General features: G+C 48.1%; 1 protein-coding gene across 1 annotated transcript; it reads right to left on the reverse strand.

Annotated features, from left to right (window-relative positions):
* Positions 1 to 12,893: 12,893 nt before the first annotated feature.
* On the reverse strand, positions 12,894 to 57,208 carry NOTCH1 (notch receptor 1). The gene is made up of 34 exons (XM_063935890.1): positions 56,421 to 57,208; positions 51,998 to 52,064; positions 37,280 to 37,545; positions 36,488 to 36,820; positions 31,480 to 31,602; positions 31,062 to 31,295; positions 30,475 to 30,630; positions 30,123 to 30,308; positions 29,881 to 29,994; positions 28,963 to 29,076; positions 27,322 to 27,555; positions 27,042 to 27,152; positions 26,262 to 26,454; positions 26,002 to 26,147; positions 25,783 to 25,896; positions 24,044 to 24,163; positions 23,616 to 23,768; positions 23,217 to 23,445; positions 22,872 to 23,073; positions 22,619 to 22,772; positions 22,324 to 22,508; positions 22,104 to 22,236; positions 21,534 to 21,791; positions 21,338 to 21,450; positions 20,590 to 21,158; positions 19,946 to 20,365; positions 19,517 to 19,665; positions 18,136 to 18,352; positions 17,784 to 17,874; positions 17,457 to 17,622; positions 16,901 to 17,199; positions 16,172 to 16,319; positions 15,990 to 16,087; positions 12,894 to 15,836 (listed from the first exon to the last, which is right to left on the reverse strand). Exons 1-34 carry the CDS (start codon positions 56,473 to 56,475, stop codon positions 14,418 to 14,420), a joined length of 7,569 nt encoding a protein of 2,522 aa, XP_063791960.1. The 5' UTR covers positions 56,476 to 57,208; the 3' UTR covers positions 12,894 to 14,417.
* Positions 57,209 to 72,089: the final 14,881 nt, after the last annotated feature.

The raw sequence follows: 72,089 nt of genomic DNA on the forward strand, positions 1-72,089 counted from the left end.
ACACACATACTGATGTTATACTGCGACCAGCAATCGCCCCAGCATGGATGTGCAGTGCTGGGGGGGTTTGGTCGGAATCTCTGACTGGAAATATTGATACCCTGAATAGCGACAATATTTTATTGACTATAGAGCATTTAAAGGATGCATTTTCTTTATATGCGAGATGCACAGAGGGATATTTGCACTCTGGCATCAAGGGTAAGTGCGCTGTCCATTTCTGCCAGAAGAAGTTTATGGACGCGACAGTGGTCAGGTGATGCGGATTCCAAGCGGCATATGGAAGTTTGCCGTATAAAGGGGAGGAATTATTTGGGGTCGGTCTATCGGACTTGGTGGCCACGGCAACAGCCGGAAAATCCACCTTTTTTACCTCAGGTCACCTCCCAACAGAAAAAGACACCGTCTTTTCAGCCTCAGTCCTTTCGTTCTCATAAGAACAAGCGGGCAAAAGGCCATTCATATCTGCCTGAGGCAAAGGAAAGGGTAAGAGACTGCAGCAAGCAGCTCTTTCCCAGGAGCAGAAGCACTCCCCCGCTTCTGAAAAGTCTTCAGCATGTCGCTGGGGCCTTACAAGCGGACTCAGGTCCGGTGGGGGGGGTCGTCTCAAGAATTTCAGCGCGCAGTGGGCTCACTCGCAAGTCGACCCCTGGATCCTGCAGGTAGTATCACAGGGGTACAGATTGGAATTCGAGACGTCTCTTCCTCGCAGATTCCTGAAGTCTGCTTTACCAACATCTCCCTCCGACAGGGAGACGGTGTTGGAAGCTATTCACAAGCTGTATTCCCAGCAAGTAATAGTCAAGGTACCCCTACTACAACAAGGAAAGGGGTATTATTCCACGCTGTTTGTGGTACCGAAGCCGGACGGCTCGGTGAGACCTATTCTAAGTCTGAAATCTTTTGAACACTTACATACAAAGGTTCAAGTTCAAGATGAAATCACTCAGAGCAGTGATAGCGAATCTGGAAGAAGGGGACCTTATGGTGTCCTTGGACATCAAGGATGCTTACCTCCATGTCCCAATTTGCCCTTCAAACCAAGGGTACCTCAGGTTCGTGGTACAAAACTGTCACTATCAGTTTCAGACGTTGCCGTTTGGATTGTCCACGGCACCCCGGGTCTTTACCAAGGTAATGGCCGAAATGATGATTCTTCTTCGAAGAAAAGGCGTATTAATTATCCCTTACTTGGACGATCTCCTGATAAGGGCAAGATCCAGAGAACAGTTAGAGGCCGATGTAGCACTAACCCAAGTAGTGCTGCAACAGCACGGGTGGATTCTAAATTTTCCAAAATCCCAGCTGAGCCCGACGACACGTCTGCTGTTCCTAGGGATGATTCTGGACACAGTTCAGAAAAAGGTTTTTCTCCCGGAGGAGAAAGCCAGGGAGTTATCCGAGCTAGTCAGGAACCTCCTAAAACCAGGAAAAGTGTCAGTGCATCAATGCACAAGAGTCCTGGGTAAATGGTGGCTTCTTACGAAGCGATTCCATTCGGCAGATTCCACGCAAGAACCTTTCAGTGGGATCTGCTGGACAAATGGTCCGGATCGCATCTTCAGATGCATCAGCGGATAGCCCCGTCTCCAAGGACAAGGGGGTCTCTTCTGTGGTGGTTGCAGAGTGCTCACCTTTTTGGAGGGCCGCAGATTCGGCATTCAGGACTGGGTCCTGGTGACCACGAATGCCAGCCTGAGAGGCTGGGGAGCAGTCACACAAGGAAAAAATTTCCAGGGAGTGTGATCAAGTCTGGAGACTTCTCTCCACATAAATATACTGGAGCTAAGAGCAATTTACAATGCTCTAAGCCTGGAAAGACCTCTGCTTCAGGGTCAGCCGGTGTTGAACCAGTAGGGCAACACCACGGCAGTCGCCCACGTAAACAGACAGGGCGACACAAGAAGCAGGAGGGCAATGGCAGAAGCTGCAAGGATTTTTCACTGGGCAGAAAATCATGTGATAGCACTGTCAGCAGTGTTCATTCCGGGAGTGGACAACTGGGAAGCAGACTTCCTCAGCAGACACGATCACCACCCGGGAGAGTGGGGACTTCATCCAGAAGTCTTCCACATGATTGTGAACCGTTGGGAAAAACCAAAGGTGGACATGATGGCGTCCCGCCTCAACAAAAAACTGGACAGGTATTGCGCCAGGTCAAGAGACCCTCAGGCAATAGCTGTGGACGCGTTGGTAACACCATGGGTGTACCAGTCAATGTATGTGTTCCCCCCTCTGCCTCTCATACCCAAGGTACTGAGAATTATAAGGCGAAGGGGAGTAAGAACGATACTCGTGGCTCTGGATTTGCCAAGAAAGACTTGGTACCCGGAACTTCAAGAGATGCGCACGGAGGATCCGTGCACTCTACCTCTAGACTTACCGCGGCTGCGTTTGACGGCATGGCGGTTGAACGCCGGATCCTGAAGGAGAGGGCTCCGACGGAGGAATTTCAACTGGGTCGATTCCTACATTTCCTGCAAACAGGATTGTCTATGGGCCTCAAATTGGGGTCCATTAAGGTTCAAATTTCGGCCCTGTCGATTTTCTTCCAGAAAGAATTGGCTTCAGTTCCTGAAGTCCAAGCTTTTGTCAAAGGAGTACTACATATACAGCCCCGGTTGTGCCTCCAGTGGCACTGTGGGATCTCAATGTAGTTTTGGGATTCCTCAAATCCCATTGGTTTGAGCCACTCAAATCGGTGGATTTGAAATATCTTACATGGAAAGTGACCATGCTACTGGCCCTGGCTTCGGCCAGGAGAGTGTCAGAATTGGCGGCTTTTTCGTACAAAAGCCATATCTGATTTTCCATTGGGACAGGGCAGAACTGCGGACGCGTCCTCAATTTCTCCCTAAGGTGGTATCAGCGTTTCACCTGAACCAACCTATTGTGGTGCCTGCGGCTTCTAGCGACTTGGAGGACTCCAAGTTGATCGACGTTGTCAGAGCCTTAAAAATATATATATATATATTTCAAGGACGGCTGGAGTCAGAAAGTCTGACTCGCTGTTTATACTGTATGCACCCAACAAGCTGGGTGTTCCTGCGTCTAAGCAGACGATTGCTCGTTGGATTTGTAGCACAATTCAACTTGCGCATTCTGTGGCAGGCCTGCCACAGCCAAAATCTGTAAATGCCCACTCCACAAGGAAGGTGGGCTCACCTTGGGCGGCTGCCCGAGGGGTCTCGGCATTACAACGCTGCCGAGCAGCTACGTGGTCAGGGGAGAACACGTTTGTAAAATTCTACAAATTTGATACCCTGGCTAAGGAGGACCTGGAGTTCTCTCATTCGGTGCTGCAGAGTCATCCGCACTCTCCCGCCCGTTTGGGAGCTTTGGTATAATCCCCATGGTCCTGACGGAGTCCCCAGCATCCACTTAGGACGTCAGAGAAAATAAGAATTTACTTACCGATAATTCTATTTCTCGTAGTCCGTAGTGGATGCTGGGCGCCCATCCCAAGTGCGGATTGTCTGCAATACTTGTACATAGTTATTGTTACAAAAATCGGGTTATTATTGTTGGAAGCCATCTTTTCAGAGGCTCCTCTGTTATCATGCTGTTAACTGGGTTCAGATCTCAAGTTGTACAGTGTGATTGGTGTGGCTGGTATGAGTCTTACCCGGGATTCAAAATCCTTCCTTATTGTGTACGCTCGTCCGGGCACAGTATCCTAACTGAGGCTTGGAGGAGGGTCATAGGGGGAGGAGCCAGTGCACACCACCTAGTGGTCAAACTTTTAATTTTGTGCCCTGTCTCCTGCGGAGCCGCTATTCCCCATGGTCCTGACGGAGTCCCCAGCATCCACTACGGACTACGAGAAATAGAATTATCGGTAAGTAAATTCTTATTATACGATCCGATCGGAGTTATCTGTTAGAAATATAAAAAAAGAATGTAGGTACTTACCCATAGGGCAGACCGGGGCTGTTAGAAAAATAATAATAATATAAAAAAGTTGAAACTCCTAGGGGGTCATTCAGATCTGATCACTGTGCAGCGTTATTTGCGGTCCTGCGATCGGATAGTCGCCGCCTACAGGGGGAGTGTATTTTAGCTATGCAGGTGTCCGATCGCATGTGTAGCCGAGCTGTACAAACAGATCTTGTGCAGTCTCTGCGCAGCCCAGGACTTACTCAGCCGCTGCGATCACTTCAGCCTGTCCAGGACTGGAGTTGACGTCAGACACCCGCCCTGCAAACGCTTGGACACGCCTGCGTTTTCCCGGACATTCCCTGAAAACGGTCAGTAACCACCCACAAACGCCCTCTTCCTGTCACTCTCCTTGCGAACGCCCGTGCGAATGGATCCTTCGCACAGTCCCGCCGCTGACCAGCGATCCCCATTGCAGCCGTGCGACGCACAGGCGCAGTGCGGTGCATACGCATGTGCAGTTCGGATCTGACACCCGCTGTGCGAAAACGGATGCACAAAATCGGATGCACAAAGCACAGCAGAGCAGTATTGTAATCTAAAGCAGCAGAGTGACACAACACTACCTGTCTATACAGAATAAACACATGCGGGAGTTTGGAAACCGCTTATTCTCAACAGGTTTGATCCTGTAATTCAATACGGCAATCAATATTAAATTAAAAATAAGAATTTACTTACCGATAATTCTATTTCTCGTAGTCCGTGGTGGATGCTGGGACTTCCGTAAGGACCATGGGGAATAGCGGCTCCGCAGGGGACTGGGCACAAAGTAAAAGCTTTAGGACTAGCTGGTGTGCACTGGCTCCTCCCCCTATGACCCTCCTCCAAGCCTCAGTTAGGATACTGTGCCCGGACGAGCGTACACAATAAGGAAGGATTTTGAATCCCGGGTAAGACTCATACCAGCCACACCAATCACACCGTACAACCTGTGATCTGAACCCAGTTAACAGTATGATAAAACTTAGGAGCCTCTAAAAAGATGGCTCACAACAATAAACAACCCGATTTTTTGTAACAATAACTATATACAAGTATTGCAGACAATCCGCACTTGGGATGGGCGCCCAGCATCCACTACGGACTACGAGAAATAGAATTATCGGTAAGTAAATTCTTATTTTCTCTGACGTCCTAGTGGATGCTGGGACTTCCGTAAGGACCATGGGGATTATACCAAAGCTCCCAAACGGGCGGGAGAGTGCGGATGACTCTGCAGCACCGAATGAGAGAACTCCAGGTCCTCCTCAGCCAGGGTATCGAATTTGTAAAATTTTGCAAACGTGTTTGCCCCTGACCAAGTAGCTGCTCGGCAAAGTTGTAAAGCCGAGACCCCTCGGGCAGCCGCCCAAGATGAGCCCACTTTCCTTGTGGAATGGGCTTTAACAGATTTTGGCTGTGGCAGTCCTGCCACAGAATGTGCAAGCTGAATTGTACTACAAATCCAACGAGCAATCGTCTGCTTAGAAGCAGGAGCACCCAGCTTGTTGGGTGCATACAGGATAAACAGCGAGTCAGATTTTCTGACTCCAGCCGTCCTGGAAACATATATTTTCAGGGCCCTGACTACGTCCAGTAACTTGGAGTCCTCCAAGTCCCTAGTAGCCGCAGGTACCACAATAGGTTGGTTCATGTGAAACGCTGAAACCACCTTAGGGAGAAATTGAGGACGAGTCCTCAATTCTGCCCTGTCTGAATGAAAAATTAGGTAAGGGCTTTTATATGATAAAGCCGCCAATTCTGAGACACGCCTGGCTGAAGCCATGGCCAACAGCATTACCACTTTCCATGTGAGATATTTCAAGTCCACAGTGGTGAGTGGTTCAAACCAATGTGATTTTAGAAACCCTAAAACTACATTGAGATCCCAAGGTGCCACTGGTGGCACAAAAGGAGGCTGTATATGCAGTACCCCCTTGACAAACGTCTGAACTTCAGGCACTGTTGCCAGTTCTTTCTGGAAGAAGATCGACAGGGCCGAAATTTGAACCTTAATGGATCCTAATTTTAGGCCCATAGACAGTCCTGCTTGCAGGAAATGTAAGAAACGACCCAGTTGAAATTCCTCTGTGGGGGCCTTCTTGGCCTCACACCACGCAACATATTTTTGCCAAATGCGGTGATAATGTTTCGCGGTTACATCCTTCCTGGCTTTGATCAGGGTAGGGATGACTTCATCTGGAATGCCTTTTTCCATCAGGATCCGGCGTTCAACCGCCATGCCGTCAAACGCAGCCGCGGTAAGTCTTGGAACAGACAAGGTCCCTGCTGGAGCAGGTCCTTTCTTAGAGGTAGAGGCCACGGATCCTCCGTGAGCATCTCTTGCAGTTCCGGGTACCAAGTTCTTCTTGGCCAATCCGGAGCCACGAGTATAGTTCTTACTCCTCTCTTTCTTATGATTCTCAGTACTTTTGGTATGAGAGGCAGAGGAGGGAACACATACACCGACTGGTACACCCACGGTGTTACCAGAGCATCCACCGCTATTGCCTGAGGGTCCCTTGACCTTGCGCAATATCTGTCCAGTTTTTTGTTGAGACGGGACGCCATCATGTCCACCTTTGGTTTTTCCCAACGGTTTACAATCAGTTGGAAGACTTCTGGGTGAAGTCCCCACTCCCCCGGGTGGAGGTCGTGTCTGCTGAGGAAGTCTACTTCCCAGTTGTCCACTCCCGGAATGAACACTGCTGACAGTGCTACCACATGATTTTCCGCCCAGCGGAGAATCCTTGCAGCTTCTGCCATTGCCCTCCTGCTTCTTGTGCCGCCCTGTCTGTTGACGTGGGCGACTGCCGTGATGTTGTCCGATTGGATCAATACCGACTGACCCTGAAGCAGAGGCCTTGCTTGACTTAGGGCATTGTAAATGGCCCTTAGTTCCAGGATATTTATGTGAAGAGACGTTTCCATGCTTGACCACAAGCCCTGGAAATTTCTTCCCTGTGTGACTGCTCCCCAGCCTCTCAGGCTGGCATCCGTGGTCACCAGCATCCAATCCTGAATGCCGAATCTGCGGCCCTCTAGAAGATGAGCCCTCTGTAACCACCACAGGAGAGACACCCTTGTCCTTGGAGATAGGGTAATCCGCTGATGCATCTGAAGATGCGATCCGGACCATTTGTCCAGCAGATCCCACTGAAACGTTCTTGCATGGAATCTTCCGAATGGAATCGCTTCGTAAGAAGCCACCATTTTTCCCAGGACTCTCGTGCATTGATGCACTGACACCTGGCCTGGTTTTAGGAGGTTCCTGACTAGCTCGGATAACTCCCTGGCCTTCTCCTCCGGGAGAAACACCTTTTTCTGGACTGTGTCCAGAATCATCCCCAGGAACAGTAGACGTGTTTTTGGAATCAGCTGTGATTTTGGGATATTTAGAATCCACCCGTGCTGACGTAACACTACCTGAGACAGTGCTACTCCGAACTCTAACTGTTCCCTGGACCTTGCCCTTATCAGGAGATCGTCCAAGTAAGGGATAATTAAGACGCCTTTTCTTCGAAGAAGAATCATCATTTCGGCCATTACCTTGGTAAAGACCCGGGGTGCCGTGGACAATCCAAACGGCAGCGTCTGAAACTGATAATGACAGTCTTGTACCACAAACCTGAGGTACCCTTGGTGAGAAGGGAAGATTGGGACATGGAGATAAGCATCTTTGATGTCCAGAGATACCATATAGTCCCCTTCTTCCAGATTCGCTATCACTGCTCTGAGTGATTCCATCTTGAACTTGAACCTTTTTATGTAAGTGTTCAAGGATTTTAGATTTAAAATTGGTCTCACCGAGCCGTCCGGCTTCGGTACCACAAACAGCGTGGAATAATACCCCTTTCCCTGTTGTAGGAGGGGTACCTTGATTATCACCTGCTGGGAATACAGCTTGCGAATAGCTTCCAATACTGCCTCCCTGTCGGAGGGAGACGTTGGTAGAGCAGACTTCAGGAATCTTCGAGGGGGAGACGTCTCGAATTCCAATTTGTACCCCTGTGATACTACCTGCAGGATCCAGGGGTCCACTTGCGAGTGAGCCCACTACGCGTTGAAATTTTTGAGACGGGCCCCCACCTTGCCTGAGTCCGCTTGTAAAGCCCCAGCGTCATGCTGAAGACTTGGCAGAAGCGGGGGAGGTGTTCTTATGGGAACGAAAGGACTGAGTTTGAAAAGACGGTGTCTTTTTCTGCTGAGAGGTGACCTGGGGTACAAAGGTGGACTTTCCAGCCGTTGCCATGGCCACCAGGTCTGATAGACCGACCCCAAATAACTCCTCCCCTTTATACGGCAATACTTCCATATGTCGTTTGGAATCTGCATCACCTGACCACTGTCGCGTCCATAACGCCCTTCTGGCAGAAATGGACATCGCACTCACTCTTGATGCCAGGGTGCAAATATCCCTCTGTGCATCACGCATATATAGTAATGCATCCTTTAAATGCTCTATAGTTAATAATATACTGTCCCTATCCAGGGTATCAATATTTTCAGTCAGGGAATCCGACCAAGCCACTCCAGCGCTGCACATCCAGGCTGAGGCGATTGCTGGTCGCAGTATAACACCAGTATGTGTGTATATACCTTTTAGGATATTTTCCAGCCTTCTATCAGCTGGTTCCTTGAGGGCGTATCACACACCTCATTTAATTCATCTCATTCAGGAAAAACTACTGGTAGTTTTTTCACAGCCCACATAATACCCTTTTTTGTGGTACTTGTAGTGTCAGAAATATTCAATGCCTCCTTCATCGCCGTGATTATGTAACGTGTGGCCCTACTGGACATTACTTCGTCTCCTCACCGTCGACACTGGATTCAGTATCCGTGTCTGGGTCTGTGTCGACCATCTGAGGTAACGGGCGTTTTAGCGCCCCTGACGGTGTCTGAGACGCCTGAATAGGCACTAACTGATTTGCCGGCTGTCTCATGTCGTCAACAGTTTTTTGCAAAGTGCTGACATTGTCACGTAATTCTTTAAATACAACCATCCAGTCAGGTGTCGACTCCCTAGGGGGTGACATCACTAACACAGGCAATTGCTCTGCTTCCACATAATTTTCCTCCTCATACATGTCGACACAATCGTACCGACACCCAGCACACACACAGGGAATGCTCTGACAGAGGACAGGACCCCACTAGCACCTTTGGGGAGACAGAGGGAGAGTTTGCCAGCACACACCAGAGCGCTATATATATTCAGGGATAACCTTATATAAGTGTTACTCCCTTTATAGCTGCTGTATTATATATTAGCTGCCAATAGTGCCCCCCTCTCTTGTTTTACCCTGTTTCTGTAGTGTAGTCTGCAGGGGAGAGTCAGGGAGCCGTCCTTCCAGCGGAGCTGTGAAATAAAATGGCGCTTGTGTGCTGAGGAGATAGGCTCCGCCCCCTTCACGGCGGCCTTTTCTCCCGCTTTTTTCTGGAAAACTGGCAGGGGTTAAATGCATCCATATAGCCCAGGAGCTATATGTGATGCATTTCTTTAGCCATATAAGGTTTTTATAGTGTTTTATTGCGTCTCAGGGCGCCCCCCCCAGCGCCCTGCACCCTCAGTGACCGGAGTGTGAAGTGTGCTGAGAGCAATGGCGCACAGCTGCAGTGCTGTGCGCTACCTTATCTGAAGACAGGAACGTCTTCTGCCGCCGCTTTCTCCGGACCTCTTCGCTCTTCTGGCTCTGTAAGGGGGCCGGCGGCGCGGCTCCGGGACCCATCCAGGCTGAACCTGTGATCGTCCCTCTGGAGCTAATGTCCAGTAGCCAAGAAGCCCAATCCACTCTGCACGCAGGTGAGTTCGCTTCTTCTCCCCTTAGTCCCTCGATGCAGTGAGCCTGTTGCCAGCAGGACTCACTGAAAATAAAAAACCTAAACTAAACTTTTATTCTAAGCAGCTCAGGAGAGCCACCTAGCTTGCACCCTTCTCGGCCGGGCACAAAATCTTAACTGAGGCTTGGAGGAGGGTCATAGGGGGAGGAGCCAGTGCACACCAGCTAGTCCTAAAGCTTTTACTTTGTGCCCAGTCTCCTGCGGAGCCGCTATTCCCCATGGTCCTTACGGAAGTCCCAGCATCCACTAGGACGTCAGAGAAAATCGATTGTGTTTGCTGTAAATTTCAGGACCAAATCCGCAGAGAATCAGTAGCTGACAAAAGGGCTGAGGCATTAGCTATTACAAGTACAAACTACACACAGTGGAAGAAAGGAAGAACGTCTGCGCAGGGTTGGAGTGATGACGCCGGACAGAGTTATGCCCTTGATGCAGCAGGGTCTCCCCAGTTGCGTCACAGGAAGGTGATTATCACATGGACACATCGGTCTGACTCACTTCCCCCAATAGGATGTCGACATTCCATTGGGAAACGTTTAACGTTTATCGTGGAATGAGCTATCCACCCAGCCTATTTCCAGGTCCTATAACCACCCTGAAGAACCAGCAGGTGCCACATTCTGGAAGCAGAGATGACGGGGAATGCAGAAGAGGACACACTGAAGGATTAGGATTTCCCCAACTCTCCGTCAAAACATCTGTAAATAGAGATCTTGCTACAAAAATAATTCTACTTCTAAAGGGGATGACGCTTATAAAAACAGGAACTCGTAGGTCGCCCGGATGAATATCCAAAGCAGCTTAATAAGAAGCGGACAGGATTCAGCACATGACTTGGCCACTTAATGACAGCGGAATAATACGGTTTCACACTGGACATTCACTAACATTCCATTCAGCTACAAAGTACGTACCAAACAGGATTAACCAACCAGCAATCCCCTTATACATTTAGGCAAGTTAGACAATGAAAGCTAGTTTCGGATTGGTTTGCTGTGGTTTATTGAGATTTCACCCTGATGCCCTGTTAGTAACTAGTCCTTCCGGTAACTTAGCCCAGAGCCTCTGACTTCTCCCTATATGTCACATTTGCATGTCTCAGAGTCCTGGGTTGTTTAAGAACAGATTGGGCGCTACAACTAGGAGAACCTAGGCAGTCAGGTTTAGGGGTGCCTATAATAATGAGTGCATATAAATCATTAAGCATCTATATTCCCTACAGCAGCTCATACTGACATTTGCAGCTAAAACTTAAACAAAATTGCAGCTGCACACCCTAAACACTAAGAACACTGGCAACCAGAACAATTATAATAAACTTTGTCATTTAACATGGGGTAAAATTGAGGTTCTTGGCCCCAAAAAAATGTGCCCATCTACCACGCCCAGGTGACCTCATCAGGTGGGTCCCTAACATTCCAAATATTCAAGTCCAGAGCATTTGATCCCCAAGGCCAGCACAGCCCAACTGCCCCAAGCCATCACGCGAGTGAGAAGTAGCCGTTTTAAGTGTTAAAAGGTGTTACATTAATAAGAAGTAGCAGCTCAGTACTGAAAGTGTTACATAGGTGAGAAGTAGTAATTAGGGTGTTAAAGTGTCATATTAGTGAAAACAAGTTTAGATACTAAAAAGTGTTAGAGTAAAGGGCCCCGTACACTAGGACGAGAATGCCCGATTTCATCCAGTTTCGGGCATTCGGGCCGATAGATCGGATGAAATCGGGATTTTGGAGGTGTTTCCGATCCGATGCGCGTTCCCGTGAGCATCGGAACGGTTCCTCCAGATTGAATATGCTGCACATTCAATCATGTCTGACCCCGCAGTCATGGCTGGGATCGCCCAGGATCGTCCAAGATGCATCGTATGCAAAAAGGACGATCCTACCTCCCGCGAGGCTGCTGGGGTGATCGCCGGCGACATGTCGCGTCGGTGTATGGGGCCCTTAAGTGTAACAATAATGATGCCCCGAAGCAGCCCATCCACACCAACCCAGAGGTCCCAACACCCCCCAAACCCATTCCTAATATTGACATATTATATAAATGTATCCAGGACTTACCATTCATAGTGCCTATTCCAATATGTAGTCTGCAAATGCAAGGACCCTTTACTAATTAAAAACACACAAGGGCAGGTGGGAGGGGTGCTAGTCCAGGCTGAAGGAGTCTCCGCCTTATACTGTACACAATATAGAATATGGGGGTCTTTGTTCCACACAGCATTCGGGGACCTTACTTATTCTCCACCGGAGACCGGCACCTTGCAGATCACCTGTGTACCGGAGCTATACTTGCAGAGAAAACCAGTAGGGGTGGGGCATCACCACAGACGCAGCGATTCCGCTTCCGGTAATAACTGCGCAGTAAATGTACAGGTGCTTAATAGTGTATTATTGTGAGACATTCATTGTGTAAAAGGAATAAATAAAATCAGTGGCTTCTCCGCATTTGTGTCCTCATCAATCCGTCTTATTCAGGGATGATACCATCTGCACTCAGACTGCGGACATCGCGGGTCTGGTATACTAGCTCCACATTTTATCATGTCAATTTTCACAATGTCAGCATGCTTAACATGTTATCATTGACCATGTCCGCACTGCTGAACCGTCAACATCGTATAATGTCGACATAGTCCCTGGTGGTCTGCCGGTGTCTTACCTGGCCCAGATGGCTGCGGCTCCTTCTGGGTTCAAGCGGTCCCTTGAGCATTTCCAACTGAGAGACTTGACAGTCGGCGTTTCGATAAGCATTCTCCCCCCTATCCCCATCCTAACCCGAATATCAGCATCCGGAGAATGTCGGGATTTCACGTTGACATTTCAGATACTGACATTCTCAGGATGTTGCCTGTTGACATTTCAATAACTTTATTTAGGAATAGATACACAGGAGACGTATATTCTAAAAGATAAACCAGAGCTTATTTCACTTTGTTGGCGACTGGTGTAATCCCACGCCAGCTACTAACATTACCCCCCCCCCTTCCTCCCTCTCCCCCTCCAGCCCCCTTAAACCAAAAAGGCGGCACTGGAAAGGAGAATCACGAATTACAGTAACTGGACAACTTCTATTTGAAATTAGCTGTGTTCCATCTCTTGTAACAAAAAGGTTTGGGCTCAAACTCTACATTTGGTTTGCAATTGTTTTATTATAACAAAAGACATCAGTTTACAAAAGCAGTTAAAAAAAACAAACAATGGTTTTGCAATCTACAACTTTGCAGGTAGATACAATATATGTCACTAGACTATGGTCTTTTGGGGTCTTCTATACATCGATATATCATCCTCTTCCTGCTCATCCTTATCAATATAACACATTAGAGGTGGGAAATTAAAGGACTAAAGCGATCAACTCTTTTGCTAAAGTTATAATACAGTTATACATTTTATTCTGAACCAGTCAGCGCAGGGAAGGTCTTTCCCACAATGTAAATCCAACAGAATGTGCGTTGGCGAAAGGTCTTCAGAAAGATGGAGGTTGCGCATCTGTGAACCGCCAGCCCAGAAAAGTATGTAACCCGATACGTGATACAAATCAGGATATTCACGTAGATTTTTTAAACAAAACCTACAATATATATATATATATATATATATGTACAAAGCTTAGAAAACATTATGCCACAGGCTTGTACCAAAAGATCACTTCCTTGTGTGTGGTTGTCTTTCAGAGTCACCAATTCCAACATAAATGGACCCAAGACCCCCAAGGAAAGAGGTCAAAACATTTAAGAGGCCCATTTTATGCAAATAAGAAAAGAAAAAAATATTGAAAAAAAGTTGACGTTGGGCTAAAATCACAGTATATTTCAGTCCTGTCACAAGTTTCTCTTTACAATAAAAAATAAAATAAAAAATAAAAATGAAATGTCTGTGAGCAGCAAACTGAAAATCTGTTCTTGATTCAAAGTTTACTTTCCAATGTGATTTGTATTATATATATTTTTTATTTTTTTTTGTTGGCAGCAAATTTCCAAATCATTATAATCTAGAAAATGGTTTTAGAAGCAATGAGTGTTTTCACGTAGAAAAGAAAAATAAAAAATAAACACATTCTAGCTTAATGTACAACTCCCTATAATACTGGAAAATCTGTCAGAATAAATGGCATGTTAGCCCAGAAAAAAAACATGCTTATAAAATATTTTTTTTTAATGTTTTTACACTTTACAAAACATGTACAATGTTATTGATTTTTATGTATTTTTAATTTGCTGGGAATATTGCATTTGTTTGTTCTTTGCAATAGTTCCGGGTGAAAGGGGAAAAAAAAAAAAATACAGAATAAATACCCATTTTAATTTTAAGAATTTGTTATTACATTTTGCACAATAAACAAAATCTATACGCTTCAATCATTTAAAAAGGCAAGAATATCATAAGCTTCGAATAAAACTTTGTTTAAAAAATAAAGAGCAATGATACTAACAACAACGTATAAATAAAAAAAATAAAAATAAAAAGGGCAGTGTTTCAGGGTTTGGATCATAGGCAAGTAAATAAATATTAAAAATGTCAAATTGTTCAATTCTCTCGCATATAAAATTGTATCAAAATTTTTTAAAATAACAAACATGTCCTTCAGTCCATCCCAGTGTCTAACATTTGCCCCAGCAAATGGCCACCCTTTAGAACGCTAGTTTGTATCATTTATTTGAAAGCTTCAGGAATGTGGTTATGCTGAGACTGTATATTTGTAGGTGGACTGGATATACCTTCTGACCAATCAGATATGTTGGAATGAGGGGAGGAGCTTGACCACTGGTCAGGTGATTCGGGAGATGGCGTTAGGAAAGGATGGTCCGGCACCTGCAACTGGTGGCTGGGAGTATTGTCCATGGGGGAAGAATAACTATGCTGGGATGGCGGTGTTAGGAACTGGGTAGTAGTCATAGACTGGGTGAGAGTGGTTGGCAGAGAACTTGTTAAGATCTGGGTGTCCTGGGGCATAATGGCATGAAGACCATTGCTCGTCATCTGCTGCATGTCTGATTGAGTGAGATCAGCGCCACAGAAGGTAGCACCAATATGGCCGCTGGAAGCAGAGGTGGCATTGTGCTGCTGTTGCTGTTGGATACTTTGTTGCTGCAGCTGGAGGTTTTGTTGCTGCATCTGTTGTATCTGCTGGGCTTGCAGACGGTGGGGTTGGTTGGCCATCCGTGCGTTAGGCATAGCCTGATAGGTCATCATCTGCGACAGAGCAGATGCTGGCAGACCGGTATGCAGCGACGTCATCAGGCCGTGCTGGAGGGCCTGGCTTTGTGGATGCCCGCCTTGCTGGATGTTATTTCTCAAAGGGTTGTACTGGTTAGGGACCATCCTGTTCTGCAGTCTTGTCAACCAGTCACATTGGCCATTCATCGCGGTCGCTCCACCCACGGTGAACTGCATGGAGCTGCCGTTCAGTACAGCACTGGGGCTAGAGACAGAAAGGTGTGCAAGACGGGGCGCCATGGACTCAAAAGCCATTCGGTTAGATCCGCCAACCATTTCCTGCTTAGCCGTCATATTGAGGTGATTCATGCTTATGTGCGCATCCTGCAGGTTGGTGAGGTGGTTGAGCGGCATCGATGGAGACTGCTGAAATGGAGAGGTCATCAAGGGAGGAGATGAAACATCCGACAAGTACCCATGGGGTGACTCCAATGAGTCAACAGGAGATAGCACCCCAGAGCTGTTGGAATCTAGAATTCCATTTTTGCCATCTTGGGACTTTTTCCTCCTGGCTTTAAGGTCCTTTGAATCTTTGCAACCAGGAGCCTTGGCGCTTGGTTTTCGAGCCTTCTTCCCTTGTACTGCTGGCTTCATGCTCCCAATGTATCCATTGGGGGAGCAGATGGGAGGCGATAAGGTTGGACCTCCTAATTGGCCATTGTGCAGCTGTGGACTCCTCACAAGGTTGTAATCATCCAGTAGCCGGACAATATCGTGATGCATGCGTTCTTGGGCGATGTCGCGGGGGAGCCTGTCCATGTGGTCCGTGATGTCCCGGTTGGCGTAGTGATCCAGAAGCACTTTTGCCGTCTCGTAGCTCCCTTCCCTTGCTGCCAGAAACAGCGGTGTCTCTTCCTGCAAACAGGGACAGATCAAACAAGTTAAAAGATGGGATTGTGGAATTCCACATCGTTAAACTGGTCACACAAAGTGATGCACAACGGAGTGAGATTGGGGCTCATTTATCATAGATGGGACAGAGGGACCTTGCATTCTACACGTTCTTACCTTGTTATTTTGCATGTCCTTGTTAGCACCATTTTTCAAGAGGACTGAGGCAGCGTCCACGTTATTTACAGCAGCTGCCCAGTGCAAGGCGGATTTTCCTAAGGCAAAGGAACCATCTTTAGAAGAAGAAGAATGCAGCGGCGCAGCACATGAGGAAAGTACCAACGGCTGTATATAGTTACCTAGTTCATCCACCGCGTTCACGTCGGCGTGGGAGCTGATGAGTTCTTCCACCATGCCCTCTACGGCCAAGCGGGCTGCAAGGATCAGTGGGGTTGTGCCATCGTACATGCGGGCATCCAGGTCTGTCGCTCTGTTCCGGATAAGAATCTGATCCGGGAGACAGGAAAATGTAACAAGAGCCCAATGAAACGTAATAGCATTCCCCGTATGGGAAGGGGGGGGGGGGGGGGGTCTTGAGATTTGGGGATTTATTAATCAGTTGAACGCGTCTAAAGGTGGGTACACACTGATAGATATATCTGCCGATCAACTGATCGGCAGATATATCTATGGACGGATCGGCAGTGTGTTGAGCATACACACTGCCCTATCCGTCGGGGACTGACGTCATGAACTGGGCGCGCCAATATATCGGTTCATATATTGACAGTTGGCTGTGCTGTCGGGCTGATGCGACATGTCTGAACGACGGAGTTCACAGACATATCCCCCGTACACACTGGCCGACGGACACGCGATATATCGGCCGTTCAAGAGAACGACCGATATATCACCCAGCGTGTACCCACCATAAGGATGCAGCCAAGGTAACAATGTATTCCATTTGCATCACAACCTGGAGACTTACATTACAAAGTGGCTGGCAATATATCGCATATATATATGTGAATAATTTGTTTTCAGAAACAGAAAGTGGCGCTTGGTTAGTACGACTGCAGCGAACATACCTGGAAGACACCTTGAGCGTCAGCCGCTACAGCGGCGTGGAGGGGAGTCCGGCCCATGTTATCCTGGACATTGGCATCTGCGCTGGACTCAAGCAGCCGTTTGGCAGCGTCCGCACGAGCGTACCGCGCAGCCAAGTGAAGCGCTGTCTCTCCGGTTCGGTCCGTTTGGTTGTGGAGATTGGCGCCTTGACCGATGAAGTCCGAGATCATGTTGGCAGAGGCATCCTCTTCTTCCTCGCTGTTTCCTGTCTCCAATCCTCCACCGCTACAAGCCGCGATCATAAGTGGGGTGAAGCCGTCTGCAATAAAGACACAGGTGTTGCCTGAAAGTCAGAACTAGTACACAGTACAAACCTCCGGAGATCACTACTTTCAGCAAACGGTTGCAACTAAAAGGATGCTTCAGAAACACAGAAGGTTTAAGTCCTGTCGGCCATAGATTATCCCGGACCAGGCGAATTCTGTAACTATGGACGGGGGGACTAATGCACCCTTAGCTTTTGCAAAAGTTGCATCTAACATACAGGTGTTGAAAATGATAGAAATAAATCCGTACCCGGCCCGCGCACGTTAACGTCCATGCAGTCAGCGTCTATCTCGCCCTGCGGGGGTGTTGGCGCCATAGACGGAGCTCGGAGGTCGGCGGCATCCAGATGTTGTTGGGTCCATTGTCTATGGTCAGTCTGATCTCCAATATCAGGGAGCATCACTTGATCTTCAAACTAGGAGCAAATGAGAATATTCAGCACCAAAGGAAGGGCAGCCTGGGGGCTCAGCTCATGTACCATAGAAGCAAGACTACAATGCTGGACTAGGACAGAACATGTATGGGTGACGGATAAACATTACACCTTAATATCCAGGTCATTACAGAACAACTCACCCTGAATCTCTTGTTGTCCAGAGCTTCCTCATCTCCCCACTCATTCTGATTATCGTCTATCAAAGAACCATCTGCGCCATTTTTCAACGGCCTTTAAAAAAAAAAGTAACAAAAAGATAATGAGCATCCAAAAGGCAAAATATTTTGCCATCACAAACTGTTATTATGGGTTACACACGGGAGGCTGAGCAAAAAAATAAATAAAAAAATTTAAAAAGTTAAATTGCGTGGGTTAACAGGTCAATGATAAAATGTATCCCCTTCCTCAATTTAAAGAAAAACACACACACACACACACACACGCAGATCTTGGGATTCAGCCAATAATGATCCTTTAGATGAGAGTACTTACTTTAAACCCACGGAATCTTCCCCAAGGGGCTCCCGGCGTTTCTTTTTGTTGGACTCTTTGGCGATGTAACCCTCGGGAAACCACAGATGACCGTGCTCCCGGCGCCTCTTCTTATTCACGATCACCCCCACCGCGATGAAGATTACCAGGAGAGCGAACGCCCCCACGCCCAAACCAGGATAGAGCGGAGATTTGGTCGGCGGAGAGACCGTTTCACCTGAGGACAAGCAGGAAAAGCTCAGCAAGACAGACATTAAAGCTGCATTTCGAACCAGCAATACCACGAAAATGATGTGAAATTTGTTAATAAAAAGAGGCGGCTGCGAGTAATCTTTAGGAGAGAGAGGGGGGAAAGACACATTCTAAAAATAAGGTTATTTTCCGTTTCTCATCAGAATTGCAAATTACCCTTAAAATTCTCTCCTGGCCAGAACGGCGGTGTCAGGAGACCGGTTTTGCTTTTCTCCTTTAAGGAAACGGATTAATCAACCTCACATCACTACGCTCTCATTGAGCTGTTAAGACGGTGGATTTACTTGGGATTTTGGAGATACCATTTATGCTATTGATCAGTTTCTCGCTCTCTTTCCCTTCTTAAAGAATTAATGATCACAGTATAAATCCAGTATAAAGGAGGGGAGAAAAAAAAACATTACAAAGACTTCATTCACTGGGTTGGTAAAGCATTTGATATAGGTTTCTTTATAGGTTCTTTAATTTTTTTTCTCTGGTGAGAACAAGGATACGGGCCTGACGGAGGTGCAGGGGGACAGGGAACGGGAAATGTAGACGAGGAAATAACATGGAAGTACTACAGAGAGACTTTGTAATCAAATTATGGGGTCAGCTCGGATTACGTGCAAGGGGTGGATGCAGAGGGAGAACTGCCGCACCGCGTGCAGCGTAACGGCTTTTAAAAGTAGGCGTCTACATACGCATGTTTAAAGTTTTTATTTGCGCCCAATAGCGCATGATACATTTTACCCACAAAACATTCTCCTATTCTCCACTAGATGGCGCCTGACAGAGCAATTCAATTGTATCTCCGTTCAGGCGTACACAGCCGCTGGCACTGACTTTACTGTTATGTTGTTCAGTCATGTTGACAGACTGGTAACTTTCTGGAAGTACGTGTATGTGACGCGGATGCCAGGCCCACGGCTACGGGTGCCACCGATGCAGGCCTGCACATACTTTGCATATAGTTGTAATTGTAAAAAAGTTGTGCCATTGTTTTTGTGTTTTCTAAAGTAAAAGGATTCTTCGCTACTCAGGCCGATATTGGGTAGCAGTGGGATGTTTGCGGTGCTACACGTGCTGCTTAGTGTTACGGCTAACCCATATCCTTTAATCATCTGATAACTGCTAATTCTCCGCTTACTTTTTACAGCTTCAATCTTGTACGGGATGTCCAGAATCCCTTGAGAGGCCAGAGCCCCGAGGAAAGCCGCTACGTCAGTGGCGCTGTTGAAACACTGCGATGAAGCCTGGAAGCACTGACGATTATCTATTTCCAAGTAGACAATGGATCTGTGTGATGCAAATGAAAAAGCTTCATGTACAAGGGAAATTTATGGCAAAGTTGATCATATATAAATGAAAACATTTTTATCATGTATAAAATGATGCAATGGAAACGCTGGATTGGAAAGACCGAGGAAGCTGCAAATAGCTGAGTAATAGCCAACAGTTAGGTCCTTGAGATATGGCTGGAATTGGGGTCATTCGTCCAGCTCCTTGGATATGAACACCACAAAATGACTTGCAGACCGTTCTACGGCAAGATGAGTGAAGGAAACGTTCCACCTACCCTTTAATCTGCAGCTGGTCCAACTCCCTCCGGTACCGTGCAGGGATCAGCGAATCCTTCACTCTGCTGAAGATGGCTCCGGGGGCCTCGGACCACTCCTGCGTTGACCTTTTAATGTGATGTTTCTTCAGCTCCTCCTTGTTGCCGTAGTATGGGAAGATCATGTATTCGCCATTCTCGTTTTTCTTGAACACCACATTGGTATGGAGGATACGGCTCAACTCTCTGAGGAAATTGAAGGAGTTGTTCTTCAGCCTCTCTGGAGGCATCAGGACCACCAACACTAAGGTGCCCTCGGCCAGTTTCTCCGGCATGTTGTTAGCGCAGTCCAGGCCATCCCACTCGCACTCTGCGTTGTTGCAGCCCTGGTCACAGTGGCCGTCCTGGAAGTGGTCCCTGCAGTACTGGTCATAGAGAGGACTAGGGAGAGATGGAGAGAGGGTGGGACAGGTTAGGTAGGTCAATAGCAATAGCAAGACACAACAACTAGTACGAAGCCTAGTCTACCACTTAATTCTTTACAGTTTATACTTTTAGCCCAAATGATACCAGCACAATACAGTGGTCTTATATTATGAAATAGGTTAGTTCTACGGATTCTGATTTTTGGCGCAGTATTCGGTTGTTCTTCTGGTAAAACTTACTTGCATTGAACTTCCCCTTTCTGGCAATCAAAGCCATCATAGAGACATCCCGCGATGTTACACTGGGAGTCACACTTGGTATCGTTAAAGTACTTCCAGCACTGCAGCGCTGGGGGGCAGTTCTTCCAGGGGTCATTGAAGTTGAGCGAGCAGTCCCCTCCGTCCCAGCCGCAGGCGTGACTGTTGCACTTGGCGTTGCAGATCTGGTTCCCAGCCTGTGAAGCGCACAAATCAATCCCGCAGTCCTCCTTGACTGTGGGTGGGTCGATGCTTTGCCCTGGTCCACCTTGAAAACTAAAGTCCAGCATGTGGCAGAAGAGCCCGTTGAAGTTCCGTGGACAGACGCACTGGTAGTAAGGCTCCTCAGGAAGGTACTTGCACGTCCCACCGTTATAACATGGGTTTGAATTGCACGGGCTGCTGGGCGGAAATTGGCAGACAGGACCGGTGTATCCATCCACGCACACGCATTTACTGGTCTTTAGCGAAGGTATACAGGTACCGCCGTTCCGACAGCGAAGGTTTCCGCACGTCCGAGTGTCGTATTCACAAGTGGCACCGTCGAATCCCTGTAACAACGAACAATTTGTAAAATTAGCTGGAACTATGACTCAACGTTAAAACATATCGAATCGCACCAGCCATAGAGATTCTTCCACCAAGGTTACTACAATGTGATCAATATGAAGAAATAAGAGGTTAATTATCAACTAATGAACAGTAATATTTCAGCATCGTTTCCGCTTACCGGGGGACACTTGCAGATGAAGCCGCGCTCCGTGTTGGTGGCAATGGCACAAGATCCGCCATTTCTGCAAGGCATTCCTTTACATCCATCAAGCAGTGCCTCACAGCGCCTCCCTGGGGAGAAGTCAAATGCGGTTAGGTCTCCAGGGGCCCACTTAAAAGCACTAAGAGAACCCAAGCCCAGGATTCGTTCTCACCTGTGAACCCCTGCCGGCATTCGCACCGGTAATCGTTGACCAGCTGGATGCAGTTCTGGGTTCCGCGGGCGTCGCAAGGGTTTGAGAGGCACTCGTTCACATCGCCCTCGCAGCGCTCTCCCACAAAGCCCGGCAAGCAGATGCAGTGGTAGCCTCCCACGCGGTCTACACATTTGCCCCCATTAAAACATTTAGGCTTCTGGTTGGGGCCCTCGTACAGCGGATTGCAGTCATCTATATTAATTTCGCAGTGAACACCTGGGTAGAACACAAAAACATTTTAATCACACCTGAGCAATCAATCACATTTTCAAACCAAAGAAGGCCACAAGCGGAACAATCTTGTTTAGGGTGGTGTCAGACAAGCAGTTTTTCCAATGCAATTTTTCAGCGTGAAAACCGGCTTGTTTAATTTTCATTTTGAAAATGCTATCCTATTAAAGGGATTGGGTCAAGGTGGTATCATACCGGAAGATTTCCGGTGTCGTTAAAAAAAATATATAGTACCAGCAAGAAACAACTGAAGCAAACACGTATTTCACAGAAGTCTTCTACTGTACCAGAACTTACCCTGGGTCCCTCTGGGACAGGAACATTTATAAGTGTTGAGCATGTCGATACAATTTCCTCCATTTTGGCAGGGGTGAGAGTGACACTCGTTAATTTTTTCCGAGCAGTTGACTCCGTGATAGCCGGCAACGCACTGCAGAAGACAGACGTTATCAATTGGTGCTCCTAATTGGTCCCCTTTTACCGTTTACGTTTCAACCAACGCGTTTCACCCCCTTACCTCACAGGAGTAGCCTCCCAGGTAGTCCGTACAGGTGGCCCCGTTCTGGCAAGGATTGGGGGAGCACTCGTCTACTTGTTCTTCGCAGTAGCTGCCGGTGTAACCCGGCTGACAATGGCAGTAGTGCGTGTTCCCGGTGTCCCGGCACGAGCCAGAGTTTCGGCACAGACTGTGCACGTCGACAGCTGGTAACAAACGGTTTGATGGAACAGAGGTTGAGAGTTACGGTACAGCTGGCCGCTTCCTTTGCAGTTTTATAGAAGACGGCGGACTTTCCTGAGTGCACCACACTCACCTTGTTGTATGGCTGCCACCTCGCAGGAAACGTTCGGCACATCGCAGTACAGGCCGGTCCAGCCACTGTTGCACTCACAGCGATACAGGTTGTTCGTCTGCCAGCATTTTCCTCCATTTTTACAGGGAGAGGAGTCGCACCAACGCACCAAGTTCTGTAGAACACAATATCATTAAATACAGTTCCAGAGATTTAAAGCCCAATCAGACCTCCTCTAGCAACGGAGCCATCAGTGCCCTGCGTCCATGCTTACCTGGCAGTTAAGGCCGGTGTAGCCCTGTGGACAGGTGCACTTGTAGGTTCCATAGCTGTCCTGGCACGTCCCACCGTTCAGGCAGGGTTTGGAGTCACACTCATTGATGTCATGTTGGCAGTAGCTGCCAGTGAAGCCCGGCAGGCACAGACAGGTGAACGTGTTGATGCCATCCACGCAGGTGCCGCCATTGAAGCAAGAGCTGGAAAAGGACAAAACAATATTAAAAGTATAATATGCAGGTGTATATAATAAACGACTCTTGCCGCAGCCATCGTTCATCTGGTACACAGAAAACACTGCGCTGGCACACACCAGCGGTCTCTGGGCCCTAGGCGGTCGTACCTTTCTGTGCAGTCGGGAGTATTGATCTCACAGTGAATGCCACTAAATCCGGACGGGCAGGTGCAGGTGTAGCTGTTTACACAATCTGTGCAGTTGGCGTCATTCTTGCACGGATTGCTGGCACACTCGTTAATATCCTCTTCACATTTTGGCCCACGGAAGCCGGGTAAACAGTTGCAGAAGAAAGCGTTAATGCCGTCTGAGCAGGATCCTCCGTTGTGACACGGATCTAGAAGAATACAGTAAGCGCTGAATATACCTCGGTTGCAGCTAACACATCAAAGGCCCAGATAAAGGGGTGACCTCATTCTGTACCCGCTTGTTGGCTAACATAACAGGTCACAAAAGAAGTCATGAAACTGAAAGACGTTGGTCTTAGGACTTGTGTGCGGCACTCACTTGGCTGGCAGTCGTTGATATCCGTCTCGCAGTTCCTGCCGGTGTAACCAGGCTTACAATTGCACCGGTAGCTCCCGTTGAGGTTCTGGCACACCGCACCGTTTCGGCACGGGCTTTTGACGCATTCGTTGATATCGATCTCGCATGTTTGCCCTTGGTGAAAAGAGGAGAACATGAGGTAAGTTTTCGCAGTTAACACCGGACCCTCTTCCGCTTCACCGGTTGAGAAGGGTCTAGAATTCAGCTGGAAGCGCGCAGGTTCGCAACACCATGACAAGGGTATCTATAAGCCTACCGCTGCATAATGATCACATTACACGGAACAGCGTTTTGCAAAGAACAAACCCGGAAGTCGGTCAGTCACTGAGGACCTTGTGCTACATAAATAGAATCCACCTGATATTTCTTCCGTGCGTTTCATGACATACCTTGCCAGCCCACCGGGCACATGCAGGAAAAGCTTTCGTAGTCATCGGACTCTTGGCATCTGCCTCCATTTTTACACGGGCTGTTCCCACAGGGCGCTAGGACATCCTCACAGGTGGCCCCTAAATGCAAAGCAGACCAAAATCTCGCCATTAACACCTCTGTTCCTTGACACAAATGATAAATGTACACAGAGAACTCCACAGGGACTGCGGAGTATCACCCACCAGCCAATGCCATGTACCCTCGGCCATTTTATTTTTAAGATGGATTATGAAGGGGGGGGGGGGGGGGTGTTAAGAGACCACAAATACAAATGCGCTGTTATTTTTTAAAAGCTACTAAAAGTTTTTACCTATATACAGTATAAAAGACATCAGGGTTTTTTCAGGGGTGGGGTTGGAGGATTGCTGTAGCTCTAGCAGCCTTTTCCAAATGCCTCCATTATCCTGACCTGTTGCTACGGGCGAACGGGGCCAGGCAGGAAATTCAGCAGGGCTTCCTGCAATTGTGCACGCTCTGCCATTTTAATGGAAGAGGAAGCAGGAAGCTGGGATTTAGGACTGGACTCGGACAGCGGTTCCCAGCTACTACAAATCTGTCAAAATAAGCATTTATCCGCCCAACAGAGCTGGATCGTGCCGATCGCTGCTGGCCTCTTCAGCTGTCAGAGGTGCAGGATAAAATGTGCGTGCAGAGGTCCCGTCCACCTCCCCCAGCGCTCCTGAAACTATCTAGGAAGTTTCCACTGCGGATCTTAGCTTGTTTTCTTAAAGACCGAATGCGAAATGCGTGGCTGTTATTGTTGGAGAAAACACAACCATAATATTTTCTCCCCTTTATTGCGAGCAGAACAATGGAAGCAGGCGAGAAAATAAGGCTCTATATAGGTAAATGTTTCCACAGTTTGTCAGAACCAAATGAGCTTGTAAAACGGGGGAAGCTTTTCTCTCCATGCAGAACACACTTATTGTCTGTAAGCTCATGTAAGAGGTTTTCCACAATCAACCATTTTATTGGCTTATTTGTGCCCCCTGAAACTATTACCAAGTACACAGGGCTGGTTACAGACATCACATTTACATGCAGTTAAAGCACAAGATCCAACGTTAATAAAATAACGCTCTTGGTTTACCTAGCGTGCAGAATCTCCAGCCGCACTATCATCAGGCAGAGCTGGCATACAGACTGCTCACACTGAATAATGTCTACTCAAAACAGCTTTTTGTCGTGATCCAGACGTAGAAATATAGGTCATTGACTGATGATATAAGTAAATGGCTAAGATGTGAAGAGGGAAACTATAAAGTTGCCAGAGGGTACAGCTAAATGGACTGTCATCTGAAAGTGGGAAAGCCGCCTTGTGTTTTAGATATCGGGGAAATAAACGGAAAGTATAAGCCGCCTTCTGACTGTAGCACCGTACAGCCTTCCTGCGTGAACACAGCGTCCCTATTGGGGATTTTTTATGGGAAATTAATGGTTTGTAGGGTTACATTTTCCCCATTATTCTCAGGGTTCGGACTGCTCATACACGAGACTACTGAGCCCCCAGAAAGCCCGCCACATGCAGCGCCAAAAACTATAGTGCATTGCAGCGTAACTATATTGGGGCCGGTGTGGCCCTCTCTCCCCCAGGCCCGATTATAGATACGCCGCTGTATACAGTACATAAAGCATTGAGTGGAGAACGCTGCCTGTTTTTGTAAAAAGACTAATGCTATTTTCCGGAGGCGCTTACCGGTATAAGGTAGCATGCAATTACACTTGTAACCGGCCACGCCATCAATGCACGTCCCCTGGTTCAGACAAGGGTTGGACGCGCACTCATTGATGTTAGTCTGGCAGTTTAGTCCTGTAAAACACACCACAAAATGCCGTAAGTAAATCCAGCCTCATAAATACAGTAAGTATACTTCTCCTTGGTCTATAAAGCCAGCAGAGCGGGCAGGGGTCTTACCGCTAAAGCCCTCCCTACAGGCGCAGATGTACCCGCTGGTCATGTCCTTACAGGTCCCACCGTTCATGCACGGGTTGGAGTCGCATTCGTTGTTATTGATGTCGCAGTTGGTGCCGCTCCAGCCAGAGTCGCAGTCGCACTTGTACCTGCAAAACGCGCGTGAACAGTAAGGTCACCACTGAGGTCATCTATAAAGTTTAACCCCCCCTCCCACCACCACCTCGCCCTTCTTCCGTGCCATTTATCTTTTGCCTATTTACCCGTTGATGCCATCGCGGCACAACCCGTGGATGCAAGGGTTGCTCCTGCACTCGTCCACTTCGGACAGGCACATTTGCCCTTGATAACCTTCGGGGCACGTGCACTTGAAGCCGTTGACGAGATCTTCGCACGTTCCGCCGTTGCGGCACGGATTGCTGGAACACTCGTCAATGTTGATGCTGCACATCTTTCCTGAAAAACAACACAACCACAAGCGGCGGCCAAACGTCAGATCGCATAAGGTGGCGGGTGCGGCAACGTTTTTCTTTCTTACATTTAAGAGCATAGAGCAGTTAAATCAAACGCAACATTATGTGGCAAAGGATTTGTCTGACTGGTTCCGCGTCTCCAGTTACCGTCTCCCGTTTCTCCTGTAACCGAGGCCTTTAATGGGATATGCACACTAGCTATTTTAAGACATAAAGAGTCTATTGAGCGCAGGACGTGGGGTGGGGGGGCTCCATTAGACTTTTGCACAGGTGAGCGGTAGGCCTTATAGAGGGGCTTTACTCCTAATCAAAGGATTCCATTAACCTCCCCTAATCAAACATACCAGTCAGACAAGCTTAGGAACCCGACCCTGAAAGGAATCCCTAATTACAAACCTCAGCCCGCATGAATAGCAGAGCGGCGCGAAGCCCACTCCCCGCTCCGCAGCCGACAGTGGCCGGCTCAATTATACCCCACCTAGGAAACTGATCTGCGGCTGGGATTTTAAATGAGTTTACTCAAAGAAAAGATCCCTTTCACCAAGCCCTTTGCCCAGTCTGGCTTCTCACCTGTGTAGCCCGGCTCGCAGGTGCACTCGTAGCCGTCAATCTTATCGATACACTTCCCCGAGTCGCACGGGTTACTAGCGCAGTCATCTAAATTGGTCTCGCAATTTATCCCTTATAAAAAAAAAATATATATAAATATTTTTTGGTCAAAGTGAACAGTCATTGAAATTATTAAAAAGGCAAAATAATTAATATTTTTTTTTTATTTAAATACAAGAGACTTTATTCCCCATCACGCCTGTTCCTCCCCCATCGCTGTACCCCAAGATGGCGCCCCTACCTGTCGTCCCTTTCAGACACTGGCACACGTAGCTGTTATCCATGTCCACGCATTTGCCGCTGTTCTGACACGGCGTGCTCTGGCACTCGTTAATGTTGGTGTCGCACCGCCTCCCGGTGTAGCCGGCTCTGCACTCGCAGGTAAACGTGGCGATGCCGTCAACGCAGGTACCATGGTGGCAGGGGTCGGGCTGGCAGTCGTCTATGTCCACCTCACAATGCGGTCCTGTAAAACCTGGAAGATGGAAGACTGGACGTTAAACGGTCGTTAAACCCTTTGATGCAGAGAACGGACTTTCTTATTCCGAAGACCAGAACTTACGAGTTCCAGTTTGTGGTATTAATAGAAGAGGTCTGTGCGCAGCCAGAACACTTAACGCCACGTACCGATCACTTATATCCCATTTACAAGCAGTTTAATATAAGTGTGTTCTATAGTTATACAGATGATAGAACAGCTAAAAATCACATTCTGCAAACCATCAATAATTCACTACTAAACCAAAACGTGGCGTCCACTTATTTACGCAGACACAGAAGTCACGCCGCCGAAACATTTACTTCTCAGCGTAGTGTCTGTGTCTTATTCGGGTCATGTAACAATACAACGCGCAAACTATTTCAGTCCCAAACTATTTTTTAAAAACAATAAATACATTTAAATTGCGTCTGCAGAAACGGAAACATAAAGGAACAGCTACTCCTACCGCAATAATATACGAATGTTTACACCTACCTAGCACCCTGTAAGGGGAATAAAGGGTTAAAGCTTTAGGTGGTTTTCTGCCGGCCTGCTCTCTCCGAGACAGAACTATTCAGAGGACAAAGTAAAACACTGACCGCGCTCGGAGGATATAGCGGCTTTTCATCGCTCGCTGCCTTTCACAGGAGCCCGATTAGAAGTTATTCAGCTGTGAGCTCCCCCTGGCATAACAATAGGGGCATTGTCCCCCCCCTCCCTCTCTCCCCGCCCCCCGCTTGGGGTTCATGTTGTCGCTCCATCAAGGCCGTTCCTCACGGCAGGTTCTATGCAACTCGCAGTCGGCTAAAGCGGCCTCAAACTTTTCTCGTGCCATTTTTTTTGTGTCTGCACGGAAAAAAAAAACAGCAACTTGTGGCTTGGGGAAGGATAAAAAGGGACAAAGGGATAAAATAAATCCACCCGTCTGACAACTTCTGGGCCCCGCGCTTTGCATGTGAAGCCGTCTGCTTTCATTCAGGGATGCCTGGGACAGACATATGGCTTACGCGCAGACTTACAATATATACAAAACCGAACAACGGATAGACAAAGGCAGGCTGGATGGACCTATAGGTGCTCTGCTGCCGTTCTAGGTTTCGTAATAAGAACGCTGCCTCCTCGCACCGTAACGGTGCCGCGCCATCACAGTACATACACCCCTCTACATACATGTCCAACACCCGCCAAAGCTGCATGCAACCCTAGTACCCTGAAAGCGGCACACTGTGGGCACCCTAACTGGCACACACGTACGGGTCTAATTTAGACACCAAAGTGTCAGAAAACAAAATATATAAAGACATTCACTCTGCAAACAAAAAAATACAAAATTCCAGTATCCTACACAGAAGCCGGCCGGAGACTTGGCGCTCAGACGTTCTACATTATACGGCGTCTTACCTTCTGTACACTGGCAAGTGTAGGTGTTTGGCCCGTCCACGCACTTGGCGCCATTCCTGCAGGGCGTACTGGCGCACTCATCGATGTCATATTGGCACAGGTGCCCATTGAAGCCTGCAGAGGAGAAAGATGAAAATTGTTATACGCTATACCCCAGATCACAGACAACCAGTGAAGCCCGGGGGAAGAGAACGATGAGAGACACTGGAAGTTTGGGAACATACCTTTCCTACCTCGCCCTATGTGCCCTTTTAAAGTCAGGACAATGTGTTCTATGGAGGCAGAATATCAGTATAGCAATACCCTCCGCTCTCCATAATTAAGGGACATAACGAGGAACAGTATCTATCACTGGCGTCAGTGCATGTACGCAGGGTAACACAGCGTCGCCCCAGATGTGACTATATATTAGTGCGGGCAGCAAATAGCAGACGTCACATTGCTACAAGCATCCCGTGGTCGTCCCTGGCGCTCTCACTACACGGGTAAGTCAGGGCTCGCCAGGCAGAGGGCTACACGGGTAAGTCAGGACTCGCCAGGCAGAAGGCTACACGGGTAAGTCAGGGCTCGCCAGGCAGAGGGCTACACGGGTAAGTCAGGGCTCGCCAGGCAGAGGGCTACACGGGTAAGTCAGGGCTCGCCAGGCAGAGGGCTACACGGGTAAGTCAGGGCTTGCCAGGCAGAGGGCTACACGGGTTAGTCAGGGCTTGTAAGCCAGAGGGCTACACGGGTAAGTCAGGGCTTACCAGGCAGAGGGCTACACGGGTAAGTCAGGGCTTGCCAGGCAGAGGGCTACAGACGTGCCGCTCTCAGGAGAGAGGAATGTATTTTCCTCTTGCAGTCAGATGAGCGTTGCCTTCAGGAGGAGATTAGCTGTAACCTTGCTCTCGGCACAGTCCTATCGATCGGTTCTCTCACCTGTGGGGCACTCGCAGTGAAACTCGTTGATTTTATCGATGCATTTGCCGTTGTGTAGACAGGGGCTGCTGGCACACTCGTCCGTGTTGATTTCACAGTATTGCCCTTCGTAACCTTAGGAAAAGAAGAGAGAAAAGAAAAAAAAAAAAAAAGATATAAAGGCTGCAGCAAAAATGACGGAGGAGACCTAAATTCCTAACAAATATATTCTCTCGCCGGCGTACGGAAGAATGGCAACTGACCTGGCATGCAAATGCACTGGAATTCGCCAATCTGGTCCAGACAGGTGGCATCGTTCTGGCAAGGGTTGGAGAGACACTCGTTGACGTCAATCTCGCAGCGGGGTCCAGCGTAGCCGGGGAGGCAGTTGCACTGAAAGGACCCCTGGGTGTTGATGCACTTGCCAGCGTGCTCACAGGGGTTGGCACCTGCAGTTGGACATAACAGGTCATTCCTTGAGCACGTGTGAACAATCCTTTGCAGACAGCAGCCCACAGGAGGTTCCCTCACACCCGTCAGCATGGGCGACTTTGTGCTTAGGTCCCCTATGAAGGTATTAACTGCGCATGCAGAGCTCTGCAGGCTGCAACTTACCCAGAGAGCACTCGTCCACGTCGTAGTTGCAGGCCGGTCCGGTGTAGCCGGACGGGCATGTGCAGATGGCCCTGCCATTCACTGGGTTGGTATCGCAGTTGGAGCCTTCGTTGCAGGGGTTGCTGATGCATGCGTCATCCAGGTGGCAGAGCAGACCTGTAACGTAGGATGGAGCAGTGCGCCGTTAGTGTATTGGCTCCGCATTTACTAACCGTATCACCACGAATGGCTTCCACTGCCCTTTCTACTGTATTCCTGCAGACCATACCCAGCCAATGCCCTGGTGAAACACGTTCCCACTCTGCCCCAGCAATTCTGATTGCATTGTGCGTGGTCTATATGGACAGACCACCAGTTACAACCTCCGCCCTCCCCAAGACCACGACAAGGCAATATACATATATGGGGGAGATTTATCAAAGCTTAGGGAAGATAAAGTGAGCCGGCCAATCAGCTCCTACCTGCCATGTTACAGGCTGTTTTTGAAAAAATGACAGGAGCTGATTGGTTGGTACTCTATCTCCAATATTTGATAAATCTCCCCCTGTGTCTTTTAGGCGGTACGGTATCGGAGAGCGTCTCTTCACCTGTGCGGCCGTGCGGACACTCGCAGTAGAAAGATGCCACCCGATCGTGGCAGGTGGCACCGCTGTTGCAGGCCGCGTTGGCACAGTCGTCAATGTTCTCACTGCAGTCCTCTCCCGTCCAGCCGTTCACACAGACGCAGTTGTACCCGCCGTGGGTGTTGTGGCAGGTGCCGCCGTTCTGGCAAGCGTTTGGCATCAGTTGGCACTCATCTACATCTTCCGTGCAATACTGGCCTGCAAAGACAGCGCAAGGGGGAATGAAGACAGACGTTCACAGGTATTGCCCCCCACCCCCACCCCACCAACCCCCGTGGGGCCCAGAATGGGTTTTAGGGAATAAAATGAATTTAAAAGTTCTTCCAAGTTAGTAAAAACTTTTACATGATCTGGTCGGTTACCCCCGGCGACCTGTATTTACCTGTCCAATCTGGGGGGCACTGACAGTTGTAGGTGTTAACCCCGTCCACACAGGTCCCCCCATTCCTGCAGTTGTTTCCTGGACAGTCGTCAATATTTTCCTCGCAGTTCAGACCGGAGAATCCTATTGAAAATATACGTGTAACATAAAAGACAATGCCGTGTTTGAGGAACGGAGGCAGATATACTGTACAGCGAAATAATAACTGAGAGAATCCATTTTTACAGATGTGTCACATGCACCTATCCTCAAAATTGCGCCAGTCGCAAAGTCCGTGACGCGCCAAACGGGGCTGAGCCGCACACTTTCACACAATACGCATGTTAGTCATATCACTTATGCAGCAAAAGTACAGCGCACGAGTATCCTGGAAACGGACGCAGGCGCGGCGCACAGCTGCTGCCTGCGATTCAGGCGCGAATCTCGGTAGCAACATCAGAAAATTGATTTGTGACCTGCGCCAGGCATCGTTCTGCTTAATCCGCGACTTTATACCAATTCCTTTGTGACATATATACTAATCCTAAGTGCCCAGGACACTATGGGGGTCATCAGAGTTGATCGCTAGCTGCTTTCGTTCAAAATAACGGCACTTCTGCGCATGCGTATGCGGCACAATGCGCACGCGCGAAGTAATTTTACAACGAACTATGTAGTTTATCACAAGGTCTAGTGAAGCTTTTCAGTCGCACTGCTGGCCGCAGAGTGATTGACATGAAGTGGGCTGGGCGAACGCAGGGCGTGTTTGTGACGTCAAAACAGGAACTGAACATTCTGAAGTGATCGCAAGCGCTGACTAGGTCTGGAGCTACTCTAAAACTGCACAAAAAAATGTTGCCGCCGCTCTGCGATCCTTTTGTTCGCACTTCTGCTAAGCTAAAATACACTCCCAGTGGGAGGCGGCATAGCGTTTGCATGGCTGCTAAAAACTGCTAGCGAGCGAACAACTCGGAATGACCCCGTATAAGTGACGTGCATGTGGCTACAGTGCAAATAAGACGGTAAATTCAGGGAAAAGTACAGTTACCCGTGGCTGAGAGTCTATACGCTGCGCTAGGTGCCTCGTACCATGTGGCGCAAAAAGGATATAGGTGTATGAGAACCAGTGACATCACTGCGGCATAAGGGGATATATTAATCTGCACGATGATGAATCTTGGCTCAGGACCGCCAGTGACTGGTCACCAATTACCCTACGGCACTGCAATCAATTCATCCACTATATAGCGACTTTTGGCTCCTGTTTGGTTTCTGTAACCGCTAGCATAGAGCGAGACGGAGTATACACAATAAAAGGAGTTTGTTCTTTTGTGTTTACAGCAAACAAACCAGGGCAAACAGTTTGGCCTGGTGTAGTTACATTGCTGCACTGTGCTAACAAACAGTAACCTGAACAGAAGAGAAATCCGTGCCGCCAGGGAACCCTGAGATTACGTTCAGGAGCCATCAATGTGCCAGGGAGGGGCTCGGTAATAATCCGGCACTGAAACTGCTCATAAAACTTAAGATAGCAGTCTTCTGACACTGCCGCCAGCCGGATTACTGCAATCCTGTCCACAAGACCAACATGTGGCAAGTTACTAATTAATCCCCGTCCTACTGACTTCTCCCCCTGCACAACAGCCGCAGTGGGAATAAGCGTGGCCCGCGGGGAATGGCGCTGTGTGATCTCAGAACTCGGGGCCTGCACAAATGCCTGGGATGCACAAGCTTGCAGCCTTCAGCCGAACTAGGAATTTAGGAAAGATCTAGCGTGTGAAAAACACACTTTTCCTCTGTTACATATTGTTGCTGTTGAATTCACGCGTGCGCTACATTGCCATGAACAAAAAAAAAGTAAAAACCGGTATGCGCAGGGGAAAAATAAGTAAGTCTGCGGGTCAACGCAAATAATTATACGCATATAATTATGGCCCTTTTATTAGAATGTTAAACCGCTGAGCGAGTCATCTCGCTGCGACATGGGAGAGGTCACCTGACACTCCGGCAATTGAGTAAATCACTAACATTCTGTGAGTGCATTATTTAAACAGCTTATCTGATAAAAGCTGGATTTACACTGCAAACAACTGGTAACTATTCCACAACCTCTGTGCGCACTTTTATTTTCTATCCATCTTCCCTCCACCTGGCAGGCGGGGATGGGCCCAACAGCAGCCATGAATGCGGACAATGCAGAAAGCCCGTCCTCCGTGTTATGGGTTCGGTTATACTGTGTTTACAGTAAATACAAAGCACAGGAGTGGATCTCTGCCAGGTCATTCGGGGCGTGCAGATTCCCCCGAGCCCTTCTATACTACCCCTGGCAGGTGTAATCTGACCTGTACATGTTTATCCAACAACAAGAAACAAGTTTTTCCAAAGTGTTTCTAAATCTTCTGGCACAAGCTACGGCTTTATAGCCCATACGGAACTGGTTACAGCAAACTCTCAGCATCCAGCCCACGGGCCAGAGGCACAACAGTGTCCAAAAATGTATCAATAGTCAACAAATAACACACACAACCGAATAAAGGCGATTACAGATGTGTCCACATACACTGTTGCTCAAGTCGGGGCAAATAGCTCCTCTTGGGGAGCTAGGACCCGGCGCTGGGGGACTCCCGAGCGCACCTTTCGCTCAAAATGCGCAATAAATAAAACCACTTTTCTAGATTGCACCAATTTGATGTGCGGCATTTGCACATCTGTGTGTGTGACGTCTGGTGTTTGATCTTTCCAGCCTATGTACAATAGGTTGTTTTTATTTTCCGCCTTCTAATTCTATATAAAACTTTCCTGGGTGCTTGCCCTGCATGAGACACCTGCTAGACAGGCCCGTAAAAGAGACGTAAATCAGAGCGCAGGCAGCTATTGTTCTCAGGCTTCAAAGTACCATCAAGGTTAATGTTTGCCCAGATTTCACATGCCTGAGCGCAAGGCTGAGAGGAAGAAAGGAAATCTGATTATTCAAACTTAACCCGTACAGGGGCGAGGACGTCTTGTAACAGCATACGCTGCCTGTGGAGCACACGTGACGGGAGGCCGTCAGACTAGATGAGACGCGAGGTGCCACAGTTATGGGGTGAGGCACCCAGCCACTGAGAAGCTAAAGGAATTCTCTTGTTTAAGAGGGTGGTAAATGCAGAAGATACAACGTAACAAGTTCAGAGACACAGATCATCACAGTCACCATTATCTACTTTAAAAAGTAGATTTGGGGTTTGAACAATGAAGCAATAGTTAGAATTTTGCAACAGACAAAAAATTAAAAATAAAATATCAGGAGACCAGTGACTGAACGACGTATGAACGAATCGCAGCATAAAATGAGAAACTTGTTACGATTGGCTGAGACGCTGGGGTGGAGTCCAAATGTTTGACTTTAGAGCAATTGTCCCCAGCTCAGAAGGATGCTTAACTAGCATGTAACAGGCTATAGTCTGTCCCAAACACAGTGCAGTGTACGTAATACAGGACCGTCAGACATATACAAGCCCAGAGATCCTGCTAAGACCCTTACAGATTCTGTCTCTGGTGCAATGACTGAGCACTCACATCCACAGACACACACACACAGCAGTCTTGGTAGGAAAATCTGCTGCCACTGGTCACGTGCAACAGCTCCATTCCACCCTATATACTATTTCTGGGCAACTGGAACCCCCCCCTGCATTTGCCTATGCACATATATACAGTAGCAGCACGTCGGGACCTCACTTCGCTTCTGCATTCCTGTGTCACCATGCGCTTGTGTACCGTGTTTCCATACAGCTTAGGGATCAATGATCCCTCTTGTTAAAGACATACACTGCCTGTGTGCAGTGTTATATATTTATACCCGGGATTTGCGGAATCATCTACAGATATCAGATGAGTTTGGTTTTCCAAGGACTTTGCTGATGGCTATGAGGATGGCCAACCTACATCCGGTCGCGGTTCTGCGGCGATGCCGTGTACCTAGAGGGGCACAAGTCACATCATTGTCATATAAAGTATTTTAGATTCAACTTGGCTTGCCAAAAGGGGACTTATTCTTTTTATCCTGCTTCACTGCGACTTGGAGGAGGAAGATGAACTTCCGCTTTGTGCGAGGTCACAGCTTCCTGTTCTAGTAGATGTGTGATGTATGTGGCTCTCATCTTCCTCCTCAGAACGAGCCCGGCCGCAGTCGCTATTAGCGGCGATGCCTGCGGACACCCTTTCATTTCTCCAGAACCAAACAACAGTTTATCTGTCATTAACTAGTCAGCAAATCCCACCGAGTCGTTACACAGCAGAGATGCTTAAAATCGGGCTTGTGAGGGCCAAATCAATCATGTAATGGGCTTCCTTACATGATTCCCATAGCATCTGCTCTAGATCAGTTTCTTAACTGGTTCCAGCCCCCCTTCCCCATTGCATAATTAGAACACATTTACCACCTATTATATAAGAATTCAGCGTTAGTCCACGGTCTAGGCTGCAGATTAAAGCCGCAGTACTCCGGGAGAGGTCACATTAACCTCCCCCCGGACCCCATCTTTACAGACGCTTTACAACTGCCCAATTCCTTATTTAAAGGGCAAAAGTTCAAAGCGAATGAGCATATCCTTCTATTGTGGAAAGAGGTAGTAAGCAATTGTCACTTCAGCAAACAAAACGCTTCCTGTTGCCACACAGGAGAGCACAATCCCAACATTTGCACACAGAACACACAGGGAACACTGCAGCTACAAAAGGTGGGATATCTGTCTGTACGTCATGGGCCCCAATTGTACAGAGCTGTTAACAAAACATCCGTCGTCACACAAATCATCTGCGTTTCTGAACCAAAGTCAGCAGATTTCACAGCGGAAACTGTCGCCACAAAAGTGAAAATGTTACAGTGCCAGATTTAGTCTAGCATCAAGTTCCATCAAAAGTGGCCACATTGTCCGTGTTTCACCCCAAACATTTAAGACAAAGACAAAAAGCCTCACGTGGCCCCCCCCAAGCTTCCCTCCCTCCCTCCCCATATACTGCAGTAGAAGATGAATGAGACTAGTACCTGGTAAACAAGTGCAGTCGTAGGACGTGTCGTCGGTCTGCCGGCAGGTCCCGCCATTTTGGCACGGCGACGGGTTACACGGCACGTACAGGTTCTCGCAGTAATTCCCAGTGAACTTGCTTTTGCACTTGCAGTAAAACGTTCCGACTTCGTTGACGCAGGCTCCGCCATTCTTGCAGGGATTCTGCTTGCATTCGTTGACGTCCTGTTTGCAGGTTTCGCCGTGGAATCCTTCCACACATTTACACACATACTGGGAGTCGAACGGGACACACGATCCGCCATTGCCGCAGGGGTTGGAAGCGCACGCGTCCGCCTGCTGACACGTTTCACCTGTAGGTACATTTTGCAGAGACATTAGGGCCACAATCAGTAGTAACAAAGAAGTAAGTAGGTTGCTTTTCTCACTATACAGAATATAATTTACAATTGGCATTTATAGTACCCCATCTGTGTCACCCCGGTCTATCTGCCCCTCCCTTTGAGACTGTAAGCTCTCACGAGCAGGGCCCTCTCCCCTCATGTGCTTCCCTTCCCTTACTTATACTATCATCTGCTATGACCGCTGATCCAGCAATGCGGCGCTATATACAGTATAATAATAATGACAGAAGCTGTGCAATCAGATGCCCCCCCCCCCCTTCCTTACACATTCACAGAGGGTACCAAGGCAGCAACAGCATAAAGCTGCGTTATTACTACGCCACCTATTGGAGTGTTGTGCGGGAAGACTGGCAGGCTGATACAGGGATGAAGATGTATAGGGGACTGTATAGCGGTTCTCCTCCATACCTGTCCATCCAGGGGGACACTTGCACTTGTACTTCGATTCGACTGTGATCAGTTCGCAGGTTCCGCCATTGCGACAGGGGTTGTTGAGACACACGTTGTCCTTTGGGGTGAGACAGCGCGAATCCTGGTACCCCAGCGGGCAGGCGCAGGTGAAGTACACGTTATTCCCTTTGATCTCAGGGTTACATGTTCCTCCATGTAGGCACGGACTACTTGTGCAGGGGTTATTAAACTGGCACCTGTCGCCAACGTGGGAACTGGGGCACCTGTGAACAATAAAAATGGAATCAGCGTTAGCAGAAATTTCCAGGTTTATTTTGGGTGGGAAAAAAAATATTTACCAGAAGAAGAAAAAATTTTTTTTGTCTTATACAGTCTAAAATCCACACTTCTTTAATTAAGTGGTGACCCATTAATTATTATAACATTCTGCTTCTGGGCCCTAAGTTTGGAGTGACCGGGAGGGTCAGTTAGAAGCTGCCATCTCAGTGATTGTGGCTACTTACTGGTACCCACTAGTTCACCCCCACCCCTGCAAGAGGGGCTGCGTTGAGGGGATCGAAGAGAAGGAGCTATGCTTTCACAGTTCCTGGTAGTGCGCTCTCCAGGTATATGCAGAATATAAGTAGACATTTTGGTTTTTTTTCCAAGAATGAGGAGCATGGAGCAGTGTACCACCACGAAGCCATGTACCCCTGGTTCCTCTGAGGTTCCTGGGACCTCCCTTCCCTCAGCAATCAGAGAAGGGAGGTCCCATGTGGAGAAATAAGTGGTACCCTGTAGGGGAATAAGTGGTACCCTGTGGGGCAATAAGTGGTACCCTGTGGGAATCTCACACCTACAGATAATAAGCCTTTAATGTCAGGGTTCCGTGTAAAAAGCATGAAACAGCCGCAGGTCGGCCCAGAATATTTGAGGCTTGGTTAGTGGAGGGAGGAGGCAGATCTTAGCACAACATTAACACCTGTTCCCAGCTCAGCCAGCCTGGGAAAGGTTCCCTCAGAGCAGCCAAATAACCTATGTTTGGGTTCATCGCTTCCAAGTCTTCCCAAAAATCAAAAGTCAACAGAGCAAGAACTAGACAAACACAGAGCCTCAGCCTCCCTCTCAGGCAATTACAGGCCGTGGCCCATTCATTACCTGAAGGGCAACATGAAACTAAAATGGCTGTGTTATGTACCCTCATACCTCAGCTATGGTCCTACTATAAACCCTCAAAGAAAGACAACGCACAAGGACCCTAAAGCTATAAGATGTCAAACTAATATGGAATCTTATTTAAAATTCAGCCTTACCTTTATAATCGAGTGAAATTAATTCAAATAAATTCCTGACACATTAAGCAGTCGCCATGGCAGCCATTGCACGCTAAGGAACATTGCACCTCTGTAGTGTATAAAATGCCCTTGTGACACCCCTCTTACAAGCAGCCCTGTCATATAGAGCAGCATTTTCTATCCCCAGTAACCTAGATACAGCAGTGGCAGCCATCTTTGTGAGCAGAAACAATATTCATGAGAAGATCAATCCACAAGGAAACCAGGCTGAATGTTGGCCCAGCCCACAAAAGTGCTGCCTCCGCTCTGTGACATGTAGTTAGTTCAGTGCGCTATGCCATTTTAGCAACTGCACACTTCCAACATGTTGGGAAACCATATTAGTAAGACCAGACAGCTTGGTTACGGAAGCCGAAGTTCTCATTTGAAACCGTTGTTATGGGGGGGGGGGTTACTAATTTTATTACCCCAACACAAGTGTTCCTGTTTTGTATTCCAAAAGAAACAAATTAAAATGCAAAATCAATTACAAAGCATGTGTAAGATGTCCAGACTATTCCATTTGGCCTCAAGACTCGTCTGTGATGGAACATTTCTGAAGATAATAGTAATAGCAGGTGGGAAAATATGCAGAACGCCTGTAAGACTAGCTGCTACTATAATGAGCAAAGACATGAAGAGAAAAATCTAACCTCACCCAATAACAGGGGTGAGAAGTCATCTGACATTGGATCTGTAGCCACCATCTGCTGGGAGCAGCCAAAAGGCCTAAACCATTTGGCTCTTGGTGACCGGACTGGAGATCAGATAACCTGGGAACGGAGTTCTGTGGCAGCAGTGAGTCCAACGGCCTAGCGGTGGGGGGGTGTTCACAAGAAGAGAGGTGGCAGACATCTGGGGACAAGTCTTTGTCACTAGGCTCTACTTGACAGGCCGACAACTGCTCCATCTGCCGACATGTAGGTACTAATGGCTGGGATGTTAGGTTACTTCATAAGATCATGCCTCATTTGACCTCGCACCTACTTGAGAAGACTCGTTGGAAGAGGCAAGTGGTGGGTCATGGGGAAAAGGTGCCTCTTTGTTCCTGGTAGTCTGGAACGTTCTCTTGAAAGAAAAAGTTAGGAGATGCCATCTGTGAGAGTGGTTGCACGAATATAAACATCTCAGTAACGGCACGATTAACCCCACATGGAGTCACATTTATTTTTAACCAAATTCCAAAATAAATGTGTGGAGAAAAATGTAATAAATGCTGAAAAAAGGAAAATAAAGAAACACTAGTACACAAAACCCTGATCCCTGAATTTAGGTCACTGTGCGACTTTACTGGGAATATAGGTGGTCATTCTGAGTTGATTGCTCGCTAGCTGTATTTAGCAGCCATGTAAACGCTACGCCGCCTCCCTCTGCGAGTGTATTTTAGCTTAGCAGAAGTGCGAACGAAAGGATCGCAGAGCGGCTACAAAGTTCTGTTGTGCGGTTTTAGAGTAGCTTCAGACCTACTCAGCGCTTGCGATGACTTCAGACTATTCAGTTCCTGTTTTGATGTCACATACACGCCCTGCGTTCGCCCAGCCACACCTGCGGATTTTCGAACACTCCCTGAAAACGGTCAGTTGACACCCAGAAACGCCCTCTTCCTGTCAAATCACTCTGCGGTCAGCAGTGCGACTGAAAAGCTTTGCTAGACCCTGTGTGAAACTACATCGGCCGTTGTAAAAGCACTTTGCGCGTGCGAATTGCGCCGCATATGCATGCGCAGAAGTGCCGTTTTTTTGCTTCATCGCTGCACAGCGAACGAATGCAGCTAGCAATCAACTCAGAATGACCCCCATAATCCGCAGAGAGCTGGTGTTTTGGCAGCCATGTTTTGCAAGTCCCCACTCCTCCACCACGCAGTGAAGGCCGCCATTTTGTGCACTGTGCAAACCTTTACATGACTCGCCCAATTAAAACACCGGGAATGGATGACATCACTGATCTATGAGGCAATTCCTAATCGTCTGATGACCGCCAAAAGATTTTACATTTCGAGCTGATCAGAAGCAGACAGAATTCATCCAACCGGCTGGTTGCTCGCTGTGCAGGGCCCGGCCGATTCCATCTACGACAGACATATATCGCACAATAAGTGCAAAAGTGCCAGCCAATCAGCTCCTAATTGTCTTGTTACAGGGTGTGTTTGAAAACGTATTAGTCCGTGCTGGTTGTACTTCGCCGCCGCTCAGCGCAGTGGAGTACGTTACCAGCGCTCTGGACGCACGAACGTACACGTCTGACATACACTGCCTCTGCGCTGAATGTACTGCGCTGACAATGCTGTTTTTGGACGTATGGGGCAGTCGCCCCCCTAACTAATGGCGTTCATCTCTGCAAGATTTCTCATTAAACTTGAACAATAGGGGGGGAAAGTAGCCAAATAAAAGTTAGTGAGAGAAAGTATGGCTGTATTCTAATTTTCTCCTGAATAATAGTAGAAAAATGAAAAATAAAAACCTGTAAATAAATAAAAATCCCTCCTGTTCTCCCGCTCAGATTCTCTTTGTTGGGGGATTGTGAGAGAATTTGTTAGGAATCGGAGACATTTCAAGTTAATGAGAATCCATTATCCGGGCCAAAAGGAGTGTAAAGAATAGGCACAAAATTAATCAGGGCATCTGCCGGCCGCACAAAAGCCGGCAGAGAGCAGGTGTGCATATTAATGAGCGCAGCAGCTGCCTCCTGCCACTGGCGTCCAATCAACTTGAAGAATAAGTTGGGCTGGTTGGGGGGAAACTGGAGGTTAGAATAGGCCTAGGCTTCTGGCTGGCTGATTTCACTGCTCTCAGTCAGAGAAAGCAGCAGGCCGGGTGGCACGGTCCTGCCAGTCTGACGAGAGGGAGCCTTTGTTCCCTCCTCTTCTGGGCACCGAGATGCCAGTCATACCTCGGTCGGCATCTGAAATGCGAATTTACGTGGAAGGTGCGCCACGCACCACGCTCTCTCACAGATGCGTGCAAATAACAAAACGCTGCCAGTCACCTCCTGCCTTTGCCCCGAACTCTTCCAAGGCCGGTTCTGCTAGCTATGTACCTGCTGGCTACGTTCTGTGTCACTTGTGGCCAGACAGTTCTGATTGATCAGGCACAGGGCCTAACAGCTTAAAAGAAAAACGACAAGCGACAACCAAGGATGTTCTAGATTATCCCATTGGCCACACACGCCGTGGAGGCAGACATGTTGCGTTGTATGATCGCCGAGGCCTAAAGGATGCGTACAGACCGCATCCTCACGCACAGGGTGCCAGACCACAAAATGGCTGCTTCTGCTGTGAGGTGGTGGAAAATGCTCAACAGAACAGTAACGTCCGGGGACTTTGAGGACCATTGTTTAAGAGAGAGAGTTTATTTTTCAGTAGGCCCCAGCCGGAGGAACCGGCTTGTGATAAAGGCGGAAGAAGTGTCACGCTATTTTTAGACGTGCAGCCGACCGCACCTCAGGTGCGTATAGAATTTCCAACATATCGAGTACTGGTTCTGCCCTCGCCTCCAAGGAGCGGACTTTAGTGTAACCGGGAGACAAACATCAGCCGCTTTATTTTGCTGTTGCACACAGAGTTCTGCAGACAAACATGAGGAGCCTGGGTGCAGCGGATAATACATTCCCCCCCTCAGGCCATTTATACAGAAGCACATGACAAGTCTCACGCAGGAAAGAGGCCTCGGAACGTAGAAAGCTTTGGAGAACTAGAATTCTCTGAAGGAACAAATAAATCATTTTAATCTTAAATCAAACAAAGAACAAAGTAAGGTTTTGTTGGTGGTTTCAGCTTGTTGTTGTTACAATTGCTTTAGAAATAAGTCGGATATAAGAAATAAACAGGATCCACCTAAATATAGAAGACGCCTCGCCGAAGTCTTAAAGATGGATTTCTGGGCTCTAAAAGCGGTGGTGGGGCCATATGGGTAACGCGTCACACAAGGGGAGAGAAAATGGCCGCTTTGCAACCAGATCAGCTGAAACTATTCTAGTAGCCGACACAATGCATCGGTATTATACGCCACCTGTCCCTGGTAGGTGGTTATGTGATAAGTTATCCGGTTACTACAACAGAGCGTTCTAATAATATAGAATACACCACACTATCTATACATTGGGACCCATATAAAGACAAATTTTGGCCAAAAAAAAAAAACTTGCGCCGGCCATTTCCACGTTGACTCTGTCGACCATATGTGTTCGACCTATTGACGGTCTATCTAATTTGCGTAGATCTATTATAACACACCCCTTTATACAACTGCGTCAAAGTGGTCACCAAAGATTCTCGGTGCAGCGAAGCGGGGCAGGTGCCAGATGGCATCCACTGGTACCGACACCTGCCACCTCTAGCTCTGCACGTCCAAGGACAGCTAGGGGGAGAAGTGAACGTTTTCTTAGCCGCCCCCCATTTAACGGGTCTCTAGGCAGCGTCGATTGCTTTGAAAATAAAACCACTACAGATATGGAGATTATTGGCTGCGCTCCTGCCCAAGACATTGTGCTGTGAAATCTGGAGACGCCTCACCTAATGTGTCATAGATGTGCTAAATACACAGACGGAGGGCTCGCATGTGCCTGTCAGCCCTGCAGAATAACCCATCGCTGACTTTTGGGAAATTCTTTCGCGACTAAGCAGTACCAAGGTTACAGGGAAAGAGACGAATGTCAGCTCTTGGGTTCTACATCTACCTATGTGGGCTGCCACCTTACTGCATGGACATACAGGTCCACAAACCGGTGGATTAAAAAAAAAAAAAAAAAATAATAAAAAAAAAAATAAAAAAATATATATATATATATATATATATATATATATATATATATATATATATATATATATATATATATATATATATATATATATATATATATATATATATATATATAATTTTTTATTTTTATTTATATATATTTTTTATTATTTTTTTTTATATTTTTATTACCTATTTTACTATTTGGATTTTCAAGGGTCCCAAACCATCTGCCACACATTTATAGCACTTGAAGTGCAATTAAAGAAAGAAGCAAACTGTATTTACACTTTCTGAACAGGAGGATAAGCCACTTCAGAAACGTGGCCCGGCCGAGGATCTCAAAATGGCAGATGTTTCCCGGCGACCTCTGAACCCGGCCTCATTTCAGAGCTCATTGCATTCTCGCCATTGTCTGCAGCCATCTGCCGTATTATAGACAGAGGACAATGACACCGGAGTAAACGCAGAGAACTTTAACACATACAAAACCACAAACGCTGTCTGGACCACAATTGTGCAGTTTACCTTTGTACTGCTCGTATAGGTATTGCAACAGAAAGGTCATTGTTGGTGCCATAAATTTATGCAGAAATGAACATTTGCAATATTCATGCAACATTAAAACCTCTCATTTTTGCATTAGCTACACGTTTGCTGGGTGTGCTCCCAAGAATCATGGAAGCGGCCATCTTGGAGGAAGAATCAATACTCAGCCTCTCAATTCACTAGGAGTTTCAGATAATGAGGCATGAGGCACAGGCTTGTGCCTCAGTGATGAGACTACTGCCTCAACAACGTCGTCAGTGACAGCTGGAACGCAAGTGCCCAAATCCTGCATTTTACAATACACAGTCAGACGCGCATAGAACATAACATGGGACGTATTTGTGCGTCCTGACCAATGCCCGTGGCCCACACGGCACATACAGAATACAGGTTATATGTACATGTGTGGAGGCGCTCTGTGCCCCTTATCCTGAAGGTAAAACCTTAATCCTCTCAAACGCCTTCAACCTTCTATTTTACCTTTGCTTTGTTTTTTTCTAGTCACATTACACACAAGATTAACCGTGGGAAAGAAGCATTAAACGTAAAGGGGTCAGCGCTTTAATTAGCTCCCTCCTGCCTCCCAGATAACTCATGGAGTGTTGGAGTACTTGGAACAGCTCTAAGCGTCTCCAGGTGCCAAGTGTCAGACACAAGCCGCAGAACCGGTGCCCGCGCTGACACCCAGGCTAATGAGCCCTCTTTTCCAGATGTCAGGTAAGGATCAAGCGTTTGCTGAAACCAAGTGCAGGACAATGTAACCTGCGAATGACCTGGCTCAGGTCACCTGGCGTTGCGAGTCTGTGGCGCCACAGTCAGCGGTATGTTTTTATAAAAGCGTGTAATGTCTAGTAATGGTGTCCGGGCTGCAAGAGTTTCAAAACAAGAAAGTATTGATGGCTACATTATAGACTATCCCAGAAGCCCTCAGGGCACCCCAGCGGACCAGGGTTTAGGTATATCCATGGCTCAACACAGATGGTTAAATCAGAATTAACTGAAGTGTTAATTCAGTCACCTGTGGCCAAGCATGGATAAACTTAAAACCTGGGTGTCTTGAGGACCGCGTTTGAGAACCTCTGGACTGTCCATACCTCAGTGATGCACAGTGCGGACTCACGGGCTGAGACAACACTGAGAGTGCAACTTATCGGCTCACTACAAACCAGCAGCATCACTGAGGAACGAGGCATTTTGAACGAATGGGTTGAACTCACAAGCAAAGGGAGTTATCACTGGCAACAGGGTTAGAGATGGGAGTGTTGAGGTTTGGGGCCTCTAAAGCCATCGGAGACCCAATCAGATCCGGCCAGCGGCGCATCCCTCAATTTCTCTTCAATTTTTATTTATATTAACTTGTTGAATACCACCCACAATGACACGGTCATAGAAAATTTGGGGCCTGAGCACACACCCCTCTGCCCGACCTTCTGTCGACTACAAGTGGCTGGGGACGCTCTCTGCAGATGTGACTGGGGGCCTCCGAGAACACAACCTGCCTCCAAAAGCCACAAATAATCTGTTTAACCCACAGAACAGTCTGCCGTCCTGCCCCCTGGCTGCGAGGGATGAACAGGAGGCGGCAGATAAGGTTACTCAGAGCAGTCACCTGGATGGGAGTTTAATGTGGTATTTAGCATCTGTTCCAGGAATTTGTAGCCCGTTATTAAATAGTCATCACACAGGAAACCTGGGTAAGACGATCGGGTTAATTAACCCCGAGCAGCAGAAGTGATACAACCCTCTGAGACTGAAGATTACATCTAATAAAACTAATGACTGAGTATTGCGGCAAAAAGGAATTTCCATATAAAGGAGGAGTAAAGTGGGGCATTTTCATCAATGGTTTTAGGTCAGTAGAAGGCGAGGGCATCTCACCAAGCTTGACCCTCATGAGTCCCATTAAGGAATGCAACCAGATGACCTAACAGACCCATTTACACTATACAGCGCACAAGTAGCACAATTGATGCATATAGGGGGTAATTCCAAGTTGATCGCAGCAGGAAATGTTTTAGCAGTTGGGCAAAACCATGTGCACTGCAGGTGGGGCAGATGTAACATGTGCAGAGAGAGTTAGATTTGGGAGGGTTATTTTGTTTCTGTGCAGGGTAAATACTGGTTGCTTTATTTTTACACTGCAATTTAGATTGCAGATTGAACTCACCACACCCAAATCTCTCTCTCTCTGCACATGTTATATCTGCCTCCCCTGCAGTGCACATGGTTTTGCCCAACTGCTAAAAAATTTCCTGCTGCGATCAACTCAGAAATTACCCCCATAGTGCACGACATGAGACAGGGTCATCTGATTCAGCTTAGTGTGCACTCCACTTTAGCCAAACTTGGCTGCAAGGTCAAACTTCCAAACTAAAACTCAACCTTCCAACCAACCCCCTCTACCCAAAGAAGTTAGGGGAATTGTAACATCAGCACCCTCTAATAGATGGATGAACATGAAAGAAAGACCTGGAGCCCACAATCCTGACTCCACTCTCCTCTGTGGAGCATTCCCCATAGTCCATGACCCCAGTGGTTGGGATGAAGCACTAGGCATTCAGAATGTGGGTCCCGGGCCATGTCAACATTAGGAGGCTGAAGTGGCTGGTCACAGACAATAGATGGGAATTTACGCTGGAATTATTAGATCGCATTCCTCGCCAGGATCCTGGGAGACCCAGCGGCCTCTATGGCTGGCTCTGGAGCCTCCGTGTTTAACCCCTTGGTAGGGGAAGTTTGGTTACAGCATGTTCAGGAATCTCTGGTCAAGAAATCAACTTTAGGACCTCCAAGAGGGGTCACCAAAAGCTTATGTCAGTAGCCTGCTCTGAGCCAATCTCAGCTGCCTCCAGCGATCACAGATCCATGCAGACAGCCGCATCGATGCTACCGTGCCGCCACCAGCCCTCCGCACTACAATCTGCACCAGCCACATCCTCGGCGCAGGAGATTTGACTCAATAGCCCGCAACTCCGTCTGCACGCCCATGAGGTACCTCTTCTATGGGCAAACGCCCTTTTGCAACACAGGGACACCCGCTTTGACGTCATTTAAAAAGGACCAAGATGCAGCTGACTTAGAAGGCCCTAAATTGTGTATGTCAGGCTGCGACGCATGAGCGGTTTAATAATAATCACGAGGTCCGTCCGCATTCGGAATTGCGTGCATCTCTGAAATAGGCCCTTATGTTCTGTTTTAGATATAATTAAGATAAAAAGCAGAAGCAGCCGTTGCTCAAATAGCGTCACATCGAGTACAGGCGACGAGCGCAGTCATGCCAAAAGGAAAGCTTATGGTTATCCTAGACAGACCCCCAAGAGCGTTCAAGAAAACAAGGCAAAAGTTTACCCGTGTGCCTCATGCCTCAGTGATGTTATTGCCTCTTAGAGAATTGTTAGACTACACAAATATTATTTAAGCCCAAATATATCTGCCTCCACTCCACCGGGGCCCCTACTACGTACAGAAGCTGGTAGGGGTGTCCACCAAGATGATAGCACTATAAAGCCAAATTAATATTCAAAGTGGAAAAGACCATTAAGGCAGCATGGTTGGTGTAGTGGTTAGCATCACTGCCTCACAGTCCTTATTGGAGTATGTATGGAGTTTGTATGTTCTCCAGTGTTTGTATGTATTTCCTCCCACACTCCAAGAGCATACCGGTGTTGGGCAATAAAATGAACCCTAGTGTGTATGTGGTAGGGAATTTAGAGTGTTAGCTCCTCCGTACAGTGCTGCGATTGTGTGTGAGCTATTTACATGGCTGTAATACAATATATAAAATGAAGACTGACTCTGTCCTACAGTATATACTGTTCTTTTACCAGATTTCCTTTCCTTTCGCTGTGAGATACTGTGGGAAACAGGTTGTAAAAACTCCCCCGACGGTTGGGGTCACCCACTGCTGAGCAGTGAAGGGAGGGCCGTCTCTGCACTCCCCTCTAATAGAGCTGTATCTGGTATGAGGGCCAGTGGTAACCCACCCATATTGGCCCTGGTGACACAATGACGTTGTCATGGAGACGGCATTCTAGGACTACCCAGGTGGTGATGTAAAGTGCGCATTCCACCAAAGCACCGGGGCTGAACCGTGCACTGGATGGGAAAACACTATATTACATATATTTTACCTCAGCAATTGTCCATATGATGACTGCAGTCCCGCACTCCCCCAACATCCGCCATTACCCAGAGTCCCCATCATGTACGCAGTTACCCAGAATCCCCATCATGTACACCATTACCCAGAATCCCCATCACGTACACCATTACCCAGAATCCCCATCACGTACATCATTACCCAGAATCCCCATCACGTAAGCCTTTACCCAGAATCCCCATCACGTACGCCGTTACCCAGAATCCCCATCACGTACGCCGTTACCCAGAATCCCCATCACGTACGCCGTTACCCAGAATCCCCATCACGTACGCCGTTACCCAGAATCCCCATCACGTACGCCGTTACCCAGAATCCCCATCACGTACGCCGTTACCCAGAATCCCCATCACGTACGCCGTTACCCAGAATCCCCATCACGTACGCCGTTACCCAGAATCCCCATCACGTACACCATTACCCAGAATCCCCATCACGTACGCCATTACCCAGAATCCCCATCACGTACACCATTACCCAGAATCCCCATCACGTACGCCATTACCCAGAATCCCCATCACGTACGCCATTACCCAGAATCCCCATCACGTACACCATTACCCAGAATCCCCATCACGTACGCCGTTACCCAGAATCCTCATCACGTACGCCTTTACCCAGAATCCCCATCACGTACGCCGTTACCCAGAATCCCCATCACGTACGCCTTTACCCAGAATCCCCATCACGTACGCCGTTACCCAGAATCCCCATCACCAAGCCCCAAACTCTATCAGCCTACATAATAAAGAACGTAAAGCTGCAGTCAGCGTCCTATTACCAGCAACACGTATAGAATAACCAACTAGTTGTACAATTTGTTGCGCCCCACACTCCAAAGCAAAATGGATGCACTTTTATGTTCACGTCCTTCTTAACACCTGTTGGACACGACCTGTAAATAACGCGCGCCATTAACTTCAGTGCCGCCAGTTTTTAATGCATGAGGCCTTTTAATAACGCGCCGCACACTGAGACGCCAGCGCTTCCGTTACACACTTCAGACAGCCTTGGGGCTTATTTGCATGTTAAAGTGACTGAACACGCCATTAGCCGGCTGCAGGCTGCGAGTGTCTCACCTTTTTATGAGCGTTACCTCAGGAGAAGGGAAATAAGCAGAGTATATGCACAGGGGGGAAGATGGGGGCCCCGGCTATGAAACACACCATTTAACCTGAGGAATGGCAGTCACCAGTACAAGTCAGGCCTTTCAACGCTTCCCTGAGCGCACAGGCTGGAGAGAGTCACTTCCCATCATAGCTGCGGCAATACAGAGATAATTATTTACAGGTACGCAGCAGGGAAATGCAGAGTGTAAAAGGGACACCACCCCACACAAGTGCTCTCCTCTCTCTCTGGCTAGATGCTAGCAGTATACTGCAGGGGAGGCGTGAGGAGAATGCTGCAGGAGGGAAGGGTCAGCAGTCAAGGGCCTGCAGTATGGCGCTGCCGTATGGTGATCTATCAGGGTAGAGTCTCCTAACTGAGGTCATCTCTCCTCTTTCAGGAGGTCCATACCAGGGAGCAGGTACCACCTGGCTCGCCAGCTGCTCTGGAACTACACATCCCAGCAAGTTCTGCCACATTGTAACAGACAGCGCAATTTTCAAAAGCAGTTTAACGCGTTTCTCCTTGTTGATACATAACCGTTTCATCAGATGAAACCGTTCAGTATCTACAACGGAGAAACGCGTTACACTGCATTTGAAAACTGCGCTCTCTGTTACAATGTGTTTTATTTTTTTCAACGACTGTATAGACCTGGAATAGACAATATCTGGCACTCCAGCTGCTGTGGAACCACACGTCCCAGCATGTGAAACCACAGTTTGCGCCAGCCCCAAAACAAAATTGTGGCAGAACATGCTGGGATGTGTAGTTCCACGGCAGCTGGAGTGCCAGATATTGTCTACTCCAGGACTATACAGTCCTTTAAATCAGTATTTACAATGGAGAAACGCGTTAAACTGCATCTTAAAATTGCGCTGTCTATTACAATTTGTTGCATCATTCTCAGCAACCCAGATTATTGCTTGGCAGCTGCATTCAGAGTGAACATAATATAGTATAAAAGATCTTTATGGACTGCGCCCAATTATATCATCTAAATTGTTTACTTCTATAAATTAAATATAAAATTGCAGCCCCGTCATTTAGAGAAAGCGAAATTCTGATATAAAAAGCACCCGGCCTATTTACATAGCGCCAACGTATTCCGTAGCCCTTTAGCTAGGAGTTACAAATCCCTCCCTCCAGAGTAAAGCCGCAGTAGTCGCCGATTTTTGCGGTGGCTCTCCCTCCATTCACAGAAAAGCAGGGATCACCTTTCTCCTGTACCGGCCTGAATACACTTGACTTTCCAACTGGATCTCATTTTCTGGACAACATAAAGGAACCTTTGTAGGCAGGCCGCTAAGTGACGGGTGAAATCGAGATGCGGCTCCTGGCCAGCCTGGCACCTTTTATCCCGACCTGGCTCAGGATGTGCCACGCTATCAATGGTGCCACTTATCTGCAGCTGGCGCTGCGACGACGGAGACGCCAAAAAGTGCGAGTCAGGAGACGGAGGCAGAGAGATCTGCGGCTCCAGATACAGGGAATACTTCCGTCAGAAGGAATCCGCAATGATACACCGGGAACCGGTCCCTTGTTATCCCAATCATAATACCCCCTCCGCCACATCACCAGGCGATAAGCTTATTTAATTGGTGCAATTAATGCCACCAGGTTCTCATTAAGGGACAGCTCACGGGGGAAGAGGAGGAGGACAGCAGAGCAGAGAGTGATCATTTTGGTTCTTTTCCAGATATGCCTTTGGGAAAAACATTTAAGGAGGTTGATTGGGCTTAAAATTACTACTCTGGTTAGCCTGACACAGGAGAGAACACAGGGAGGGTCCAAGGGGAAGCATGAAAGCGCAACAGCAGCGTTCCACAGAAGCCCCCCGGGACAGGGCAGCCACCTGGCCGCAGATTACAGGCCCAGCATTTATTTAGCAGCGCCGGTGTATCACAGCTTGGCGCCCCTGCACGGCTTATCTAGCTGCTAGTGCCAAATTACAGTCCGAGGCACAACAAAGTAATCAGGATGGCGCAGCCCAGACCCTGCTCATTTGGGTACAGCTGCTCGGTCCCCCTCCCCTGCTCCCCACCCCATTTAAAGCTGTCACAGGTTTTGTTCAGACCCACTGAAATGCCAGGCTGCCAACACATTCCGGGTATTCAGAGCTTCACAAAGTCATTTTTACAACCAGTTAGGGCAATTTACAAAAATTCTGAAAAAAGTTTTCAGCCCTGGTCAATAAGCATTCAGCCCAGGTTATACTATTAACCCTTGCAAGACTCTCCATTCGCTAAGTATAAAAGGGGGTGATTGGGGGGGGGGGGGGGGGATAACAAGAAAATAATAATAAACCCCCTCCATGAAAAAAATGGTGCTGCATTCTGGGAAACCCCCATGATCCAGCACACAAGGGTAACCTGCCTCTAGGAACAATGGAGGGCAAATTTCGACTGAACCCCAGCTGTCGTTCTGTCAATGAATGAAAGCAAGATTTACAGCGTCGCCAAGCGTCCATGTGGCTTGAGCATCAGGGAAGGGGGGGGGGGGGGGGGGGTAGCTGTATTCATTAGGGGCTCACAAAGGATTGCAGCCCTTTGTACTGTATGGCTGTCTGTCGATGGGCCCTGAATAACTCCCTATTGTGCAACAGAACGTCATGGAGGCTGCTCTTGGAACCACCAGGGACTTTTAAGAAGCTGACTTTATAAAGCATGGTCAGTGTTCCACAGGTAGGTATCACCCCACCAGAGGTATTTCTCCAGCTTTACTAAGATTGCCGGGGACCCACAATCTGTCTATGAAATGACAGTAAGCTGGTTGGTTGCTACGGGCAACTTCTCCACTTTATCTTTCTGGAAAGTTTGCAGTGACGGGATGTAACTTCACGGCCACTTACCTGCATTCTGTCCCGCTGGTGTCACACTTTCCGTTGTTCAAGCATGTTTGCTGCATACACCGTAAACCTGGAGAGAAAGAGCGAGAACAGTTACAGACTTGTAAAGAGAATATAGGGTTCTATTTACTAAGCCTTGGAGAGAGATAAAGTAGCAGCCAATCAGGGTCTAACTGCCATGTTACAGGCAGTGTTGGAAAGATGACAGGAGCTGGTTGGTTGGTCCTTTATCTCTCTCAGGGGCTTTAGTACATAGCTTACTTGCAGGAACATTACACTGGAATACTGACAGTCTACGCCGCAGAACCTGTCCTGCAGAATAAAACAATACACAAGATGCTTGGCCGAATGATTTCGCGTGGGCAAAGATAGGCCACTCGGAGCCACGTGTGGGGGCGATGCGTCATGGCGTCTCTACTTACTAATCAACATGGCAGCTACCACCGAAGATCATATAATGCAAACAGAAGAATACATTTGTAGGGGCACAAAGTCTATGCAAAGGATCCGCCAGTTGCACGTTTGCAGCTCATCTCAGGAGAACCTGAAGGCCTGCGCTGCTGAGTGGGGGTTTGTATGCAGTTTGTGCAGCACCGGTATGTCGGATCTGCTTATAGACCAGGAAACAAATGACAATTTCCGTGCACTTATTATAATAAGCAGAGCCGGCCTTAACCAATATGATGCCCTAGGCAAGATTTTGGCTGGTGCCCCTTAGCACCGCCGCTAGTTCTTCAGGAGATGCCTGGCATGGCAGCTCTGCTAACGTCGGGCGCCTTTTGTTTATGAAAATGCATCTTCTTTGCATTACTATGTGGCTAGGATGCACAAGCAGCTTCTGCTGATTAAAATGATATGCAGCACGCCTATATTCTGTGTGTGACTGTGGCTGTATCTGCATACGAAATGCTGAATTACAGTGATTTCCAGGAATACACTGCAATATAGCATTTCGTATGCAGATACAGCCAGTCACACACAGAATATAGGCATGCCGCATATCATTTTAATCAGCAAAAGCTGCTGGTGTCCCTAAGCATACCAAATGCCCTAGGCATTTGCCTAGTTTGCCTATGCCTAAGTCTGGCTCTGATAATAAGAGAGAAGGTTCCATGTGAGATTTGTGGCGAGTACTGAACACGAAATCACCGGGGGCCGAATACATGGTGGACTGATGACCGCAGAGCATAAACGGTCTCTTGGGGGTGAAGGCTACAAAACCTGTAACTTTATCTTCCCTCCTGGCACTCACATTGTTACATGTCAGAATATCTGACATTTATGGGCTGATGAGGTAGTACAGGAATGCAAAGATAACATTTAGCTGCAGGCAGAAATACACAGTGTATCCAACACAGTACAGGGCAGGTAAATGGACTGTGTTCCCATTATACCCACCAGGAGCTCTCATCCATTCCACCGACTCAGGACATGCTTAAGGTTATAATTATATGGAAATAAGTAACTGTATATAAGTAAATATATATCCTGGAGTGACACTGCTGCATCTGTAGTTAAGAACAAACATCTTTGTTGGCATGACTCTCAGGCAGTTGCATAGAGTGCCACCAGAAAATAGGGGCTCCATCCTCCCATATGTGTAAGTAAGGATTGTAAATGTAAAGTGGGAGGTAGGAGTGTTTTTTTTTCTAGCATTGATGCATGTAAATAAGATGACCGTACAACACCAACCTCCTCAACCACTTCTCCTGTGTGTGTTACTTCCTGACCAAGGGGGTGATTGTATACAACAGCAGCATCATCAGGGAGCACACTTGGAAACGGCACCTGCAGTTTTTTACTATAACACTGTAAGCTGCACACGTTGGGCAAGACCGTGTGGTCTTACACACAGCTCAGGATAACAAGGCTTAGCCAAGCAGCGCACTACAAGTTCCAGCCTGTCCTGCCAACCGCAACATCCGACAGCCACAGTAGTACAACTGCGTGAACATCAGAGAGAAACAAATCTCTAACAATATTTGAAAAGTTGACACACTTTGGGGCCTAGATTTGAACCCCTTGCGGTGCCAGAGAATGGTCACACCTGGTGACTGTTCCACCGTCTTATCTCTGTCTTCAGCTGATCAGATCACATACAGTATCTCTATAAATAAATGGTTTCCCTCCATCCTCCATGCTCAGAGATAACATCTACACCCTTCCCCAACAGTAACAGGAAACACAAAGTTCAGCAAATAAGTGGTTTTAAAAGAGAGGGGGTCATCTAACTATATTAGTATTCATAGAGTGACACCCCCCCCCCCCTCAAATGTCCTGAGGTACCCGGTGTGTGGCGAGGGGGGGCACCAGTGCACAAACAATCTCCCCCCCCTTTCACGGTTGCCCATGGGAAAACACAACAGCTGCAGAGTAGGGCCTATTATTGATTGGCAACAAAGAGGGAAATCAGAGCTCACCATTGTAAAGCGTTAAACACACCTCTTGGCGTATTGTTCAGCACAGGGCAGGAATCCCTGTCTCCCTCCCTTGTCACTTAATACATGCAGCCTGAAGCTGGGGCTGTAATAACCCCCTGCTATGAGAACACACTGCAGCCTATGTCTGCTGCCTGGGAAGGGGGGCATCAAAGATAAAGCGGCAGTTTAACCCTCTGTAGCCTGTTCACTGTCCAGGTCCCTCCAAAAAACTTTGTGACTTGACGGCTGTTGTGGAACTACAAATCCCAGGCTACTCTGCCAGTATGACAAATGTACAATAAATGGCACTGTCTGTAAGTGTTAGGGTAACTTTCCCATGCTAAGAATATATTCTTGTGTTCAAGAAAAATAAAGAGGGGGGGGGGGGGGGGGATTTCTAGGGAAGTTGCAAAATTATCATTATTACATAAATACAAAGATGTATTGAATCAGCATAAATGTGCAAAACTGACATTTGCTCACTGTATTGGGCTTAACCCTTTACCTCCTGGCCAGCCGGGACTATTTGCTTTGTACTTGATACTTTTTGCAAACAAACAATAAACAAACAAACAGAAAAGGAAATGTGTCACTTCCTTCCAAAGGGCCCAGTGCTGCACTCTAAAGGTCATTATGTAGGGAGCCAGCAGTGGAGACATAGATCCAGCAGAGGTGGGGATTGGGGGCAATGGAAGGAGGACAATCAAATTCTGAAATAATAATAATAAAAAAAGTTACAGTAACTCTGATCAACGTACTATAAGGGAATGAAGCCTCCAACCATACTGAAACCATGAGAACTGTGCAAGGAAGTCACATTAACGTTCTGTTACAAACTTGTTGCCAGATTAAACGGGACACACACTGTGTCCTAGCATACTCCTGATCCGGCCGCTGGGGGCGCTGTTTTATTGCGGTTGATGGGTAATGTGTCCACACGCATTAAATTAGTGTACAGCGATCTTAGCTGAAAGCCTTTTTAAGTGTTTATCACTCCAAATATCTGATTATAATCGTTCGATAATAAACTGCCGATCACATCGGACGATTGTAACACGATTTTTATCGGCCCCGACTTCTTGCAATTACTACGATTTGGTAGAGACTAGCAGAGCGGGATGGATCGGAGTAGACTGCTACAGAGAGAACTCGAGAGACCACATCTCCAAGTGGGACAGAAAGCAGAAGGATGGGAGACAGCACAGGAAACCCCGAGTCGGTGCAGACAGTGAAACCACCGATCTGAGATCACGCTGGGGTGACAGAACATCACCCCGGATTACACCAGAGGTCCCTGCCCCCTCTGCCCAGCTGGTTCCATGCCAGTGCACACTCAGGGGGGGGGGGGGGGGGGGGGGCACAAGGCTACAGAACTATAAACAAGATCAATATTAGAAAGTTTTACATCCAGCAACCAGGGGCTACATGTGTCCTAGGCACCATGATGGGGAACCACAAGTCTAAGCATGCCCAGCCACCCAAGACATCTGCTGGCATTGTACAGCGCTACAGACCACTCGGACTGGAAGCAGCAGATGCCAGGGCTAACCCCACTGATCCCCAGCATAGTGTACCACCCAATGCAGCTCTAACCCTGGCCATTATATCATGCCCTTCATATACCCAGAACTGGAGGTGGCATCTGCCCATCTTACTGCAGATCAGATTGTCTGATACAGGAGTGTAGCAATGACTGTACCAGATCCCCAGACACCAGGAAACATCGTGTCACAGGAGCCACTCTCACTATGACTGCTTTCCTGTCCCACTCCGTAGAGTGCAAGCTCTGTGGGACACAAACTTCTGTTCACACTAACTCTTCCTCACCCCCCTGGAGTTCTCCTTCACCCCAGTGCCTCTGGGCACCCATCAGGTAACACTAGACATGACATTGCACCATCACCTGCCCCAGGTCAGCCACACGTGCCTGGCAGAGACCTCAGAGCATGGAGTGCAAGCTCTCCGGGCAAGTGGCCGTTACATGGGTGGTGGGAGCAGCTTCCTACCTTGTGTCTGGACAGTCAGTGACCAGAGCAGCAGGGAGACTCCTATCCGATACATTCCTCCGGGATATCAGCTGCTCTGTAATCACATATGTCCTGGGGGTGCCCGATCCCAGCAGCGGGCAGGAGGTGCCAAATCCAGGGGTAAATCCGTCCCAAGCCCTGGGAGAAGCAACGAATCAGCCAGAAGGTCTTTGCTACAATGTATCAGCCAGCCAGGGACTCTGCAACAATGTATCAGCCAGCCAGGGGACTCTGCAACAATGTATCAGCCAGCCAAGGGACTCTGCAACAATGTATCAGCCAGCCAGGGGAATATGCAACAATGTTTCAGCCAGGTGGTGGGGAGGGGACTCTGCTACAATGTATCAGCCAGCCAGGGGACTCTGCTATAATTTATCAGCCAGCCAGGGGACTCTGCAACAATGTTTCAGCCAGGTGGTGGGGAGGGGACTCTGCTACAATGTATCAGCCAGCTAGGGGTTCTGCTATAATGTATCAGCCAGTCCAGGGGGGGACCCTGTTATAATGGATCAGCCAGTCCAGGAGACTCTGCAACAATGTATCAGCCAGCCAGGGGACTCTGCTATAATGGACCAGCCAGTAGAACTCTGCTACAAAGTATCAGCCAGCCTGGGAGACTCTGCCACAATGTATCCAGCCAGGGAGATCCCTCCGCCGCAGGTGTCTCTTGCTCTCAGCAGCCCCACGCCACGGTCCCCATCCGCCTCCTCCGTGACACTGCAGACAAATGCTGAGACTGAGAGGCAGCTGGGTGTCTGTGTGCTGCGAACGTCTACTTCCGCCCGCTGGGGGAGGGGACTACTTCTCCTCAAACTTCAAGGCAGTGGTGAAAAGTTTTTTTTTTTTTTTTTGCTGCTGCGGGCGGAGGGATCTGATGCCTCATTAGCATGTGAATGGGAGTGTGGAAGGCAGTGGGGTGGCTGCTGCTGTTCCTTCTGGGCATCTTGGTGGCTTTTGTCTTCTGAGAGAGAGGGAGAGGGGGGAAGGGGCCTGGGAGAAAGACTGCAGGCTCCCCGCAAAGTGTGTGAGAGGAGGGAGGTGGACAGGTGACCTGGTGGCTGCTGAAATATCTGCTTACACACAGGTAGCCCCAGGGTCCAAGATTCTGCAAGCTCTTCAACAACCTGTAGTCCTGCACTCTTGTGGAACTACAAGTCTCAGCATGGTAAACACCTCGATATCTAGTCATGGGCAGAGCCGTAATGAGGGGCGTGCGACCTGGGCCGCCACCCAGGGCGCAAGACTAAGAGGGTGGCGCAGTGGCTACCCCAACGGAACGACACCAGCGTGCTCTGCCTAACAGGGTCCTGTAAAGGGGGATCCGGTCTGTAGGTCGACACTGTCTAGGTCGACCACTATTGGTCGACAGTAAGTAAGCCAACATGGTTTCTAGGTCAACAGGGACTCTAGGTCGACATACTAGATCGACATGACAAAAGGACGACGAGTTTTTCAAATTTTTTATTTTTTAACTGTTTCACTTTACTATTCACGTCGACTACAATTGGGAACGGTAACTTTGCCCGAAGCGTGGGAGGGGACGCGGTGCACTAATTGGGCGACCCGGTCACTTTGCGAAGAACACAACACAAAAAAGTGCAAAAACTCATGTTGACCTTCTGTCATGTCGATCTAGTACGTCGACCTAGACACTGTAGTCCTAAGTGTGGTCGACCTTGCACACCACACCCGCTGTAAAGGGCGGCCGGTGCTAGGAATGTCACAGGACATGCCCAGAAGCCCCCTTCCTTCTCCAGCGCTTGCCGTGTGATGTCATTTGCGCCGGCGGTGCCAGCCAAGGTACCCAGGCCATGCTACGGTGCTGGTCGCAGTCTGCCCATCTCCACTGCAGCATTATAAGCCGTCTTTGTGTAACTTTAAGCCTGAATATGGAACAGTACTGATACCACAACTCTCAGGCAGGGGGTCATTATTTGCTAAAGGGGGTCATTCCGAGTTAATCGCCAGCTGCATTTGTTCGCTGCGCAGCGATGATACAAAATAACGTCACTTCGGCGCAGACGTATGCGGCACAATGCGCACGCACAACATACTTTCACAACGGCCGAAGTAGTTTCACACAAGGTCTAGCGAAGCTTTTCAGTCGCACTGCTGGCCGCAGAGTGATTGACATGAAGTGGGCGTTTCTGGGTGTCAACTGACCGTTTTCAGGGAGTGTTCGTAAAAAACGCAGGCGTGCCAGGAAAAACGCAGGCGCGGCTGGGAGAACGCAGGGCGTGTTTGTGACGTCAAATCCAGAACTGAATAGTCTGAAGTGATCGCAAGCGCTGAGTAGGTCTGGAGCTACTCTGAAACGGCACATTTTTTTTTTGTAGCCGCTCTGCGATCCTTTCGTTCGCACTTCTGCTAAGCTAAAATACACTCCCAGAGGGAGGCGGCATAGTGTTTGCACGGCTGCTAAAAACTGCGAGCGAGCGATCAACTCGGAATGACCCCCCTGGAACAGTACTGATACCACAACTCTCAGGCATGGGGTAATTATTTGCTAAAATCTGTAACTTTCGCTACATCCTGTCTAATCAGATGCGGGGCGGGGGGGGGGGAGGCCTTCTCCACGCGTTCTTACATATCCCTGGCCTCCACGCTTCCCATATCCCTGGCCTCCACGCTTCCCACATATCCCTGGCCTCCACGCTTCCCACATATCCCTGGCCTCCACGCTTCCCACATATCCCTGGAGGTTCCGGTATGAATGGTCGACCATGTTATGGTCGACAGTCATTAGGTCGACCACTATTGGTCGACATTGACATGGTCGACATGGACACATGGTTGACACATGAAAATGGTCCGACACATGAAAGGTCGACATATGAAAAGGTCGACATGAGTTTTTTAACTTTTTTTGGTGTCGTTTTTTGCGTAAAGTGACTGGGAACCCCAATTAGTGCACCGCGTCCCCTCGCATGGCTCGCTTCGCTCGCCATGCTTCGGGCGTGGTGCCTTCGCTCCGCTACCGCTTCGCTCGGCACACTTTACCGTTCCAATCGTAGTCCATGTGGATCGTAAAGTATGGAAAAGTTCCCCAAAAGAAAAAAAAGTTTAAAAACTCATGTCGACCTTTTCATGTGTCGACCTTTCATGTGTCGACCATTTTCATGTGTCGACCATGTGTCCATGTCGACCATGCCAATGTCGACCAATAGTGGTCGACCTAATGACTGTCGACCATAACATGGTCGACCATGTGAACGGATACCATCCCGGGACAGGAGGAAGGAGAACACTGCTAATGTTGCAAAGTTAAAGATTTGAGCAAGAGTTCTTCCAAGTTCTCACAGCCAGCTACGTATCCATTCCTGCTGCCCCCAGTCCACACACGCTGATAGTCACAGGCAGTAGCGCGCAGGAAATAATACGCTATTTACTGACAGTTATTTATATAGCGCCAGCATATTCTGTTGCGCTTTGCAACATTTTTCAAAAATTACAAGTGAGGACAAAGTACACTTTAAAAAAAATTCCATAAATAAATGCAACACCTGATTGCGCAGGGCATCGAATAGCGCAGTGTATTACTAAGAAAACGTATAAAACATCCGGGAACAAACAAAGCTTTGTCTGCAAAAACCGCCACCAACGTATTCTCACGTTTACGCTTTTATCTTTACTTATCTTCTTTTTTGAAAATCTAAGCCGGAATTATGTTCATAATGTTAAGCGCCTTGAGTCTTATTGGCGAATGGCGTTATATAACAAGATTGTAAGCTTGCGAGCAGGGCCCTCCTACCTCTATGTCTGTCTGTTTTTACCTAGTTTTGTTCTATTACTGTTGTTCCAATTGTAAAGCGCAACGGAATATGCTGCACTATATAAGAAACTGCTAATAAATAAAAAGAAAAAAAATATTATTATCAGGGCCGGATCTAGGCCTTGTGGCGACCAGGGCGAAAAAATAGGGGCATGACTTCGGAGAAGGGGCGTGGTCAGTTATGCCCCCTGTAGCTGTGCCCTCAGCAGTTGTGCCCCCAATACTGTGCCCCCAGTAGCGCCGATCACCCCAAAAAAACTCACAATCCCCGCTCCTGCTTCCCGACCTCTGCTGTCCTCCGTCTCCGGCCGCCGGCGCCGCTCCTCGGATCTATGGGAGAGACGTCATGACGTCTCTCCCATAGCACAGCATAGACACTAGAGGTCAGTTATGACCCCTAGCGTCTATGTGCCGGTCCCACAATGCCGTGCGCTGCGCGATGCCGTCTTCGCGCACTGCACAGCACCACCAGTAGCGGATCTTGCCACAGTTGCGGCACCCTCTGGACGGCTGCACCCTCCAGAAGGCGGCGCCCCGGGCAAAAATCCTGCGTGCCCGTAGCAAGATCCGCTACTGATTATTATAGAGGATAGTTCTAGCTATTAAGCTATTATTATGCAATATGGTATAATGACACTATACAGCTACACTGTAACCCTGATTTATAAAGGGGCTTGTATTCAGAGTTGGTTGCATTTATGCGGCTGCGCCGTCTCCAATCTATCCGCGTGATAGCTTTTTTTTTTCACACTAAATTTTTTTTACCGGTTTTCGCACATACGTAGGATCCGCGTAAAGGCTATCCCCTTACATCTGCAAGATGAGTATAGATCCACAGCCATTATTCAGTGAGAAATTATAAGTGACGCCTGTGTCTCTTTACAGCTATACAATGTATCAATCAACTGAAACTTCATGTTATTTTATTTTTTCCATCTTGTCCAATGTATTTTACTGACTCATGGAACGGAGGCTATAAACAGAATGCATCTGGTACTGAAGGGGTTAATCGGACTCTTTGTACCTACAGGTAATGTAATGTATAAGTATATGCTGTGCTTCAGTCCATTACATCTGCATAGGACGCAGTGTGGCTTTCACGCTGCCAGACTGTGAATTAGGGTTTGGGTATGCCATCTGTCAGGCCATATAGTGTACGTCGTCCCCCCCCCCCCACCACCACCACAAAGGACAGCATCAGTGCAGGTCATTTAGGTAAGGAATGAGTGGATATTACAGACCCTCCGGCACTGCTCCATCTTCTATCACTATGAATGGAGACCATGGTGCCCCCAGGTTGGCTCTGCCAGGCTTGGACATTCTAGGACTCTTGAACTGTTGTCAAAATTGCAGGTTTGCAACAAGCAGAGTCACAAGCTGCCGAAACGGTGTCTACGCCACAGATTCTGAAGACAAAGCAGTTACTATGAGTATCAGCGCACATAGGGGGTCATTCCGAGATGATCGTAGCAGCACAGCTACGATCATTCACACTGACATGTGGGGGGACGCCCAGCACAGGGCTATCCCGCCCCGCCTGGCAGTGCCGCCCCACCCCCCCCTCCTCGGAGAAGTGCAAAGGCATCGCACAGCGGCGATGCCTTTGCACTGCAAGAATAGCTCGAGACCAGCGCAGATTTAGCGTGCTGTCCGGGAGCTACTCATCGCTCCCCGGCCCGCAGCGGCTGCGTGTGACGTCACACAGCCGCTGCGGCCCGCCCCCCGTTCGGTCCAGCCACGCCTGCGTTGGCCGGACCGCACCCACAAAATTTTTGCAATGGGCTTTTTTTCTCAATTTCTGGCCGGCAACTTTTTGATCGCAGAATTTGCTACTTACTGAATAAGGCCCTTTATCTCTCTGATTGTTAGAAGCTGAGATTAAAATGCTAGTCTCATAAATAGACCCCTTAAAGTTCTGCTTAAATTGTGTCCATGTGTTCCGCCAACAGCGGCTAAAAGACCTGCGCTGTGGAGGTAACCGAATGTTGGGGGTCATTCCGAGTTATTCGCTCGTTGCCATTTTTCGCAACGGAGCGATTAAGGCAAAAATGCGCATGCGCATGGAACGCAGTGCGCATGCGCTAAGTATTTTTGCTCAAAACTTAGTAGATTTACTCACGTCCGAACGAAGAATTTTCATCATTGAAGTGATCGGAGTGTGATTGACAGGAAGTGGGTGTTTCTGGGCGGAAACTGGCCGTTTTCAGGGAGTGTGCGGAAAAACGCAGGCGTGTCAGGTAAAAACAAGGGAGTGTCTGGAGAAACGGGGGAGTGGCTGGCCGAACGCAGGGCGTGTGTGTGACGTCAAACCAGGAACTAAACGGACTGAGCTGATCGCAATCTGTGAGTAGGTCTGGAGCTACTCAGAAACTGCTAAGAATTTTCTATTCGCAATTCTGCTAATCTTTCGTTCGTTATTCTGCTAAACTAAGATACACTCCCAGAGGGCGGCGGCCTAGCGTGTGCAATGCTGCTGAAATCTGCTAGCGAGCGAACAACTCGGAATGACCCCCGTAGAGTCTTGTTTTTCATTTTTGTTTCCAAACTTTCCCATCACTGCGTAGTGTATAGACCTGCTCTAAACAACCACAAATCAGAAGGGTGGAGCCTAGTCATTCGCTAGCAGCAGAGTTTCCAACCATTTGAATAAATCTACCGCATTCAAAAATGTGTCTCTAATTTTTGAATTCAGCGTCATGGCTATACACCAACCCTTAGCCCTGATGTTCCTCGATTTCACGTATAGGCCGTGAATGTGTATGCGATTGCAAGTGAGTTTGTGACGGCTCCAGGAGGTGTCTCTGATTATTCGTGGGCGGCAGCTTCACTTCCTAACATTAGCGGCTGCGTAGCTGAGAAAATCGCAATTGCATACAAACATGAATTGGGCCCGGAGTCAAATTTACCATGTCTGAGCCAGTCTGCACATCGGCTGGGGAGTTTTGGAAATCGGCTGGGGAGGTCTGGATATCGGCTGGGGAGGTGTGCACATCGGCTGGGGAGGTCTGGATATCGGCTGGGGAGGTGTGCACATCGGCTGGGGGAGGTCTGCGCATCGGCTGGGGAGGTCTGAACATCGGTTGGGGGGGTCTGCGCATCGGCTGGGGAGGTCTGGATATCGGCTGGGGAGGTGTGCACATCAGCTGGGGGAGGTCTGCGCATCAGCTTGGGAGGTCTGGATATCAGCTGGGGAGGTGTGCACATCGGCTTGGGGAGGTCTGCGTATCGGCTGGGGAGGTGTGCACATCGACTGGGGAGGTCTGAGCATCGGGCTGGGGAGGTCTGCACATCGACTGGGGAGGTCTGAGCATCGGGCTGGGGAGGTCTGCACATCGACTGGGGAGGTCTGAGCATCGGGCTGGGGAGGTCTGCACATCGACTGGGGAAGTGTGCACATCGGCTGGGGTGGTGTGCACATCGGCTGGGGAGGTGTGCTCATCAGCTGGGAAGGTCTGGATATCGGCTGGGGAGGTCTGCGCATCGGGCTGGGGAGGTGTGCACATCGGCTGGGGAGGTCTGCACATCGGCTGGGGGAGGTGTGCTCATCAGCTGGGAAGGTCTGGATATTGGCTGGGGAGGTCTGCGCATCGGCTGGGGAGGTCTGAATATCGGCTGGGGAGGTCTGGATATCGGCTGGGGAGGTGTGCACATCGGCTGGGGGAGGTCTGCACATCGGGCTGGGGAGGTCTGCGCATCGGCTGGGGGAGGTGTGCACATCGGCTGGGGAGGTCTGCACAGGGCCGTCTTAACAGCAGTGTGGGCCCCTGGGCACAGCAATGCACTGGGGCCCCTACCCATCCTCCAGGGGGGGGGTGCTATCAGCGGCAGCTGTGATGTCCCGCGGGCGGTATGGGGTGTTCTATCTTCTGCTCAGCATATAAGACCTGGAGCAGTAATTTCTGCTAATTACTCCTTTACTGCACAGATGGGGAGGGAGGTAGAACACTAAACTGTAGAAGGGGGCATTGGGATGACTGAAGGGGCCCCGGTACATGACTTCCAGGGTGGTAGGGGGTGTTTAATATGTAAGGGAGGGGTCGATAGTGGAGTGGGCTTAATATTCATCATTTTCTGGTGAGGGAGCAGCTTGCTTGACTGCAGATATCTCAAGTTCCTGGAAAAAGATTTCTTAGCTCTGAATGGGATAAAATATTAGAGTGCCTCACCTGTCAGGGGGTTCTGGGGACTTGGAGATCAGAGTTCAGGAGCCAGAACAATCCACCAACGAATATATAAAACTGCATATTAGGTGTGTGGAGCTGGGGCAGGGACCAGCTGCTTGAAGGCTGATATCTCTGGTTCTGGGCATAGTAGAGAAAATCTGCCAGTGTCCACCAAAGGGGAGAGTCCCAGATTTTAAACTGTACCCTCAGAAAAACTCTAAGTCATACAGAACCTGAGATATCTGGCTGGGAAGAGCAATTAACAGGCTTGGATGGGGACCACTGCTTTGAAGTTCGATACCTCCTATGGCCGATTTTCAAAAATCTGGTACCTCTGGAAACCTCAGCTATCAGCCTAGGGCCCTTATACTCCTGGGGCCCCTGGGCAAGAGCCCATACGAAAAGACGGCCCTGGGTCTGCACATCGGCTGGGGAGGTCTGCGCATCGACTGGGGAGGTCTGCTCATCGGCTGGGGAGGTCTGCACATCGGCTGGGGAGGTCTGAACATCGGCTGGGGAGGTCTGCACATCGGCTGGGGAGGGCTGCACATCGGCTGGGTGAACATCGGCTGGGGAGGTCTGAACATCGGCTGGGGAGGTCTGCACATCGGCTGGGGAGGTCTGCACATCGGCTGGGTGAACATCGGCTGGGGAGGTCTGCACATCGGCTGGGTGAACATCGGCTGGGGAGGTCTGCACATCGGCTGGTGAACATCGGCTGGGGAGGTCTTTACATCGGCTGGGTGAACATCGGCTGGGGTGCACATCCAGTGGAAGGCTCAGAACAGGTTCCCCGGATCAAAGTTCTGCCCAGCGTACTCAAGAGGGAGGTCCGACTGGGACCCTAGCGCCCCTAAACCTGGCCAGGATTCAACTGGATCCCCTTGCCATGGTTTCAGCCCAATCGGTGCAGGGATGTCCGAATGCATAACCGGACAGACAAACAGACAGAGCAATGAATTTTATATATAAGATCTCACGGCTCAGCCGCTGACATCTCCCTGAATATACGCTTGGTCCCTAATATTAAAGTTACAGGTCAGAGTGACTTTGCGTGTGCATATATCAGGCTTATATTACACAGAGGTGGAGACTGCTGAGGATGCACCGGGACGTGTTATCGTACTGACAACCTCTGACATCACTACTCTCCAATTATAACAATATAATTGTGCAGCAGAGATGAGAAAATGCATCTAAATTCTAATGACATTACTGAAGGTAACAAGGGGGGGAGATATAGGCTGAGGCCGTGATCTGGGGTTGGACGCAATGCCAGGCGTTAATTACTCCTGCATGGCGCGCACTTGGACTGACTGGTATATTCGCCCGTATGTAGAGTATTACGCATCTTTGCGAGCGAAGTGCCCCTCCTCCCTGTTTATATGCTTGGGGGAGATGTACTAAGCAGTGATGAGTGGAGAAGTGAGCCAATGGAGAAGTTGCCCCATCAACCAATCAGCTGCTCTGTATAATTTTATAGTATACAAATGATAAATGTTACTTTAACGCTGATTGGTTGCCATGGGCAATTTCTCCACTGGCTCACTTCTCTCTTTTCACTGCTTAGTACATCTCCCCCTCAGTCTGATAGCGGTCAGTAATACTTTGGGTCTGATGCATGAATGTACAGTAATGACGCTTCGTCCCTATGAGGAAGGTGATGTTACACTGCACATTCTCTTCCTTTGCTGGTAGTTGATGGAAACTAGTGATGAGCGGGTTCGGTTCCTCGGAAACCGAACCCCCCGAACTTCACCTATTTTACACGGGTCCGAGGCATACTCGGATTCTCCCGTATGGCTCGGTTAACCCGAGCACGCCCGAACGTCATCATCCCGCTGTCGGATTCTCGCGAGATTCGGATTCTATATAAGCAGCCGCGCGTCGCCGCCATTTTCACTTGTGCATTGGAAATGTTAGGGAGAGGACGTGGCTGGCGTCCTCTCCGTTTATTCATTGTTGCTGCAAATATTTGTGCTTGCTTATATCTTCATTGTGGGGACTGGGGAGCAGCTGTATATTAATATAGGAGGAGTACAGTGCAGAGTTTTGCTGATCAGTGACCACCAGTTTTATCCGTTCTCTGCCTGAAAAAAATGCTCCTTATCTGTGCTCAGTGTGCTGCATATATCTGTGCTCACACTGCTTAATTGTGGGGACTGGGGACCAGCAGTATTATATAGGAGCAGTACAGTGCAGAGTTTTGCTGACCAGTGACCACCAGTATTATACGTTGTCTGCCTGAAAAACGCTCCTTATCTGTGCTCAGTGTGCTGCATATATCTGTGCTCACACTGCTTTATTGTGGGGACTGGGGACCACCAGTATTATATAGGAGTACAGTGCAGAGTTTTGCTGACCAGTGACCACCAGTATTATACGTTCTCTGCCTGAAAAACGCTCCATATCTGTGCTCAGTGTGCTGCATATATCTGTGGTCACACTGCTTAATTGTGGGGACTGGGGAGCAGCTGTATTATATAGGAGGAGTACAGTGCAGAGTTTTGCTGACCAGTGACCACCAGTATACGTTGTCTGCCTGAAAAACACTCCATATCTGTGCTGCATTGTGTAGTATATAGTAGGAGTACAGTGCATAATTTTACTGACCACCAGTATATAATACATACCCTCCAACATGACCCGCCCCACTAGGTACAAAATGCTCTGTTTCTGGACTTCCCTCTTAATTTATTATTGCCATCACCTTTGAAGAAACAGCTTTCTTATCATTTAACTAGTTCAACACAGGTGATGGAAATCATAAATTAAGAGGGAAATCCAGAAACAGAGCATTTTGTACCTAGTGGGGCTGGTCATGTTGGAGGGTCTGATAATATATAGGAGTACGGTACAGAAGGCCACTGCTGTACCTACCTCTGTGTCGTCAAGTATACTATCCATCCATACCTGTGGTGCATTTAAGTTTTGCACAGTTTGCTGACCACCAGTATAGAATATATAGCATTACGGTACAGTAGGCCACTGCTGTACCTACCTCTGTGGTGCATTTCAGTTTTGCACAGTTTGCTGACCACCAGTATATAATATATAGCATTACGGTACAGTAGGCCACTGCTGTACCTACCTCTGTGTTGTCAAGTATACTATCCATCTAGATTCTATACCTGCGGTGCATTTCAGTTGTGCAGTTTGCTGACACAGTGACCACCAGTATATATAGCAGTACGGTATGGAAGGCCACTGCTGTACCTACCTCTGTGTCGTCAAGTATACTATCCATCTACATTCTATACCTGTGGTGCATTTTAGTTTTGCAGTTTGCTGACACAGTGACCACCAGTATATATAGCAGTACGGTATGGAAGGCCACTGCTGTACCTACCTCTGTGTCGTCAAGTATACTATCCATCTACATTCTATACCTGTGGTGCATTTGTTGTGCAGTTTGCTGACACAGTGACCACCAGTATATATAGCAGTACGGTACGGAAGGCCACTGCTGTACCTACCTCTGTGTCGTCAAGTATACTATCCATCTACATTCTATACCTGTGCTGCATTTTAGTTTTGCAGTTTGCTGACACAGTGACCACCAGTATATATAGCAGTACGGTACGGAAGGCCACTGCTGTACCTACCTCTGTGTCGTCAAGTATACTATCCATCTACATTTTATACCTGTGGTGCATTTTAGTTTTGCAGTTTGCTGACAGTGACCACCAGTATATATAGCAGTACGGTACGGAAGGCCACTGCTGTACCTACCTCTGTGTCGTCAAGTATACTATCCATCTAGATTCTATACCTGTGGTGCATTTCAGTTGTGCAGTTTGCTGACACAGTGATCACCAGTATATATAGCAGTACGGTACGGAAGGCCATTGCTGTACCTACCTGTGTCATCAAGTATACTATCCATCTACATTCTATACCTGTGGTGCATTTTAGTTTTGCAGTTTGCTGACACAGTGACCACCAGTATATATAGCAGTACGGTACGGAAGGCCACTGCTGTACCTACCTCTGTGTCGTTAAGCATACTATCCATCTACATTATATACCTGTGGTGCATTTTAGTTTTGCAGTTTGCTGACACAGTGACCACCAGTATATATAGCAGTACGGTACGGAAGGCCACTGCTGTACCTACCTCTGTGTCGTCAAGTATACTATCCATCTACATTCTATACCTGTGGTGCATTTTAGTTTTGCAGTTTGCTGACAGTGACCACCAGTATATATAGCAGTACGGTACGGAAGGCCACTGCTGTACCTACCTCTGTGTCGTCAAGTATACTATCCATCTAGATTCTATACCTGTGGTGCATTTCAGTTGTGCAGTTTGCTGACACAGTGACCACCAGTATATATAGCAGTACGGTACGGAAGGCCACTGCTGTACCTACCTCTGTGTCGTCAAGTATACTATCCATCTACATTCTATACCTGTGGTGCATTTTAGTTTTGCAGTTTACTGACAGTGATCACCAGTATATATAGCAGTACGGTACGGAAGGCCACTGCTGTACCTACCTCTGTGTCGTCAAGTATACTATCCATCTAGATTCTATACCTGTGGTGCATTTCAGTTGTGCAGTTTGCTGACACAGTGACCACCAGTATATATAGCAGTACGGTACGGAAGGCCACTGCTGTACCTACCTCTGTGTCGTCAAGTATACTATCCATCCATACCTGTGGTGCATTTCAGTTGTGCGCAGTATATATAGTAGTAGGCCATTGCTATTGATACTGGCATATAATTCCACACATTAAAAAATGGAGAACAAAAATGTGGAGGGTAAAATAGGGAAAGATCAAGATCCACTTCCACCTCGTGCTGAAGCTGCTGCCACTAGTCATGGCCGAGACGATGAAATGCCATCAACGTCGTCTGCCAAGTCCGATGCCCAATGTCATAGTAGAGAGCATGTAAAATCCAAAAAACAAAAGTTCAGTAAAATGACTCAAAAATCTAAATTAAAAGCGTCTGAGGAGAAGCGTAAACTTGCCAATATGCCATTTACGACACGGAGTGGCAAGGAACGGCTGAGGCCCTGGCCTATGTTCATGGCTAGTGGTTCAGCTTCACATGAGGATGGAAGCACTCATCCTCTCGCTAGAAAACTGCAGTGCCACTCCTAGATGGGCCAGGTGTTTGTGTCGGCCACTTGGGTCGCTTAGGTTAGTCACACAGCGACCTTGGTGTGCCTCTTTTTTTCTTTGCATCATGTGCTGTTTGGGGACAATTTTTTTGAAGTGCCATCCTGTCTGACACTGCAGTGCCACTCCTAGATGGGCCAGGTGTTTGTGTCGGCCACTTGGGTCGCTTAGCTTAGTCACACAGCTACCTCATTGCGCCTCTTTTTTTCTTTGCATCATGTGCTGTTTGGGGACTATTTATTTGAAGTGCCATCCTGCCTGACACTGCAGTGCCACTCCTAGATGGGCCAGGTGTTTGTGTCGGCCACTTGGGTCGCTTAGCTTAGTCACACAGCTACCTCATTGCGCCTCTTTTTTTCTTTGCATCATGTGCTGTTTGGGGACTATTTTTTTGAAGTGCCATCCTGCCTGACACTGCAGTGCCACTCCTAGATGGGCCAGGTGTTTGTGTCGGCCACTTGGGTCGCTTAGCTTAGTCACACAGCGACCTTGGTGCGCCTCTTTTTTTCTTTGCATCATGTGCTGTTTGGGGACAATTTTTTTGAAGTGCCATCCTGCCTGACACTGCAGTGCCACTCCTAGATGGGCCAGGTGTTTGTGTCGGCCACTTGTGTCGCTTAGCTTAGTCATCCAGCGACCTCGGTGCAAATTTTAGGACTAAAAATAATATTGTGAGGTGTGAGGTGTTCAGAATAGACTGGAAATGAGTGGAAATTATGGTTATTGAGGTTAATAATACTATGGGATCAAAATGATCCCCAAATTCTATGATTTAAGCTGTTTTTTTAGGGTTTTTTGAAAAAAACACCCGAATCCAAAACACACCCGAATCCGACAAAAAATTTTCGGTGAGGTTTTGCCAAAACGTGTCCGAATCCAAAACACGGCCGCGGAACCGAATCCAAAACCAAAACACAAAACCCGAAAAATGTCCGGTGCACATCACTAATATATATATATATATATATATATATATATACACATTAGTGATGAGCGGGTTCGGTTCCTCGGAAACCGAACCCCCCCGAACTTCACCCATTTTACACGGGTCCGAGGCATACTCGGATTCTACCGTATGGCTCGGTTAACCCGAGCGCGCCCGAACGTCATCATCCCGCTGTCGGATTCTCGCGAGATTCGGATTCTATATAGATTGGTAAATGCTCAATTAGCTTAGTGATATCATTCAGGTGCTCGAAAGGAAGGGGTATTTCTGAGCAAGAAAAAAAGCAATTGGTTTCCCCAGCACCCTGAATGATAACAGTAACCAGATATAAATCCCACATGATAATAGAATTCAGAGATCTTCGTTACACATATTTGCGCAAATGTGTGGTTAAGCCCCAAAGCTGCATCAAGGCCTCTCTGTATATTTGGGGTCCCTTCCTTTCGAGCACCTGAATGATATCACTAAGCTAATTGAGCATTTACCAATCTATATGTCTGTTGTGAGAGGCAGAGAGGTTCCTGCATTAGGAGGAGGTGCAGGCCCTGACATGCCACATGGAGCATTATGGGGTTGCTCCAAGGTAGGTAGCTCTTAGCTTAGACATATTTTAGTAAGGAGCCATTATCATGTGGCTCCTTGCTGGTTAATATTAGACCCAGATTGGGGTAATGGAGGTGTGAGGTGTGGTGCCTCTGGACTGGCTGAGCTGGATGGCTTTAGTGTGGCATACCTTTACATTCTATTAACACTTTTCACTTATTAATTTTCTAACACTATTTCTCTATTTTAATTACATTTCATGTTTGTATCACCCTCTCTATAGCTTCGGCTTCCTAAATACTAATTTATTAACACTATAGTTTTTTACACTGGTATGCCACGCTGGGCTTTCTGGCTCATTCTGGTGTTTTGGGGTGCCACACCCTGCACCTAGATATAGCGCTAGGGACCCCAAATATACAGAGAGGCCTTGATGCGGCTTTGGGGCTTAACCACACATTTGCGCAAATATGTGTAACGAAGATCTCTGAATTCTATTATCATGTGGGATTTATATCTGGTTACTGTTATCCATTCAGTGTGCTGGGGAAACCAATTCCTTTTTTTCTTGCTCAGAAATACCCCTTCCTTTCGAGCACCTGAATGATATCACTAAGCTAATTGAGCATTTACCAATCTATATGTCCACTCCTAGATGGGCCAGGTGTTTGTGTCGGCCACTTGTGTCGCTTAGCTTAGTCACACAGCTACCTTGGTGCAAATTTTAGGACTAAAAATAATATTGTGAGGTGTTCAGAATAGACTGGAAATGAGTGGAAATTATGGTTATTGGGGTTAATAATACTATGGGATCAAAATGACCCCCAAATTCTATGATTTAAGCTGTTTTTTAGGGTTTTTTGAAAAAAACACCCGAATCCAAAACACAACCGAATCCGACAAAAAAATTTTGGTGAGGTTTTGCCAAAACGCGTCCGAATCCAAAACACGGCCGCGGAACCGAATCCAAAACCAAAACACAAAACCCAAAAAATGTCCGGTGCACATCACTGGAAACAGGGCAGACGGTGGAGCCAGGCAGCCCCTGTATACTCTGCAATGTCTCTGGCTATTGTGCTTGGATGCAATTGTTT

The sequence above is a fragment of the Pseudophryne corroboree genome, chromosome 8 (assembly GCF_028390025.1).
Source record: "Pseudophryne corroboree isolate aPseCor3 chromosome 8, aPseCor3.hap2, whole genome shotgun sequence".
In the NCBI taxonomy this organism is placed as follows: domain Eukaryota; kingdom Metazoa; phylum Chordata; class Amphibia; order Anura; family Myobatrachidae; genus Pseudophryne; species Pseudophryne corroboree.

Excerpts from the sequence above, each read along its gene's own strand:
- NOTCH1 (XM_063935890.1), bottom strand. The coding sequence starts at position 56,475 with ATGTATCGGATAGGAGTCTCCCTGCTGCTCTGGTCACTGACTGTCCAG. Across the intron at positions 23,074-23,216 it reads ACTCCCGACTGCACAGAAAG|CTCTTGCTTCAATGGCGGCA; the intron begins GTACGACCGCCT and ends GTCCTTTTCCAG. Across the intron at positions 19,666-19,945 it reads GACCAGCTGCAGATTAAAGG|ATCCATTGTCTACTTGGAAA; the intron begins GTAGGTGGAACG and ends TGCATCACACAG.